This window comes from Lonchura striata, chromosome Z, assembly GCF_050655825.1.
Source record: "Lonchura striata isolate lonStrDom1 chromosome Z, ASM5065582v1, whole genome shotgun sequence".
NCBI classification, from domain to species: Eukaryota; Metazoa; Chordata; class Aves; order Passeriformes; family Estrildidae; genus Lonchura; species Lonchura striata.
Window position 1 is genome coordinate 34,869,697 of NC_140740.1, and position 70,080 is coordinate 34,939,776.

The following is a 70,080-nucleotide window of genomic DNA, read 5'->3' on the forward strand; positions in this document are numbered from 1 at the left end:
CACAGCAGACTTATCCCGCTCTTGCCCAGAAACATGGACTTGCCTCACACTCCAAAGACACTGCTCTTTCCTAAGCAGGCTAGGAAATGCTCTCAGATGGCCGTGCTGTCTGCCTGCTCCTGCCCAGCTCGTAGTTTTAGGTGCGCACATCCCAGCCTGGCATTCAGTGCACAGTCAAGGCAATTGCAAAATCCAGCAGCTGCTCATTCCCAAACACAAGGCGCTGTTTATGCTCTTGCTTCCCGACAAATTCGGCGCAGCCCTTCTTTTCTGCACCTGCCACCGAGGTCTCTGCATCCTGGAGCCTCAGAGGAGGAGCACGATTTTGCCAGGAGAGGCTGTATCAGGGCGAAGTCTAAACGCAGGAAAGTTGTCCAGGAACACCTGCTATAAGCATGCCAGCCATGAATTCAAGGGGCACGGATCTGCAGCCACTGTCATTTAGCACTCCGAAGAATGCTCACACAAGCCGGCTTCGTTCTTCGCCTCGTACAAGCCACTTGTCTCTGCGGCTCCCGGAGGCGAAGAAGCGGCTGCTTCGTACACAGATGAGGGCAGCGGCAGCCGCAGGCTCCGAAGCGCGGCTTCGGCAGAAAGACGCCGGGGAGCGGCACTTCCCTCCGGACAGCTCCGGACAGCCGTAGTCTGCGTCCTGAGTGGACTGCATCATAGCGAAAAGCTTTGCCAGTGTGTCTCGCAGGGAAAAAGTTTACCAGCACAGCGGAATTATCCCGATCTTGCCCAGAAACATGGACTTGCCTCACACTCCAAAGACATTGCTCTTTCCTAAGCAGGCTAGGAAATGCCCTCAGATGGCCGTGCTGTCTGCCTGCTCCTGCCCAGCTCGTAGTTTTAGGAGCGCACATCCCAGCCTGGCATTCAGTGCACAGTCAAGGCAATTGCAAAATCAAGAAACTGCTCATTCCCAATCACAAGGCGCTGTTTATGCTCTTGCTTCCCGACAAATTCGGCGCAGCCCTTCTTTTCTGCAGCTGCCACCGAGGTCTCTGCATCCTGGAGCCTCAGAGGAGGAGCACGATTTTGCAGGGAGGGGCTGTATCAGGGCGAAGTCTAAACGCAGGAAAGTTGTCCAGGAACACCTGCCATAAGCATGCCAGCCGTGAATTCAAGGGGCACGGAGCTGCAGCCACTGTCCTGTAGCAATCCGAAGAATGCGCACACAAGCCGGCTTCGTTCTTCGCCTCCTACAAGCCACCGTCTCTGCGGCTCCCGGAGGCGAAGGAGTGGCTTCTTCGTGCACAGATGAGGGCAGCGGCAGCCGCAGGCTCCATAGCGCGGCTTCGGCAGAAAGACGCCGGGGAGCGGCACTTCCCTCCAGACAGCTCCGGACCGCCGTAGTCTGCGTCCTGACAGGACTGCATCGTAGCAAAAAGCTTTGCCGGTGTGTCTCGCAGGGAAAAAGCTTACCAGCACAGCGGAATTATCCCGATCTTGCCAAGAAACATGGACTTGCCTCACACTCCAAAGACACTGCTCTTTCCTAAGCAGGCTAGGAAATGCTCTCAGATGGCCGTGCTGTCTGCCTGCTCCTGCCCAGCTCGTAGTTTTAGGTGCGCACATCCCAGCCTGGCATTCAGTGCACAGTCAAGGCAATTGAAAAATCAAGAAGCTGCTCATTCCCAAACACAAGGCGCGCTGTTTATGCTCTTGCTTCCCGACAAATTCGGCGCAGCCCTTCTTTTCTGCAGCTGCCACCGAGGTCTCTGCATCCTGGAGCCTCAGAGGAGGAGCACGATTTTGCAGGGAGGGGCTGTATCAGGGCGAAGTCAAAAGGCAGGAAAGTAGTCCAGGAACACCTGCCATAAGAATGCCATCCGTTAATTGAGGGGGCACGGAGCTGCAGCCACTCTCCTTTAGCACTCCGAAGAATGCGCACACAAGCCGGCTTCGTTCTTCGCCTCGTACAAGCCACCTGTCTCTGCGGCTCCCGGAGGCGAAGAAGCGGCTGCTTCGTGCACAGATGAGGGCAGCGGCAGCCGCAGGCTCCATAGCGCGGCTTCGGCAGAAAGACGCCGGGGAGCGCCACTTCCCTCCGGACAGCTCCGGACCGCCGTAGTCTGTGTACTGAGTGGACTGCATCATAGCGAAAAGCTTTGCCAGTGTGTCTCGCAGGGAAAAAGCTTACCAGCACAGCGGACTTATCCCGCTCTTGCCCAGAAACATGGACTTGCCTCACACTCCAAAGACATTGCTCTTTCCTAAGCAGGCTAGGAAATGCTCTCAGATGGCCGTGCTGTCTGCCTGCTCCTGCCCAGCTCGTAGTTTTAGGTGTGCACATCCCAGCCTGGCATTCAGTGCACAGTCAAGGCAATTGCAAAATCCAGCAGCTGCTCATTCCCAAACACAAGTGCGCTGTTTATGCTCTTGCTTCCGGACAAATTCGGCGCAGCCCTTCTTTTCTGCACCTGCCACCGAGGTCTCTGCATCCTGGAGCCTCAGAGGACGAGCACAATTTTGCAGGGAGGGGCTGTATCATGACGAAGTCTAAACGCAGGAAAGTTGTCCAGGAACACCTGCCATAAGCATGCCAGCCGTGAATTCAAGGGGCACGTAGCTGCAGCCACTGTCCTGTAGCAATCCGAAGAATGCGCACACAAGCCGGCTTCGTTCTTCGCCTCCTACAAGCCACCGTCTCTGCGGCTCCCGGAGGCGAAGGAGTGGCTTCTTCGTGCACAGATGAGGGCAGCGGCAGCCGCAGGCTCCATAGCGCGGCTTCGGCAGAAAGACGCCGGGGAGCTGCACTTCCCTCCGGACAGCTCCGGATCGCCGTAGTCTGCGTCCTGACAGGACTGCATCGTAGCAAAAAGCTTTGCCGGTGTGTCTCGCAGGGAAAAAGCTTACCAGCACAGCGGACTTATCCCGCTCTTGCCCAGAAACATGGACTTGCCTCACACTCCAAAGACATTGCTCTTTCCTAAGCAGGCTAGGAAATGCTCTCAGATGGCCGTGCTGTCTGCCTGCTCCTGCCCAGCTCGTAGTTTTAGGTGCGCACAAATCCCAGCCTGGCATTCAGTGCACAGTCAAGGCAATTGCAAAATCCAGCAGCTGCTCATTCCCAAACACAAGGCGCTGTTTATGCTCTTGCTTCCCGACAAATTCGGCGCAGCCCTTCTTTTCTGCACCTGCCACCGAGGTCTCTGCATCCTGGAGCCTCAGAGGAGGAGCACGATTTTGCAGGGAGCGGCTGTATCAGGGCGAAGTATAAACGCAGGAAAGTAGTCCAGGAACACCTGCCATAAGCATGCCAGCCGTGAATTCAAGGGGCACGGAGCTGCAGCCACTGTCCTGTAGCAATCCGAAGAATGCGCACACAAGCCGGCTTCGTTCTTCGCCTCCTACAAGCCACCTGTCTCTGCGGCTCCCGGAGGCGAAGAAGCGGCTGCTTCGTGCACAGATGAGGACAGCGGCAGCCGCAGGCTCCGAAGCGCGGCTTCGGCAGAAAGACGCCGGGGAGCGGCACTTCCCTCCGGACAGCTCCGGACCGCCGTAGTCTGCGTCCTGACAGGACTGCATCATAGCGAAAAGCTTTGCCAGTGTGTCTCGCAGGGAAAAAGCTTACCAGCACAGCGGACTTCTCCCGCTCTTGCCCAGAAACATGGACTTGCCTCACACTCCAAAGACACTGCTCTTTCCTAAGCAGGCTAGGAAATTCTCTCAGATGGCCGTGCTGTCTGCCTGCTCCTGCCCAGCTCATAATTTTAGGTGCGCACATCCCAGCCTGGCATTCAGTGCACAGTCAAGGCAATTGCAAAATCCAGCAGCTGCTCATTCCCAAACACAAGGCACTGTTTATGCTCTTGCTTCCCGACAAATTCGGCGCAGCCCTTCTTTTCTGCAGCTGCCACCGAGGTCTCTGCATCCTGGAGCCTCAGAGGAGGAGCACGATTTTGCCAGGAGAGGCTGTATCAGGGCGAAGTCTAAACGCAGGAAAGTTGTCCAGGAACACCTGCCATAAGCATGCCAGCCATGAATTCAAGGGGCACGGATCTGCAGCCACTGTCCTTTAGCAATCCGAAGAATGCGCACACAAGCCGGCTTCGTTCTTCGCCTCCTACAAGCCACCTGTCTCTGCGGCTCCCGGAGGCGAACAAGCGGCTGCTTCGTGCACAGATGAGGGCAGCGGCAGCCGCAGGCTCTGAAGCGCGGCTTCGGCAGAAAGACGCCGGGGAGCGGCACTTCCCTCCGGACAGCTCCGGACAGCCGTAGTCTGCGTTCTGACAGGACTGCATCATAGCGAAAAGCTTTGCCAGTGTGTCTCCAGGGAAAAAGCTTACCAGCACAGCAGACTTATCCCGCTCTTGCCCAGAAACATGGACTTGCCTCACACTCCAAAGACACTGCTCTTTCCTAAGCAGGCTAGGAAATGCTCTCAGATGGCCGTGCTGTCTGCCTGCTCCTGCCCAGCTCGTAGTTTTAGGTGCGCACATCCCAGCCTGGCATTCAGTGCACAGTCAAGGCAATTGCAAAATCCAGCAGCTGCTCATTCCCAAACACAAGGCGCTGTTTATGCTCTTGCTTCCCGACAAATTCGGCGCAGCCCTTCTTTTCTGCACCTGCCACCGAGGTCTCTGCATCCTGGAGCCTCAGAGGACGAGCACAATTTTGCAGGGAGGGGCTGTATCATGACGAAGTCTAAACGCAGGAAAGTAGTCCAGGAACACCTGCCATAAGCATGCCAGCCGTGAATTCAAGGGGCACGGAGCTGCAGCCACTGTCCTGTAGCACTCCGAAGAATGCGCACACAAGCCGGCTTCGTTCTTCGCCTCCTACAAGCCACCGTCTCTGCGGCTCCCGGAGGCGAAGGAGTGGCTTCTTCGTGCACAGATGAGGGCAGCGGCAGCCGCAGGCTCCATAGCGCGGCTTCGGCAGAAAGACGCCGGGGAGCTGCACTTCCCTCCAGACAGCTCCGGACCGCCGTAGTCTGCGTCCTGACAGGACTGCATCGTAGCAAAAAGCTTTGCCAGTGTGTCTCGCAGGGAAAAAGCTTACCAGCACAGCGGAATTATCCCGATCTTGCCAAGAAACATGGACTTGCCTCACACTCCAAAGACACTGCTCTTTCCTAAGCAGGCTAGGAAATGCTCTCAGATGGCCGTGCTGTCTGCCTGCTCCTGCCCAGCTCGTAGTTTTAGGTGCGCACATCCCAGCCTGGCATTCAGTGCACAGTCAAGGCAATTGCAAAATCAAGAAGCTGCTCATTCCAAAACACAAGGCGCGCTGTTTATGCTCTTGCTTCCCGACAAATTCGGCGCAGCCCTTCTTTTCTGCAGCTGCCACCGAGGTCTCTGCATCCTGGAGCCTCAGAGGAGGAGCACGATTTTGCCAGGAGAGGCTGTATCAGGGCGAAGTCTAAACGCAGGAAAGTAGTCCAGGAACACCTGCAATAAGCATGCCAGCCGTGAATTCAAGGGGCACGGAGCTGCAGCCACTGTCCTTTAGCACTTCGAAGAATGCGCACACAAGCCGGCTTCGTTCTTCGCCTCGTACAAGCCACCTCTCTCTGCGGCTCCCGGAGGCGAAGAAGCGGCTGCTTCGTGTACAGATGAGGACGGCGGCAGCCGCAGGCTCCGAAGCGCGGCTTCGGCAGAAAGACGCCGGGGAGCGCCACTTCCCTCCGGACAGCTCCGGACAGCCGTAGTCTGTGTACTGAGTGGACTTCATCATAGCGAAAAGCTTTGCCAGTGTGTCTCGCAGGGAAAAAGCTTACCAGCACAGCGGACTTATCCAGCTCTTGCCCAGAAACATGGACTTGCCTCACATTCCAAAGACACTGCTCTTTCCTAAGCAGGCTAGGAAATTCTCTCAGATGGCCGTGCTGTCTGCCTGCTCCTGCCCAGCTCGTAGTTTTAGGTGCGCACATCCCAGCCTGGCATTCAGTGCACAGTGTAGGCAATTGCAAAATCCAGCAGCTGCTCATTCCCAAACACAAGGCGCTGTTTATGCTCTTGCTTCCCGACAAATTCGGCGCAGCCCTTCTTTTCTGCAGCTGCCACCGAGGTCTCTGCATCCTGGAGCCTCAGAGGAGGAGCACGATTTTGCCAGGAGAGGCTGTATCAGGGCGAAGTCTAAACGCAGGAAAGTTGTCCAGGAACACCTGCTATAAGCATGCCAGCCATGAATTCAAGGGGCACGGATCTGCAGCCACTGTCATTTAGCACTCCGAAGAATGCTCACACAAGCCGGCTTCGTTCTTCGCCTCGTACAAGCCACCTGTCTCTGCGGCTCCCGGAGGCGAAGAAGCGGCTGCTTCGTACACAGATGAGGGCAGCGGCAGCCGCAGGCTCCGAAGCGCGGCTTCGGCAGAAAGACGCCGGGGAGCGGCACTTCCCTCCGGACAGCTCCGGACAGCCGTAGTCTGCGTCCTGAGTGGACTGCATCATAGCGAAAAGCTTTGCCAGTGTGTCTCGCAGGGAAAAAGTTTACCAGCACAGCGGAATTATCCCGATCTTGCCCAGAAACATGGACTTGCCTCACACTCCAAAGACATTGCTCTTTCCTAAGCAGGCTAACAAATTCTCTCAGATGGCCGTGCTGTCTGCCTGCTCCTGCCCAGCTCGTAGTTTTAGGTGTGCACATCCCAGCCTGGCATTCAGTGCACAGTCAAGGCAATTGCAAAATCCAGCAGCTGCTCATTCCCAAACACAAGGCACTGTTTATGCTCTTGCTTCCCGACAAATTCGGCGCAGCCCTTCTTTTCTGCAGCTGCCACCGAGGTCTCTGCATCCTGGAGCCTCAGAGGAGGAGCACGATTTTGCCAGGAGAGGCTGTATCAGGGCGAAGTCTAAACGCAGGAAAGTTGTCCAGGAACACCTGCCATAAGCATGCCAGCCGTGAATTCAAGGGGCACGGAGCTGCAGCCACTGTCCTTTAGCACTCCGAAGAATGCGCACACAAGCCGGCTTCGTTCTTCGCCTCGTACAAGCCACCTGTCTCTGCGGCTCCCGGAGGCGAAGAAGCGGCTGCTTCGTACACAGATGAGGGCAGCGGCAGGTGCAGGCTCCGTAGCGCGGCTTCGGCAGAAAGACGCCGGGGAGCGGCACTTCCCTCCGGACAGCTCCGGACAGCCGTAGTCTGCGTTCTGACAGGACTGCATCATAGCGAAAAGCTTTGCCAGTGTGTCTCGCAGGGAAAAAGCTTACCAGCACAGCAGACTTATCCCGCTCTTGCCCAGAAACATGGACTTGCCTCACACTCCAAAGACACTGCTCTTTCCTAAGCAGGCTAGGAAATGCTCTCAGATGGCCGTGCTGTCTGCCTGCTCCTGCCCAGCTCGTAGTTTTAGGTGCGCACATCCCAGCCTGGCATTCAGTGCACAGTCAAGGCAATTGCAAAATCCAGCAGCTGCTCATTCCCAAACACAAGGCGCTGTTTATGCTCTTGCTTCCCGACAAATTCGGCGCAGCCCTTCTTTTCTGCAGCTGCCACCGAGGTCTCTGCATCCTGGAGCCTCAGAGGACGAGCACGATTTAGCCAGGAGAGGCTGTATTAGGGCGAAGTATAAACGCAGGAAAGTAGTCCAGGAACACCTGCAATAAGCATGCCAGCCGTGAATTCAAGGGGCACGGAGCTGCAGCCACTGTCCTTTAGCACTCCGAAGAATGCGCACACAAGCCGGCTTCGTTCTTCGCCTCGTACAAGCCACCTGTCTCTGCGGCTCCCGGAGGCGAAGAAGCGGCTGCTTCGTGTACAGATGAGGACGGCGGCAGCCGCAGGCTCCGAAGCGCGGCTTCGGCAGAAAGACGCCGGGGAGTGCCACTTCCCTCCGGACAGCTCCGGACAGCCGTAGTCTGTGTACTGACTGGACTTCATCATAGCGAAAAGCTTTGCCAGTGTGTCTCGCAGGGAAAAAGCTTACCAGCACAGCGGACTTCTCCCGCTCTTGCCCAGAAACATGGACTTGCCTCACACTCCAAAGACACTGCTCTTTCCTAAGCAGGCTAGGAAATTCTCTCAGATGGCCGTGCTGTCTGCCTGCTCCTGCCCAGCTCGTAGTTTTAGGTGTGCACATCCCAGCCTGGCATTCAGTGCACAGTGTAGGCAATTGCAAAATCCAGCAGCTGCTCATTCCCAAACACAAGGCGCTGTTTATGCTCTTGCTTCCCGACAAATTCGGCGCAGCCCTTCTTTTCTGCAGCTGCCACCGAGGTCTCTGCATCCTGGAGCCTCAGAGGAGGAGCACGATTTTGCCAGGAGAGGCTGTATCAGGGCGAAGTCTAAACGCAGGAAAGTTGTCCAGGAACACCTGCTATAAGCATGCCAGCCATGAATTCAAGGGGCACGGATCTGCAGCCACTGTCATTTAGCACTCCGAAGAATGCTCACACAAGCCGGCTTCGTTCTTCGCCTCGTACAAGCCACCTGTCTCTGCGGCTCCCGGAGGCGAAGAAGCGGCTGCTTCGTACACAGATGAGGGCAGCGGCAGCCGCAGGCTCCGAAGCGCGGCTTCGGCAGAAAGACGCCGGGGAGCGGCACTTCCCTCCGGACAGCTCCGGACAGCCGTAGTCTGCGTCCTGAGTGGACTGCATCATAGCGAAAAGCTTTGCCAGTGTGTCTCGCAGGGAAAAAGTTTACCAGCACAGCGGAATTATCCCGATCTTGCCCAGAAACATGGACTTGCCTCACACTCCAAAGACATTGCTCTTTCCTAAGCAGGCTAGGAAATGCCCTCAGATGGCCGTGCTGTCTGCCTGCTCCTGCCCAGCTCGTAGTTTTAGGTGCGCACATCCCAGCCTGGCATTCAGTGCACAGTCAAGGCAATTGCAAAATCAAGAAACTGCTCATTCCCAATCACAAGGCGCTGTTTATGCTCTTGCTTCCCGACAAATTCGGCGCAGCCCTTCTTTTCTGCAGCTGCCACCGAGGTCTCTGCATCCTGGAGCCTCAGAGGAGGAGCACGATTTTGCAGGGAGGGGCTGTATCAGGGCGAAGTCTAAACGCAGGAAAGTTGTCCAGGAACACCTGCCATAAGCATGCCAGCCGTGAATTCAAGGGGCACGGAGCTGCAGCCACTGTCCTGTAGCAATCCGAAGAATGCGCACACAAGCCGGCTTCGTTCTTCGCCTCCTACAAGCCACCGTCTCTGCGGCTCCCGGAGGCGAAGGAGTGGCTTCTTCGTGCACAGATGAGGGCAGCGGCAGCCGCAGGCTCCATAGCGCGGCTTCGGCAGAAAGACGCCGGGGAGCTGCACTTCCCTCCAGACAGCTCCGGACCGCCGTAGTCTGCGTCCTGACAGGACTGCATCGTAGCAAAAAGCTTTGCCGGTGTGTCTCGCAGGGAAAAAGCTTACCAGCACAGCGGAATTATCCCGATCTTGCCAAGAAACATGGACTTGCCTCACACTCCAAAGACACTGCTCTTTCCTAAGCAGGCTAGGAAATGCTCTCAGATGGCCGTGCTGTCTGCCTGCTCCTGCCCAGCTCGTAGTTTTAGGTGCGCACATCCCAGCCTGGCATTCAGTGCACAGTCAAGGCAATTGAAAAATCAAGAAGCTGCTCATTCCCAAACACAAGGCGCGCTGTTTATGCTCTTGCTTCCCGACAAATTCGGCGCAGCCCTTCTTTTCTGCAGCTGCCACCGAGGTCTCTGCATCCTGGAGCCTCAGAGGAGGAGCACGATTTTGCAGGGAGGGGCTGTATCAGGGCGAAGTCAAAAGGCAGGAAAGTAGTCCAGGAACACCTGCCATAAGAATGCCATCCGTTAATTGAGGGGGCACGGAGCTGCAGCCACTCTCCTTTAGCACTCCGAAGAATGCGCACACAAGCCGGCTTCGTTCTTCGCCTCCTACAAGCCACCTGTCTCTGCGGCTCCCGGAGGCGAAGAAGCGGCTGCTTCGTGCACAGATGAGGGCAGCGGCAGCCGCAGGCTCCATAGCGCGGCTTCGGCAGAAAGACGCCGGGGAGCGCCACTTCCCTCCGGACAGCTCCGGACAGCCGTAGTCTGTGTACTGAGTGGACTGCATCATAGCGAAAAGCTTTGCCAGTGTGTCTCGCAGGGAAAAAGCTTACCAGCACAGCGGACTTCTCCCGCTCTTGCCCAGAAACATGGACTTGCCTCACACTCCAAAGACATTGCTCTTTCCTAAGCAGGCTAGGAAATGCTCTCAGATGGCCGTGCTGTCTGCCTGCTCCTGCCCAGCTCGTAGTTTTAGGTGTGCACATCCCAGCCTGGCATTCAGTGCACAGTCAAGGCAATTGCAAAATCCAGCAGCTGCTCATTCCCAAACACAAGTGCGCTGTTTATGCTCTTGCTTCCCGACAAATTCGGCGCAGCCCTTCTTTTCTGCACCTGCCACCGAGGTCTCTGCATCCTGGAGCCTCAGAGGACGAGCACAATTTTGCAGGGAGGGGCTGTATCATGACGAAGTCTAAACGCAGGAAAGTTGTCCAGGAACACCTGCCATAAGCATGCCAGCCGTGAATTCAAGGGGCACGTAGCTGCAGCCACTGTCCTGTAGCAATCCGAAGAATGCGCACACAAGCCGGCTTCGTTCTTCGCCTCCTACAAGCCACCGTCTCTGCGGCTCCCGGAGGCGAAGGAGTGGCTTCTTCGTGCACAGATGAGGGCAGCGGCAGCCGCAGGCTCCATAGCGCGGCTTCGGCAGAAAGACGCCGGGGAGCTGCACTTCCCTCCGGACAGCTCCGGATCGCCGTAGTCTGCGTCCTGACAGGACTGCATCGTAGCAAAAAGCTTTGCCGGTGTGTCTCGCAGGGAAAAAGCTTACCAGCACAGCGGACTTATCCCGCTCTTGCCCAGAAACATGGACTTGCCTCACACTCCAAAGACATTGCTCTTTCCTAAGCAGGCTAGGAAATGCTCTCAGATGGCCGTGCTGTCTGCCTGCTCCTGCCCAGCTCGTAGTTTTAGGTGCGCACAAATCCCAGCCTGGCATTCAGTGCACAGTCAAGGCAATTGCAAAATCCAGCAGCTGCTCATTCCCAAACACAAGGCGCTGTTTATGCTCTTGCTTCCCGACAAATTCGGCGCAGCCCTTCTTTTCTGCACCTGCCACCGAGGTCTCTGCATCCTGGAGCCTCAGAGGACGAGCACGATTTTGCAGGGAGCGGCTGTATCAGGGCGAAGTCTAAACGCAGGAAAGTTGTCCAGGAACACCTGCCATAAGCATGCCAGCCGTGAATTCAAGGGGCACGGAGCTGCAGCCACTGTCCTGTAGCAATCCGAAGAATGCGCACACAAGCCGGCTTCGTTCTTCGCCTCCTACAAGCCACCGTCTCTGCGGCTCCCGGAGGCGAAGAAGCGGCTGCTTCGTGCAGAGATGAGGACAGCGGCAGCCGCAGGCTCCGAAGCGCGGCTTCGGCAGAAAGACGCCGGGGAGCGGCACTTCCCTCCGGACAGCTCCGGACCGCCGTAGTCTGCGTCCTGACAGGACTGCATCATAGCGAAAAGCTTTGCCAGTGTGTCTCGCAGGGAAAAAGCTTACCAGCACAGCGGACTTCTCCCGCTCTTGCCCAGAAACATGGACTTGCCTCACACTCCAAAGACACTGCTCTTTCCTAAGCAGGCTAGGAAATTCTCTCAGATGGCCGTGCTGTCTGCCTGCTCCTGCCCAGCTCATAATTTTAGGTGCGCACATCCCAGCCTGGCATTCAGTGCACAGTCAAGGCAATTGCAAAATCCAGCAGCTGCTCATTCCCAAACACAAGGCACTGTTTATGCTCTTGCTTCCCGACAAATTCGGCGCAGCCCTTCTTTTCTGCAGCTGCCACCGAGGTCTCTGCATCCTGGAGCCTCAGAGGAGGAGCACGATTTTGCCAGGAGAGGCTGTATCAGGGCGAAGTCTAAACGCAGGAAAGTTGTCCAGGAACACCTGCCATAAGCATGCCAGCCGTGAATTCAAGGGGCACGGAGCTGCAGCCACTGTCCTTTAGCACTCCGAAGAATGCGCACACAAGCCGGCTTCGTTCTTCGCCTCGTACAAGCCACCTGTCTCTGCGGCTCCCGGAGGCGAAGAAGCGGCTGCTTCGTACACAGATGAGGGCAGCGGCAGGTGCAGGCTCCGTAGCGCGGCTTCGGCAGAAAGACGCCGGGGAGCGGCACTTCCCTCCGGACAGCTCCGGACAGCCGTAGTCTGCGTTCTGACAGGACTGCATCATAGCGAAAAGCTTTGCCAGTGTGTCTCGCAGGGAAAAAGCTTACCAGCACAGCAGACTTATCCCGCTCTTGCCCAGAAACATGGACTTGCCTCACACTCCAAAGACACTGCTCTTTCCTAAGCAGGCTAGGAAATGCTCTCAGATGGCCGTGCTGTCTGCCTGCTCCTGCCCAGCTCGTAGTTTTAGGTGCGCACATCCCAGCCTGGCATTCAGTGCACAGTCAAGGCAATTGCAAAATCCAGCAGCTGCTCATTCCCAAACACAAGGCGCTGTTTATGCTCTTGCTTCCCGACAAATTCGGCGCAGCCCTTCTTTTCTGCACCTGCCACCGAGGTCTCTGCATCCTGGAGCCTCAGAGGACGAGCACGATTTAGCCAGGAGAGGCTGTATTAGGGCGAAGTATAAACGCAGGAAAGTAGTCCAGGAACACCTGCAATAAGCATGCCAGCCGTGAATTCAAGGGGCACGGAGCTGCAGCCACTGTCCTTTAGCACTTCGAAGAATGCGCACACAAGCCGGCTTCGTTCTTCGCCTCGTACAAGCCACCTCTCTCTGCGGCTCCCGGAGGCGAAGAAGCGGCTGCTTCGTGTACAGATGAGGACGGCGGCAGCCGCAGGCTCCGAAGCGCGGCTTCGGCAGAAAGACGCCGGGGAGTGCCACTTCCCTCCGGACAGCTCCGGACAGCCGTAGTCTGTGTACTGACTGGACTTCATCATAGCGAAAAGCTTTGCCAGTGTGTCTCGCAGGGAAAAAGCTTACCAGCACAGCGGACTTCTCCCGCTCTTGCCCAGAAACATGGACTTGCCTCACACTCCAAAGACACTGCTCTTTCCTAAGCAGGCTAGGAAATTCTCTCAGATGGCCGTGCTGTCTGCCTGCTCCTGCCCAGCTCGTAGTTTTAGGTGTGCACATCCCAGCCTGGCATTCAGTGCACAGTGTAGGCAATTGCAAAATCCAGCAGCTGCTCATTCCCAAACACAAGGCGCTGTTTATGCTCTTGCTTCCCGACAAATTCGGCGCAGCCCTTCTTTTCTGCAGCTGCCACCGAGGTCTCTGCATCCTGGAGCCTCAGAGGAGGAGCACGATTTTGCCAGGAGAGGCTGTATCAGGGCGAAGTCTAAACGCAGGAAAGTTGTCCAGGAACACCTGCTATAAGCATGACAGCCATGAATTCAAGGGGCACGGATCTGCAGCCACTGTCATTTAGCACTCCGAAGAATGCTCACACAAGCCGGCTTCGTTCTTCGCCTCGTACAAGCCACCTGTCTCTGCGGCTCCCGGAGGCGAAGAAGCGGCTGCTTCGTACACAGATGAGGGCAGCGGCAGCCGCAGGCTCCGAAGCGCGGCTTCGGCAGAAAGACGCCGGGGAGCGGCACTTCCCTCCGGACAGCTCCGGACAGCCGTAGTCTGCGTCCTGAGTGGACTGCATCATAGCGAAAAGCTTTGCCAGTGTGTCTCGCAGGGAAAAAGTTTACCAGCACAGCGGAATTATCCCGATCTTGCCCAGAAACATGGACTTGCCTCACACTCCAAAGACATTGCTCTTTCCTAAGCAGGCTAGGAAATGCCCTCAGATGGCCGTGCTGTCTGCCTGCTCCTGCCCAGCTCGTAGTTTTAGGAGCGCACAAATCCCAGACTGGCATTCAGTGCACAGTCAAGGCAATTGCAAAATCCAGCAGCTGCTCATTCCCAAACACAAGGCACTGTTTATGCTCTTGCTTCCCGACAAATTCGGCGCAGCCCTTCTTTTCTGCAGCTGCCACCGAGGTCTCTGCATCCTGGAGCCTCAGAGGAGGAGCACGATTTTGCCAGGAGAGGCTGTATCAGGGCGAAGTCTAAACGCAGGAAAGTTGTCCAGGAACACCTGCCATAAGCATGCCAGCCGTGAATTCAAGGGGCACGGAGCTGCAGCCACTGTCCTTTAGCACTCCGAAGAATGCGCACACAAGCCGGCTTCGTTCTTCGCCTCGTACAAGCCACCTGTCTCTGCGGCTCCCGGAGGCGAAGAAGCGGCTGCTTCGTACACAGATGAGGGCAGCGGCAGGTGCAGGCTCCGTAGCGCGGCTTCGGCAGAAAGACGCCGGGGAGCGGCACTTCCCTCCGGACAGCTCCGGACAGCCGTAGTCTGCGTTCTGACAGGACTGCATCATAGCGAAAAGCTTTGCCAGTGTGTCTCGCAGGGAAAAAGCTTACCAGCACAGCAGACTTATCCCGCTCTTGCCCAGAAACATGGACTTGCCTCACACTCCAAAGACACTGCTCTTTCCTAAGCAGGCTAGGAAATGCTCTCAGATGGCCGTGCTGTCTGCCTGCTCCTGCCCAGCTCGTAGTTTTAGGTGCGCACATCCCAGCCTGGCATTCAGTGCACAGTCAAGGCAATTGCAAAATCCAGCAGCTGCTCATTCCCAAACACAAGGCGCTGTTTATGCTCTTGCTTCCCGACAAATTCGGCGCAGCCCTTCTTTTCTGCACCTGCCACCGAGGTCTCTGCATCCTGGAGCCTCAGAGGACGAGCACGATTTAGCCAGGAGAGGCTGTATTAGGGCGAAGTATAAACGCAGGAAAGTAGTCCAGGAACACCTGCAATAAGCATGCCAGCCGTGAATTCAAGGGGCACGGAGCTGCAGCCACTGTCCTTTAGCACTTCGAAGAATGCGCACACAAGCCGGCTTCGTTCTTCGCCTCGTACAAGCCACCTCTCTCTGCGGCTCCCGGAGGCGAAGAAGCGGCTGCTTCGTGTACAGATGAGGACGGCGGCAGCCGCAGGCTCCGAAGCGCGGCTTCGGCAGAAAGACGCCGGGGAGTGCCACTTCCCTCCGGACAGCTCCGGACAGCCGTAGTCTGTGTACTGACTGGACTTCATCATAGCGAAAAGCTTTGCCAGTGTGTCTCGCAGGGAAAAAGCTTACCAGCACAGCGGACTTCTCCCGCTCTTGCCCAGAAACATGGACTTGCCTCACACTCCAAAGACACTGCTCTTTCCTAAGCAGGCTAGGAAATTCTCTCAGATGGCCGTGCTGTCTGCCTGCTCCTGCCCAGCTCGTAGTTTTAGGTGTGCACATCCCAGCCTGGCATTCAGTGCACAGTCAAGGCAATTGCAAAATCCAGCAGCTGCTCATTCCCAAACACAAGTGCGCTGTTTATGCTCTTGCTTCCGGACAAATTCGGCGCAGCCCTTCTTTTCTGCACCTGCCACCGAGGTCTCTGCATCCTGGAGCCTCAGAGGACGAGCACAATTTTGCAGGGAGGGGCTGTATCATGACGAAGTCTAAACGCAGGAAAGTTGTCCAGGAACACCTGCCATAAGCATGCCAGTCGTGAATTCAAGGGGCACGTAGCTGCAGCCACTGTCCTGTAGCAATCCGAAGAATGCGCACACAAGCCGGCTTCGTTCTTCGCCTCCTACAAGCCACCGTCTCTGCGGCTCCCGGAGGCGAAGGAGTGGCTTCTTCGTGCACAGATGAGGGCAGCGGCAGCCGCAGGCTCCATAGCGCGGCTTCGGCAGAAAGACGCCGGGGAGCTGCACTTCCCTCCGGACAGCTCCGGATCGCCGTAGTCTGCGTCCTGACAGGACTGCATCGTAGCAAAAAGCTTTGCCGGTGTGTCTCGCAGGGAAAAAGCTTACCAGCACAGCGGACTTATCCCGCTCTTGCCCAGAAACATGGACTTGCCTCACACTCCAAAGACATTGCTCTTTCCTAAGCAGGCTAGGAAATGCTCTCAGATGGCCGTGCTGTCTGCCTGCTCCTGCCCAGCTCGTAGTTTTAGGTGCGCACAAATCCCAGCCTGGCATTCAGTGCACAGTCAAGGCAATTGCAAAATCCAGCAGCTGCTCATTCCCAAACACAAGGCGCTGTTTATGCTCTTGCTTCCCGACAAATTCGGCGCAGCCCTTCTTTTCTGCACCTGCCACCGAGGTCTCTGCATCCTGGAGCCTCAGAGGAGGAGCACGATTTTGCAGGGAGCGGCTGTATCAGGGCGAAGTATAAACGCAGGAAAGTAGTCCAGGAACACCTGCCATAAGCATGCCAGCCGTGAATTCAAGGGGCACGGAGCTGCAGCCACTGTCCTGTAGCAATCCGAAGAATGCGCACACAAGCCGGCTTCGTTCTTCGCCTCCTACAAGCCACCTGTCTCTGCGGCTCCCGGAGGCGAAGAAGCGGCTGCTTCGTGCACAGATGAGGACAGCGGCAGCCGCAGGCTCCGAAGCGCGGCTTCGGCAGAAAGACGCCGGGGAGCGGCACTTCCCTCCGGACAGCTCCGGACCGCCGTAGTCTGCGTCCTGACAGGACTGCATCATAGCGAAAAGCTTTGCCAGTGTGTCTCGCAGGGAAAAAGCTTACCAGCACAGCGGACTTCTCCCGCTCTTGCCCAGAAACATGGACTTGCCTCACACTCCAAAGACACTGCTCTTTCCTAAGCAGGCTAGGAAATTCTCTCAGATGGCCGTGCTGTCTGCCTGCTCCTGCCCAGCTCATAATTTTAGGTGCGCACATCCCAGCCTGGCATTCAGTGCACAGTCAAGGCAATTGCAAAATCCAGCAGCTGCTCATTCCCAAACACAAGGCACTGTTTATGCTCTTGCTTCCCGACAAATTCGGCGCAGCCCTTCTTTTCTGCACCTGCCACCGAGGTCTCTGCATCCTGGAGCCTCAGAGGACGAGCACGATTTAGCCAGGAGAGGCTGTATCAGGGCGAAGTCTAAACGCAGGAAAGTTGTCCAGGAACACCTGCCATAAGCATGCCAGCCGTGAATTCAAGGGGCACGGAGCTGCAGCCACTGTCCTTTAGCACTCCGAAGAATGCGCACACAAGCCGGCTTCGTTCTTCGCCTCGTACAAGCCACCTGTCTCTGCGGCTCCCGGAGGCGAAGAAGCGGCTGCTTCGTGCACAGATGAGGGCAGCGGCAGCCGCAGGCTCCGAAGCGCGGCTTCGGCAGAAATACGCCGGGGAGCGCCACTTCCCTCCGGACAGCTCCGGACAGCCGTAGTCTGCGTCCTGAGTGGACTGCATCATAGCGAAAAGCTTTGCCAGTGTGTCTCGCAGGGAAAAAGCTTACAAGCACAGCGGACTTATCCCGATCTTGCCCAGAAACATGGACTTGCCTCACACTCCAAAGACATTGCTCTTTCCTAAGCAGGCTAGGAAATTCTCTCAGATGGCCGTGCTGTCTGCCTGCTCCTGCCCAGCTCATAATTTTAGGTGTGCACATCCCAGCCTGGCATTCAGTGCACAGTCAAGGCAATTGCAAAATCCAGCAGCTGCTCATTCCCAAACACAAGGCACTGTTTATGCTCTTGCTTCCCGACAAATTCGGCGCAGCCCTTCTTTTCTGCAGCTGCCACCGAGGTCTCTGCATCCTGGAGCCTCAGAGGAGGAGCACGATTTTGCCAGGAGAGGCTGTATCAGGGCGAAGTCTAAACGCAGGAAAGTAGTCCAGGAACACCTGCCATAAGCATTGAAGCAGGGAATTGAAGGGGCACGGAGCTGCAGCCACTGTCCTTTAGCAATCCGAAGAATGCGCACACAAGCCGGCTTCGTTCTTCGCCTCCTACAAGCCACCTCTCTCTGCGGCTCCCGGAGGCGAACAAGCGGCTCCTTCGTGCACAGATGAGGGCAGCGGCAGCCGCAGGCTCTGAAGCGCGGCTTCGGCAGAAAGACGCCGGGGAGCGGCACTTCCCTCCGGACAGCTCCGGACCCCCGTAGTCTGCGTCCTGACCGGAATGCATCGTAGCGAAAAGCTTTGCCAGTGTGTCTCCAGGGAAAAAGCTTACCAGCACAGCAGACTTATCCCGCTCTTGCCCAGAAACATGGACTTGCCTCACACTCCAAAGACACTGCTCTTTCCTAAGCAGGCTAGGAAATGCTCTCAGATGGCCGTGCTGTCTGCCTGCTCCTGCCCAGCTCGTAGTTTTAGGTGCGCACATCCCAGCCTGGCATTCAGTGCACAGTCAAGGCAATTGCAAAATCCAGCAGCTGCTCATTCCCAAACACAAGGCGCTGTTTATGCTCTTGCTTCCCGACAAATTCGGCGCAGCCCTTCTTTTCTGCACCTGCCACCGAGGTCTCTGCATCCTGGAGCCTCAGAGGACGAGCACAATTTTGCAGGGAGGGGCTGTATCATGACGAAGTCTAAACGCAGGAAAGTAGTCCAGGAACACCTGCCATAAGCATGCCAGCCGTGAATTCAAGGGGCACGGAGCTGCAGCCACTGTCCTGTAGCACTCCGAAGAATGCGCACACAAGCCGGCTTCGTTCTTCGCCTCCTACAAGCCACCGTCTCTGCGGCTCCCGGAGGCGAAGGAGTGGCTTCTTCGTGCACAGATGAGGGCAGCGGCAGCCGCAGGCTCCATAGCGCGGCTTCGGCAGAAAGACGCCGGGGAGCTGCACTTCCCTCCAGACAGCTCCGGACCGCCGTAGTCTGCGTCCTGACAGGACTGCATCGTAGCAAAAAGCTTTGCCGGTGTGTCTCGCAGGGAAAAAGCTTACCAGCACAGCGGAATTATCCCGATCTTGCCAAGAAACATGGACTTGCCTCACACTCCAAAGACACTGCTCTTTCCTAAGCAGGCTAGGAAATGCTCTCAGATGGCCGTGCTGTCTGCCTGCTCCTGCCCAGCTCGTAGTTTTAGGTGCGCACATCCCAGCCTGGCATTCAGTGCACAGTCAAGGCAATTGCAAAATCAAGAAGCTGCTCATTCCCAAACACAAGGCGCGCTGTTTATGCTCTTGCTTCCCGACAAATTCGGCGCAGCCCTTCTTTTCTGCACCTGCCACCGAGGTCTCTGCATCCTGGAGCCTCAGAGGAGGAGCACGATTTTGCAGGGAGGGGCTGTATCAGGGCGAAGTCAAAAGGCAGGAAAGTAGTCCAGGAACACCTGCCATAAGAATGCCATCCGTGAATTGAGGGGGCACGGAGCTGCAGCCACTGTCCTTTAGCGCTCCGAAGAATGCGCACACAAGCCGGCTTCGTTCTTCGCCTCGTACAAGCCACCTGTCTCTGCGGCTCCCGGAGGCGAAGAAGCGGCTGCTTCGTGCACAGATGAGGGCAGCGGCAGCCGCAGGCTCCGAAGCGCGGCTTCGGCAGAAAGACGCCGGGGAGCGCCACTTCCCTCCGGACAGCTCCGGATCGCCGTAGTCTGCGTTCTGACAGGACTGCATCATAGCGAAAAGCTTTGCCAGTCTGTCTCGCAGGGAAAAAGCTTACCAGCACAGCGGACTTATCCCGATCTTGCCCAGAAACATGGACTTGCCTCACACACCAAAGACACTGCTCTTTCCTAAGCAGGCTAGGAAATGCTCTCAGATGGCCGTGCTGTCTGCCTGCTCCTGCCCAGCTCGTAGTTTTAGGTGCGCACAAATCCCAGCCTGGCATTCAGTGCACAGTCAAGGCAATTGCAAAATCCAGCAGCTGCTCATTCCCAAACACAAGTGCGCTGTTTATGCTCTTGCTTCCCGACAAATTCGGCGCAGCCCTTCTTTTCTGCAGCTGCCACCGAGGTCTCTGCATCCTGGAGCCTCAGAGGACGAGCACGATTTTGCCAGGAGAGGCTGTATCAGGGCGAAGTCTAAACGCAGGAAAGTAGTCCAGGAACACCTGCAATAAGCATGCCAGCCGTGAATTCAAGGGGCACGGAGCTGCAGCCACTGTCCTTTAGCACTTCGAAGAATGCGCACACAAGCCGGCTTCGTTCTTCGCCTCCTACAAGCCACCTCTCTCTGCGGCTCCCGGAGGCGAAGAAGCGGCTGCTTCGTGTACAGATGAGGACGGCGGCAGCCGCAGGCTCCGAAGCGCGGCTTCGGCAGAAAGACGCCGGGGAGCGCCACTTCCCTCCGGACAGCTCCGGACAGCCGTAGTCTGTGTACTGAGTGGACTTCATCATAGCGAAAAGCTTTGCCAGTGTGTCTCGCAGGGAAAAAGCTTACCAGCACAGCGGACTTATCCAGCTCTTGCCCAGAAACATGGACTTGCCTCACATTCCAAAGACACTGCTCTTTCCTAAGCAGGCTAGGAAATTCTCTCAGATGGCCGTGCTGTCTGCCTGCTCCTGCCCAGCTCGTAGTTTTAGGTGCGCACATCCCAGCCTGGCATTCAGTGCACAGTCAAGGCAATTGCAAAATCCAGCAGCTGCTCATTCCCAAACACAAGGCGCTGTTTATGCTCTTGCTTCCCGACAAATTCGGCGCAGCCCTTCTTTTCTGCAGCTGCCACCGAGGTCTCTGCATCCTGGAGCCTCAGAGGAGGAGCACGATTTTGCCAGGAGAGGCTGTATCAGGGCGAAGTCTAAACGCAGGAAAGTTGTCCAGGAACACCTGCTATAAGCATGCCAGCCATGAATTCAAGGGGCACGGATCTGCAGCCACTGTCATTTAGCACTCCGAAGAATGCTCACACAAGCCGGCTTCGTTCTTCGCCTCGTACAAGCCACCTGTCTCTGCGGCTCCCGGAGGCGAAGAAGCGGCTGCTTCGTACACAGATGAGGGCAGCGGCAGCCGCAGGGTCCGAAGCGCGGCTTCGGCAGAAAGACGCCGGGGAGCGGCACTTCCCTCCGGACAGCTCCGGACAGCCGTAGTCTGCGTCCTGAGTGGACTGCATCATAGCGAAAAGCTTTGCCAGTGTGTCTCGCAGGGAAAAAGTTTACCAGCACAGCGGAATTATCCCGATCTTGCCCAGAAACATGGACTTGCCTCACACTCCAAAGACATTGCTCTTTCCTAAGCAGGCTAACAAATTCTCTCAGATGGCCGTGCTGTCTGCCTGCTCCTGCCCAGCTCGTAGTTTTAGGAGCGCACAAATCCCAGACTGGCATTCAGTGCACAGTCAAGGCAATTGCAAAATCCAGCAGCTGCTCATTCCCAAACACAAGGCACTGTTTATGCTCTTGCTTCCCGACAAATTCGGCGCAGCCCTTCTTTTCTGCAGCTGCCACCGAGGTCTCTGCATCCTGGAGCCTCAGAGGAGGAGCACGATTTTGCCAGGAGAGGCTGTATCAGGGCGAAGTCTAAACGCAGGAAAGTTGTCCAGGAACACCTGCCATAAGCATGCCAGCCGTGAATTCAAGGGGCACGGAGCTGCAGCCACTGTCCTTTAGCACTTCGAAGAATGCGCACACAAGCCGGCTTCGTTCTTCGCCTCCTACAAGCCACCTGTCTCTGCGGCTCCCGGAGGCGAAGAAGCGGCTGCTTCGTACACAGATGAGGGCAGCGGCAGGTGCAGGCTCCGTAGCGCGGCTTCGGCAGAAAGACGCCGGGGAGCGGCACTTCCCTCCGGACAGCTCCGGACAGCCGTAGTCTGCGTTCTGACAGGACTGCATCATAGCGAAAAGCTTTGCCAGTGTGTCTCGCAGGGAAAAAGCTTACCAGCACAGCAGACTTATCCCGCTCTTGCCCAGAAACATGGACTTGCCTCACACTCCAAAGACACTGCTCTTTCCTAAGCAGGCTAGGAAATGCTCTCAGATGGCCGTGCTGTCTGCCTGCTCCTGCCCAGCTCGTAGTTTTAGGTGCGCACATCCCAGCCTGGCATTCAGTGCACAGTCAAGGCAATTGCAAAATCCAGCAGCTGCTCATTCCCAAACACAAGGCGCTGTTTATGCTCTTGCTTCCCGACAAATTCGGCGCAGCCCTTCTTTTCTGCACCTGCCACCGAGGTCTCTGCATCCTGGAGCCTCAGAGGACGAGCACGATTTTGCCAGGAGAGGCTGTATCAGGGCGAAGTCTAAACGCAGGAAAGTTGTCCAGGAACACCTGCTATAAGCATGCCAGCCATGAATTCAAGGGGCACGGATCTGCAGCCACTGTCATTTAGCACTCCGAAGAATGCTCACACAAGCCGGCTTCGTTCTTCGCCTCGTACAAGCCACCTGTCTCTGCGGCTCCCGGAGGCGAAGAAGCGGCTGCTTCGTACACAGATGAGGGCAGCGGCAGCCGCAGGCTCCGAAGCGCGGCTTCGGCAGAAAGACGCCGGGGAGCGGCACTTCCCTCCGGACAGCTCCGGACAGCCGTAGTCTGCGTCCTGAGTGGACTGCATCATAGCGAAAAGCTTTGCCAGTGTGTCTCGCAGGGAAAAAGCTTACCAGCACAGCGGAATTATCCCGATCTTGCCCAGAAACATGGACTTGCCTCACACTCCAAAGACATTGCTCTTTCCTAAGCAGGCTAGGAAATGCCCTCAGATGGCCGTGCTGTCTGCCTGCTCCTGCCCAGCTCGTAGTTTTAGGTGCGCACATCCCAGCCTGGCATTCAGTGCACAGTCAAGGCAATTGCAAAATCCAGCAGCTGCTCATTCCCAAACACAAGGCGCTGTTTATGCTCTTGCTTCCCGACAAATTCGGCGCAGCCCTTCTTTTCTGCAGCTGCCACCGAGGTCTCTGCATCCTGGAGCCTCAGAGGAGGAGCACGATTTTGCAGGGAGGGGCTGTATCAGGGCGAAGTCTAAACGCAGGAAAGTTGTCCAGGAACACCTGCCATAAGCATGCCAGCCGTGAATTCAAGGGGCACGGAGCTGCAGCCACTGTCCTGTAGCAATCCGAAGAATGCGCACACAAGCCGGCTTCGTTCTTCGCCTCCTACAAGCCACCGTCTCTGCGGCTCCCGGAGGCGAAGGAGTGGCTTCTTCGTGCACAGATGAGGGCAGCGGCAGCCGCAGGCTCCATAGCGCGGCTTCGGCAGAAAGACGCCGGGGAGCTGCACTTCCCTCCAGACAGCTCCGGACCGCCGTAGTCTGCGTCCTGACAGGACTGCATCGTAGCAAAAAGCTTTGCCGGTGTGTCTCGCAGGGAAAAAGCTTACCAGCACAGCGGAATTATCCCGATCTTGCCAAGAAACATGGACTTGCCTCACACTCCAAAGACACTGCTCTTTCCTAAGCAGGCTAGGAAATGCTCTCAGATGGCCGTGCTGTCTGCCTGCTCCTGCCCAGCTCGTAGTTTTAGGTGCGCACATCCCAGCCTGGCATTCAGTGCACAGTCAAGGCAATTGAAAAATCAAGAAGCTGCTCATTCCCAAACACAAGGCGCGCTGTTTATGCTCTTGCTTCCCGACAAATTCGGCGCAGCCCTTCTTTTCTGCACCTGCCACCGAGGTCTCTGCATCCTGGAGCCTCAGAGGAGGAGCACGATTTTGCAGGGAGGGGCTGTATCAGGGCGAAGTCAAAAGGCAGGAAAGTAGTCCAGGAACACCTGCCATAAGAATGCCATCCGTTAATTGAGGGGGCACGGAGCTGCAGCCACTCTCCTTTAGCACTCCGAAGAATGCGCACAAAAGCCGGCTTCGTTCTTCGCCTCCTACAAGCCACCTGTCTCTGCGGCTCCCGGAGGCGAAGAAGCGGCTGCTTCGTGCACAGATGAGGGCAGCGGCAGCCGCAGGCTCCATAGCGCGGCTTCGGCAGAAAGACGCCGGGGAGCGCCACTTCCCTCCGGACAGCTCCGGACCGCCGTAGTCTGTGTACTGAGTGGACTGCATCATAGCGAAAAGCTTTGCCAGTGTGTCTCGCAGGGAAAAAGCTTACCAGCACAGCGGACTTCTCCCGCTCTTGCCCAGAAACATGGACTTGCCTCACACTCCAAAGACATTGCTCTTTCCTAAGCAGGCTAGGAAATGCTCTCAGATGGCCGTGCTGTCTGCCTGCTCCTGCCCAGCTCGTAGTTTTAGGTGTGCACATCCCAGCCTGGCATTCAGTGCACAGTCAAGGCAATTGCAAAATCCAGCAGCTGCTCATTCCCAAACACAAGTGCGCTGTTTATGCTCTTGCTTCCCGACAAATTCGGCGCAGCCCTTCTTTTCTGCACCTGCCACCGAGGTCTCTGCATCCTGGAGCCTCAGAGGACGAGCACAATTTTGCAGGGAGGGGCTGTATCATGACGAAGTCTAAACGCAGGAAAGTTGTCCAGGAACACCTGCCATAAGCATGCCAGCCATGAATTCAAGGGGCACGTAGCTGCAGCCACTGTCCTGTAGCAATCCGAAGAATGCGCACACAAGCCGGCTTCGTTCTTCGCCTCCTACAAGCCACCGTCTCTGCGGCTCCCGGAGGCGAAGGAGTGGCTTCTTCGTGCACAGATGAGGGCAGCGGCAGCCGCAGGCTCCATAGCGCGGCTTCGGCAGAAAGACGCCGGGGAGCTGCACTTCCCTCCGGACAGCTCCGGATCGCCGTAGTCTGCGTCCTGACAGGACTGCATCGTAGCAAAAAGCTTTGCCGGTGTGTCTCGCAGGGAAAAAGCTTACCAGCACAGCGGACTTATCCCGCTCTTGCCCAGAAACATGGACTTGCCTCACACTCCAAAGACATTGCTCTTTCCTAAGCAGGCTAGGAAATGCTCTCAGATGGCCGTGCTGTCTGCCTGCTCCTGCCCAGCTCGTAGTTTTAGGTGCGCACATCCCAGCCTGGCATTCAGTGCACAGTCAAGGCAATTGCAAAATCCAGCAGCTGCTCATTCCCAAACACAAGGCGCTGTTTATGCTCTTGCTTCCCGACAAATTCGGCGCAGCCCTTCTTTTCTGCACCTGCCACCGAGGTCTCTGCATCCTGGAGCCTCAGAGGACGAGCACGATTTTGCAGGGAGCGGCTGTATCAGGGCGAAGTATAAACGCAGGAAAGTTGTCCAGGAACACCTGCCATAAGCATGCCAGCCGTGAATTCAAGGGGCACGGAGCTGCAGCCACTGTCCTGTAGCAATCCGAAGAATGCGCACACAAGCCGGCTTCGTTCTTCGCCTCCTACAAGCCACCGTCTCTGCGGCTCCCGGAGGCGAAGAAGCGGCTGCTTCGTGCACAGATGAGGACAGCGGCAGCCGCAGGCTCCGAAGCGCGGCTTCGGCAGAAAGACGCCGGGGAGCGGCACTTCCCTCCGGACAGCTCCGGACCGCCGTAGTCTGCGTCCTGACAGGACTGCATCATAGCGAAAAGCTTTGCCAGTGTGTCTCGCAGGGAAAAAGCTTACCAGCACAGCGGACTTCTCCCGCTCTTGCCCAGAAACATGGACTTGCCTCACACTCCAAAGACACTGCTCTTTCCTAAGCAGGCTAGGAAATTCTCTCAGATGGCCGTGCTGTCTGCCTGCTCCTGCCCAGATCATAATTTTAGGTGCGCACATCCCAGCCTGGCATTCAGTGCACAGTCAAGGCAATTGCAAAATCCAGCAGCTGCTCATTCCCAAACACAAGGCACTGTTTATGCTCTTGCTTCCCGACAAATTCGGCGCAGCCCTTCTTTTCTGCAGCTGCCACCGAGGTCTCTGCATCCTGGAGCCTCAGAGGAGGAGCACGATTTTGCCAGGAGAGGCTGTATCAGGGCGAAGTCTAAACGCAGGAAAGTTGTCCAGGAACACCTGCCATAAGCATGCCAGCCATGAATTCAAGGGGCACGGATCTGCAGCCACTGTCCTTTAGCACTCCGAAGAATGCGCACACAAGCCGGCTTCGTTCTTCGCCTCCTACAAGCCACCTGTCTCTGCGGCTCCCGGAGGCGAAGAAGCGGCTGCTTCGTGCACAGATGAGGGCAGCGGCAGCCGCAGGCTCCGAAGCGCGGCTTCGGCAGAAATACGCCGGGGAGCGCCACTTCCCTCCGGACAGCTCCGGACAGCCGTAGTCTGCGTCCTGAGTGGACTGCATCATAGCGAAAAGCTTTGCCAGTGTGTCTCGCAGGGAAAAAGCTTACAAGCACAGCGGACTTATCCCGATCTTGCCCAGAAACATGGACTTGCCTCACACTCCAAAGACATTGCTCTTTCCTAAGCAGGCTAGGAAATTCTCTCAGATGGCCGTGCTGTCTGCCTGCTCCTGCCCAGCTCATAATTTTAGGTGTGCACATCCCAGCCTGGCATTCAGTGCACAGTCAAGGCAATTGCAAAATCCAGCAGCTGCTCATTCCCAAACACAAGGCACTGTTTATGCTCTTGCTTCCCGACAAATTCGGCGCAGCCCTTCTTTTCTGCAGCTGCCACCGAGGTCTCTGCATCCTGGAGCCTCAGAGGAGGAGCACGATTTTGCCAGGAGAGGCTGTATCAGGGCGAAGTCTAAACGCAGGAAAGTAGTCCAGGAACACCTGCCATAAGCATTGAAGCAGGGAATTGAAGGGGCACGGAGCTGCAGCCACTGTCCTTTAGCAATCCGAAGAATGCGCACACAAGCCGGCTTCGTTCTTCGCCTCGTACAAGCCACCTCTCTCTGCGGCTCCCGGAGGCGAAGAAGCGGCTGCTTCGTGCACAGATGAGGGCAGCGGCAGCCGCAGGCTCTGAAGCGCGGCTTCGGCAGAAAGACGCCGGGGAGCGCCACTTCCCTCCGGACAGCTCCGGACCCCCGTAGTCTGCGTCCTGACCGGAATGCATCGTAGCGAAAAGCTTTGCCAGTGTGTCTCCAGGGAAAAAGCTTACCAGCACAGCAGACTTATCCCGCTCTTGCCCAGAAACATGGACTTGCCTCACACTCCAAAGACATTGCTCTTTCCTAAGCAGGCTAGGAAATTCTCTCAGATGGCCGTGCTGTCTGCCTGCTCCTGCCCAGCTCGTAGTTTTAGGTGCGCACATCCCAGCCTGGCATTCAGTGCACAGTCAAGGCAATTGCAAAATCCAGCAGCTGCTCATTCCCAAACACAAGGCGCTGTTTATGCTCTTGCTTCCCGACAAATTCGGCGCAGCCCTTCTTTTCTGCACCTGCCACCGAGGTCTCTGCATCCTGGAGCCTCAGAGGACGAGCACAATTTTGCAGGGAGGGGCTGTATCATGACGAAGTCTAAACGCAGGAAAGTAGTCCAGGAACACCTGCCATAAGCATGCCAGCCGTGAATTCAAGGGGCACGGAGCTGCAGCCACTGTCCTGTAGCACTCCGAAGAATGCGCACACAAGCCGGCTTCGTTCTTCGCCTCCTACAAGCCACCGTCTCTGCGGCTCCCGGAGGCGAAGGAGTGGCTTCTTCGTGCACAGATGAGGGCAGCGGCAGCCGCAGGCTCCATAGCGCGGCTTCGGCAGAAAGACGCCGGGGAGCTGCACTTCCCTCCAGACAGCTCCGGACCGCCGTAGTCTGCGTCCTGACAGGACTGCATCGTAGCAAAAAGCTTTGCCGGTGTGTCTCGCAGGGAAAAAGCTTACCAGCACAGCGGAATTATCCCGATCTTGCCAAGAAACATGGACTTGCCTCACACTCCAAAGACACTGCTCTTTCCTAAGCAGGCTAGGAAATGCTCTCAGATGGCCGTGCTGTCTGCCTGCTCCTGCCCAGCTCGTAGTTTTAGGTGCGCACATCCCAGCCTGGCATTCAGTGCACAGTCAAGGCAATTGCAAAATCCAGCAGCTGCTCATTCCCAAACACAAGGCACTGTTTATGCTCTTGCTTCCCGACAAATTCGGCGCAGCCCTTCTTTTCTGCACCTGCCACCGAGGTCTCTGCATCCTGGAGCCTCAGAGGAGGAGCACGATTTTGCAGGGAGGGGCTGTATCAGGGCGAAGTCAAAAGGCAGGAAAGTAGTCCAGGAACACCTGCCATAAGAATGCCATCCGTGAATTGAGGGGGCACGGAGCTGCAGCCACTGTCCTTTAGCACTCCGAAGAATGCGCACACAAGCCGGCTTCGTTCTTCGCCTCGTACAAGCCACCTGTCTCTGCGGCTCCCGGAGGCGAAGAAGCGGCTGCTTCGTGCACAGATGAGGGCAGCGGCAGCCGCAGGCTCCGAAGCGCGGCTTCGGCAGAAAGACGCCGGGGAGCGCCACTTCCCTCCGGACAGCTCCGGATCGCCGTAGTCTGCGTTCTGACAGGACTGCATCATAGCGAAAAGCTTTGCCAGTCTGTCTCGCAGGGAAAAAGCTTACCAGCACAGCGGACTTATCCCGATCTTGCCCAGAAACATGGACTTGCCTCACACACCAAAGACACCGCTCTTTCCTGGGCAGGCTAGGGAATGCTCTCAGATGGCCGTGCTGTCTGCCTGCTCCTGCCCAGCTCGTAGTTTTAGGTGCGCACAAATCCCAGCCTGGCATTCAGTGCACAGTCAAGGCAATTGCAAAATCCAGCAGCTGCTCATTCCCAAACACAAGTGCGCTGTTTATGCTCTTGCTTCCCGACAAATTCGGCGCAGCCCTTCTTTTCTGCAGCTGCCACCGAGGTCTCTGCATCCTGGAGCCTCAGAGGACGAGCACGATTTTGCCAGGAGAGGCTGTATCAGGGCGAAGTCTAAACGCAGGAAAGTAGTCCAGGAACACCTGCAATAAGCATGCCAGCCGTGAATTCAAGGGGCACGGAGCTGCAGCCACTGTCCTTTAGCACTTCGAAGAATGCGCACACAAGCCGGCTTCGTTCTTCGCCTCGTACAAGCCACCTGTCTCTGCGGCTCCCGGAGGCGAAGAAGCGGCTGCTTCGTGTACAGATGAGGACGGCGGCAGCCGCAGGCTCCGAAGCGCGGCTTCGGCAGAAAGACGCCGGGGAGCGCCACTTCCCTCCGGACAGCTCCGGACAGCCGTAGTCTGTGTACTGAGTGGACTTCATCATAGCGAAAAGCTTTGCCAGTGTGTCTCGCAGGGAAAAAGCTTACCAGCACAGCGGACTTATCCCGCTCTTGCCCAGAAACATGGACTTGCCTCACATTCCAAAGACACTGCTCTTTCCTAAGCAGGCTAGGAAATTCTCTCAGATGGCCGTGCTGTCTGCCTGCTCCTGCCCAGCTCGTAGTTTTAGGTGCGCACAAATCCCAGCCTGGCATTCAGTGCACAGTCAAGGCAATTGCAAAATCCAGCAGCTGCTCATTCCCAAACACAAGGCGCTGTTTATGCTCTTGCTTCCCGACAAATTCGGCGCAGCCCTTCTTTTCTGCACCTGCCACCGAGGTCTCTGCATCCTGGAGCCTCAGAGGAGGAGCACGATTTTGCCAGGAGAGGCTGTATCAGGGCGAAGTCTAAACGCAGGAAGGTTGTCCAGGAACACCTGCCATAAGCATTGAAGCAGGGAATTTAAGGGGCACGGAGCTGCAGCCACTGTCATTTAGCACTCCGAAGAATGCGCACACAAGCCGGCTTCGTTCTTCGCCTCCTACAAGCCACCTCTCTCTGCTGCTCCCGGAGGCGAAGGAGCGGCTGCTTGGTGCACAGATGAGGGCAGCGGCAGCCGCAGGCTCTGAAGCGCGGCTTCGGCAGAAAGACGCCGGGGAGCGGCACTTCCCTCCGGACAGCTCCGGACCCCCGTAGTCTGCGTCCTGACCGGAATGCATCGTAGCGAAAAGCTTTGCCAGTGTGTCTCCAGGGAAAAAGCTTACCAGCACAGCAGACTTATCCCGATCTTGCCAAGAAACATGGACTTGCCTCACACTCCAAAGACACTGCTCTTTCCTGGGCAGGCTAGAAAATGCTCTCAGATGGCCGTGCTGTCTGCCTGCTCCTGCCCAGCTCGTAGTTTTAGGTGCGCACATCCCAGCCTGGCATTCAGTGCACAGTCAAGGCAATTGCAAAATCCAGCAGCTGCTCATTCCCAAACACAAGGCGCTGTTTATGCTCTTGCTTCCCGACAAATTCGGTGCAGCCCTTCTTTTCTGCAGCTGCCACCGAGGTCTCTGCATCCTGGAGCCTCAGAGGACGAGCACAATTTTGCAGGGAGGGGCTGTATCATGACGAAGTCTAAACGCAGGAAAGTTGTCCAGGATCACCTGCCATAAGCATTGAAGCAGGGAATTGAAGGGGCACGGAGCTGCAGCCACTGTCATTTAGCACTCCGAAGAATGCGCACACAAGCCGGCTTCGTTCTTCGCCTCCTACAAGCCACCTCCCTCTGCTGCTCCCGGAGGCGAAGGAGCGGCTGCTTGGTGCACAGATGAGGGCAGCGGCAGCCGCAGGCTCTGAAGCGCGGCTTCGGCAGAAAGACGCCGGGGAGCGGCACTTCCCTCCGGACAGCTCCGGACCCCCGTAGTCTGCGTCCTGACCGGAATGCATCGTAGCGAAAAGCTTTGCCAGTGTGTCTCCAGGGAAAAAGCTTACCAGCACAGCAGACTTATCCCGATCTTGCCAAGAAACATGGACTTGCCTCACACTCCAAAGACACTGCTCTTTCCTGGGCAGGCTAGAAAATGCTCTCAGATGGCCGTGCTGTCTGCCTGCTCCTGCCCAGCTCGTAGTTTTAGGTGCGCACATCCCAGCCTGGCATTCAGTGCACAGTCAAGGCAATTGCAAAATCCAGCAGCTGCTCATTCCCAAACACAAGGCGCTGTTTATGCTCTTGCTTCCCGACAAATTCGGTGCAGCCCTTCTTTTCTGCAGCTGCCACCGAGGTCTCTGCATCCTGGAGCCTCAGAGGACGAGCACAATTTTGCAGGGAGGGGCTGTATCAGGGCGAAGTCAAAGCGCAGGAAAGTTGTCCAGGAACACCTGCCATAAGCATGCCAGCCGTGAATTCAAGGGGCACGGAGCTGCAGCCACTGTCCTTTAGCACTCCGAAGAATGCGCACACAAGCCGGCTTCGTTCTTCGCCTCATACAAGCTACCACTCACTGCGGCTTCCGGAGCAGAAGGAGCGGCTGCTTCGTGCACAGATGAGGGCAGCGGCAGCCGCAGGCTCCGAAGCGCGGCTTCGGCAGAAAGACGCCGGGGAGCGCCACTTCCCTCCGGACAGCTCTGGACATCCGTAGTCTACGTCCTGAGTGGACTTCATCATAGCGAAAAGCTTTGCCAGTGTGTCTCGCAGGGAAAAAGTTTACCAGCACAGCGGAATTATCCCGCTCTTGCCCAGAAACATGGACTTGCCTCACACTCCAAAGACATTGCTCTTTCCTAAGCAGGCTAACAAATTCTCTCAGATGGCCGTGCTGTCTGCCTGCTCCTGCCCAGCTCGTAGTTTTAGGTGCGCACATCCCAGCCTGGCATTCAGTGCACAGTCAAGGCAATTGCAAAATCCAGCAGCTGCTCATTCCCAAACACAAGGCGCTGTTTATGCTCTTGCTTCCCGACAAATTCGGTGCAGCCCTTCTTTTCTGCAGCTGCCACCGAGGTCTCTGCATCCTGGAGCCTCAGAGGACGAGCACAATTTTGCAGGGAGGGGCTGTATCATGACGAAGTCTAAACGCAGGAAAGTTGTCCAGGATCACCTGCCATAAGCATTGAAGCAGGGAATTGAAGGGGCACGGAGCTGCAGCCACTGTCATTTAGCACTCCGAAGAATGCGCACACAAGCCGGCTTCGTTCTTCGCCTCCTACAAGCCACCTCCCTCTGCTGCTCCCGGAGGCGAAGGAGCGGCTGCTTGGTGCACAGATGAGGGCAGCGGCAGCCGCAGGCTCTGAAGCGCGGCTTCGGCAGAAAGACGCCGGGGAGCGGCACTTCCCTCCGGACAGCTCCGGACCCCCGTAGTCTGCGTCCTGACCGGAATGCATCGTAGCGAAAAGCTTTGCCAGTGTGTCTCCAGGGAAAAAGCTTACCAGCACAGCAGACTTATCCCGATCTTGCCAAGAAACATGGACTTGCCTCACACTCCAAAGACACTGCTCTTTCCTGGGCAGGCTAGAAAATGCTCTCAGATGGCCGTGCTGTCTGCCTGCTCCTGCCCAGCTCGTAGTTTTAGGTGCGCACATCCCAGCCTGGCATTCAGTGCACAGTCAAGGCAATTGCAAAATCCAGCAGCTGCTCATTCCCAAACACAAGGCGCTGTTTATGCTCTTGCTTCCCGACAAATTCGGTGCAGCCCTTCTTTTCTGCAGCTGCCACCGAGGTCTCTGCATCCTGGAGCCTCAGAGGACGAGCACAATTTTGCAGGGAGGGGCTGTATCAGGGCGAAGTCAAAGCGCAGGAAAGTTGTCCAGGAACACCTGCCATAAGCATGCCAGCCGTGAATTCAAGGGGCACGGAGCTGCAGCCACTGTCCTTTAGCACTCCGAAGAATGCGCACACAAGCCGGCTTCGTTCTTCGCCTCATACAAGCTACCACTCACTGCGGCTTCCGGAGCAGAAGGAGCGGCTGCTTCGTGCACAGATGAGGGCAGCGGCAGCCGCAGGCTCCGAAGCGCGGCTTCGGCAGAAAGACGCCGGGGAGCGCCACTTCCCTCCGGACAGCTCTGGACATCCGTAGTCTACGTCCTGAGTGGACTTCATCATAGCGAAAAGCTTTGCCAGTGTGTCTCGCAGGGAAAAAGTTTACCAGCACAGCGGAATTATCCCGCTCTTGCCCAGAAACATGGACTTGCCTCACACTCCAAAGACATTGCTCTTTCCTAAGCAGGCTAACAAATTCTCTCAGATGGCCGTGCTGTCTGCCTGCTCCTGCCCAGCTCGTAGTTTTAGGTGTGCACATCCCAGCCTGGCATTCAGTGCACAGTGTAGGCAATTGCAAAATCCAGCAGCTGCTCATTCCCAAACACAAGGCACTGTTTATGCTCTTGCTTCCCGACAAATTCGGCGCAGCCCTTCTTTTCTGCAGCTGCCACCGAGGTCTCTGCATCCTGGAGCCTCAGAGGAGGAGCACGATTTTGCCAGGAGAGGCTGTATCAGGGCGAAGTCTAAACGCAGGAAAGTTGTCCAGGAACACCTGCCATAAGCATGCCAGCCGTGAATTCAAGGGGCACGGAGCTGCAGCCACTGTCCTTTAGCAATCCGAAGAATGCGCACACAAGCCGGCTTCGTTCTTCGCCTCGTACAAGCCACCGTCTCTGCGGCTCCCGGAGGCGAAGAAGCGGCTGCTTCGTACACAGATGAGGGCAGCGGCAGGTGCAGGCTCCGTAGCGCGGCTTCGGCAGAAAGACGCCGGGGAGCGCCACTTCCCTCCGGACAGCTCCGGACAGCCGTAGTCTGCGTTCTGACAGGACTGCATCATAGCGAAAAGCTTTGCCAGTGTGTCTCGCAGGGAAAAAGCTTACCAGCACAGCAGACTTATCCCGCTCTTGCCCAGAAACATGGACTTGCCTCACACTCCAAAGACACTGCTCTTTCCTAAGCAGGCTAGGAAATGCTCTCAGATGGCCGTGCTGTCTGCCTGCTCCTGCCCAGCTCGTAGTTTTAGGTGCGCACATCCCAGCCTGGCATTCAGTGCACAGTCAAGGCAATTGCAAAATCCAGCAGCTGCTCATTCCCAAACACAAGGCGCTGTTTATGCTCTTGCTTCCCGACAAATTCGGCGCAGCCCTTCTTTTCTGCACCTGCCACCGAGGTCTCTGCATCCTGGAGCCTCAGAGGACGAGCACGATTTAGCCAGGAGAGGCTGTATTAGGGCGAAGTATAAACGCAGGAAAGTAGTCCAGGAACACCTGCAATAAGCATGCCAGCCGTGAATTCAAGGGGCACGGAGCTGCAGCCACTGTCCTTTAGCACTCCGAAGAATGCGCACACAAGCCGGCTTCGTTCTTCGCCTCGTACAAGCCACCTGTCTCTGCGGCTCCCGGAGGCGAAGAAGCGGCTGCTTCTTGTACAGATGAGGACGGCGGCAGCCGCAGGCTCCGAAGCGCGGCTTCGGCAGAAAGACGCCGGGGAGTGCCACTTCCCTCCGGACAGCTCCGGACAGCCGTAGTCTGTGTACTGACTGGACTTCATCATAGCGAAAAGCTTTGCCAGTGTGTCTCGCAGGGAAAAAGCTTACCAGCACAGCGGACTTCTCCCGCTCTTGCCCAGAAACATGGACTTGCCTCACACTCCAAAGACACTGCTCTTTCCTAAGCAGGCTAGGAAATTCTCTCAGATGGCCGTGCTGTCTGCCTGCTCCTGCCCAGCTCGTAGTTTTAGGTGTGCACATCCCAGCCTGGCATTCAGTGCACAGTGTAGGCAATTGCAAAATCCAGCAGCTGCTCATTCCCAAACACAAGGCGCTGTTTATGCTCTTGCTTCCCGACAAATTCGGCGCAGCCCTTCTTTTCTGCAGCTGCCACCGAGGTCTCTGCATCCTGGAGCCTCAGAGGAGGAGCACGATTTTGCCAGGAGAGGCTGTATCAGGGCGAAGTCTAAACGCAGGAAAGTAGTCCAGGAACACCTGCTATAAGCATGCCAGCCATGAATTCAAGGGGCACGGATCTGCAGCCACTGTCCTTTAGCACTCCGAAGAATGCGCACACAAGCCGGCTTCGTTCTTCGCCTCGTACAAGCCACCTCTCTCTGCGGCTCCCGGAGGCGAAGAAGCGGCTGCTTCATGTACAGATGAGGACGGCGGCAGGTGCAGGCTCCGTAGCGCGGCTTCGGCAGAAAGACGCCGGGGAGCGCCACTTCCCTCCGGACAGCTCCGGACAGCCGTAGTCTGTGTACTGAGTGGACTTCATCATAGCGAAAAGCTTTGCCAGTGTGTCTCGCAGGGAAAAAGCTTACCAGCACAGCGGACTTATCCCGCTCTTCCCCAGAAACATGGACTTGCCTCACATTCCAAAGACACTGCTCTTTCCTAAGCAGGCTAGGAAATTCTCTCAGATGGCCGTGCTGTCTGCCTGCTCCTGCCCAGCTCGTAGTTTTAGGAGCGCACATCCCAGCCTGGCATTCAGTGCACAGTCAAGGCAATTGCAAAATCCAGCAGCTGCTCATTCCCAAACACAAGGCGCTGTTTATGCTCTTGCTTCCCGACAAATTCGGCGCAGCCCTTCTTTTCTGCAGCTGCCACCGAGGTCTCTGCATCCTGGAGCCTCAGAGGAGGAGCACGATTTTGCAGGGAGGGGCTGTATCAGGGCGAAGTCTAAACGCAGGAAAGTTGTCCAGGAACACCTGCCATAAGCATGCCAGCCGTGAATTCAAGGGGCACGGAGCTGCAGCCACTGTCCTGTAGCAATCCGAAGAATGCGCACACAAGCCGGCTTCGTTCTTCGCCTCCTACAAGCCACCGTCTCTGCGGCTCCCGGAGGCGAAGGAGTGGCTTCTTCGTGCACAGATGAGGGCAGCGGCAGCCGCAGGCTCCATAGCGCGGCTTCGGCAGAAAGACGCCGGGGAGCTGCACTTCCCTCCAGACAGCTCCGGACCGCCGTAGTCTGCGTCCTGACAGGACTGCATCGTAGCAAAAAGCTTTGCCGGTGTGTCTCGCAGGGAAAAAGCTTACCAGCACAGCGGAATTATCCCGATCTTGCCAAGAAACATGGACTTGCCTCACACTCCAAAGACACTGCTCTTTCCTAAGCAGGCTAGGAAATGCTCTCAGATGGCCGTGCTGTCTGCCTGCTCCTGCCCAGCTCGTAGTTTTAGGTGCGCACATCCCAGCCTGGCATTCAGTGCACAGTCAAGGCAATTGAAAAATCAAGAAGCTGCTCATTCCCAAACACAAGGCGCGCTGTTTATGCTCTTGCTTCCCGACAAATTCGGCGCAGCCCTTCTTTTCTGCACCTGCCACCGAGGTCTCTGCATCCTGGAGCCTCAGAGGAGGAGCACGATTTTGCAGGGAGGGGCTGTATCAGGGCGAAGTCAAAAGGCAGGAAAGTAGTCCAGGAACACCTGCCATAAGAATGCCATCCGTTAATTGAGGGGGCACGGAGCTGCAGCCACTCTCCTTTAGCACTCCGAAGAATGCGCACACAAGCCGGCTTCGTTCTTCGCCTCCTACAAGCCACCTGTCTCTGCGGCTCCCGGAGGCGAAGAAGCGGCTGCTTCGTGCACAGATGAGGGCAGCGGCAGCCGCAGGCTCCATAGCGCGGCTTCGGCAGAAAGACGCCGGGGAGCGCCACTTCCCTCCGGACAGCTCCGGACCGCCGTAGTCTGTGTACTGAGTGGACTGCATCATAGCGAAAAGCTTTGCCAGTGTGTCTCGCAGGGAAAAAGCTTACCAGCACAGCGGACTTCTCCCGCTCTTGCCCAGAAACATGGACTTGCCTCACACTCCAAAGACATTGCTCTTTCCTAAGCAGGCTAGGAAATGCTCTCAGATGGCCGTGCTGTCTGCCTGCTCCTGCCCAGCTCGTAGTTTTAGGTGTGCACATCCCAGCCTGGCATTCAGTGCACAGTCAAGGCAATTGCAAAATCCAGCAGCTGCTCATTCCCAAACACAAGTGCGCTGTTTATGCTCTTGCTTCCCGACAAATTCGGCGCAGCCCTTCTTTTCTGCACCTGCCACCGAGGTCTCTGCATCCTGGAGCCTCAGAGGACGAGCACAATTTTGCAGGGAGGGGCTGTATCATGACGAAGTCTAAACGCAGGAAAGTTGTCCAGGAACACCTGCCATAAGCATGCCAGCCGTGAATTCAAGGGGCACGTAGCTGCAGCCACTGTCCTGTAGCAATCCGAAGAATGCGCACACAAGCCGGCTTCGTTCTTCGCCTCCTACAAGCCACCGTCTCTGCGGCTCCCGGAGGCGAAGGAGTGGCTTCTTCGTGCACAGATGAGGGCAGCGGCAGCCGCAGGCTCCATAGCGCGGCTTCGGCAGAAAGACGCCGGGGAGCTGCACTTCCCTCCGGACAGCTCCGGATCGCCGTAGTCTGCGTCCTGACAGGACTGCATCGTAGCAAAAAGCTTTGCCGGTGTGTCTCGCAGGGAAAAAGCTTACCAGCACAGCGGACTTATCCCGCTCTTGCCCAGAAACATGGACTTGCCTCACACTCCAAAGACATTGCTCTTTCCTAAGCAGGCTAGGAAATGCTCTCAGATGGCCGTGCTGTCTGCCTGCTCCTGCCCAGCTCGTAGTTTTAGGTGCGCACATCCCAGCCTGGCATTCAGTGCACAGTCAAGGCAATTGCAAAATCCAGCAGCTGCTCATTCCCAAACACAAGGCGCTGTTTATGCTCTTGCTTCCCGACAAATTCGGCGCAGCCCTTCTTTTCTGCACCTGCCACCGAGGTCTCTGCATCCTGGAGCCTCAGAGGACGAGCACGATTTTGCAGGGAGCGGCTGTATCAGGGCGAAGTATAAACGCAGGAAAGTTGTCCAGGAACACCTGCCATAAGCATGCCAGCCGTGAATTCAAGGGGCACGGAGCTGCAGCCACTGTCCTGTAGCAATCCGAAGAATGCGCACACAAGCCGGCTTCGTTCTTCGCCTCCTACAAGCCACCGTCTCTGCGGCTCCCGGAGGCGAAGAAGCGGCTGCTTCGTGCACAGATGAGGACAGCGGCAGCCGCAGGCTCCGAAGCGCGGCTTCGGCAGAAAGACGCCGGGGAGCGGCACTTCCCTCCGGACAGCTCCGGACCGCCGTAGTCTGCGTCCTGACAGGACTGCATCATAGCGAAAAGCTTTGCCAGTGTGTCTCGCAGGGAAAAAGCTTACCAGCACAGCGGACTTCTCCCGCTCTTGCCCAGAAACATGGACTTGCCTCACACTCCAAAGACACTGCTCTTTCCTAAGCAGGCTAGGAAATTCTCTCAGATGGCCGTGCTGTCTGCCTGCTCCTGCCCAGATCATAATTTTAGGTGCGCACATCCCAGCCTGGCATTCAGTGCACAGTCAAGGCAATTGCAAAATCCAGCAGCTGCTCATTCCCAAACACAAGGCACTGTTTATGCTCTTGCTTCCCGACAAATTCGGCGCAGCCCTTCTTTTCTGCAGCTGCCACCGAGGTCTCTGCATCCTGGAGCCTCAGAGGAGGAGCACGATTTTGCCAGGAGAGGCTGTATCAGGGCGAAGTCTAAACGCAGGAAAGTTGTCCAGGAACACCTGCCATAAGCATGCCAGCCATGAATTCAAGGGGCACGGATCTGCAGCCACTGTCCTTTAGCACTCCGAAGAATGCGCACACAAGCCGGCTTCGTTCTTCGCCTCCTACAAGCCACCTGTCTCTGCGGCTCCCGGAGGCGAAGAAGCGGCTGCTTCGTGCACAGATGAGGGCAGCGGCAGCCGCAGGCTCCGAAGCGCGGCTTCGGCAGAAATACGCCGGGGAGCGCCACTTCCCTCCGGACAGCTCCGGACAGCCGTAGTCTGCGTCCTGAGTGGACTGCATCATAGCGAAAAGCTTTGCCAGTGTGTCTCGCAGGGAAAAAGCTTACAAGCACAGCGGACTTATCCCGATCTTGCCCAGAAACATGGACTTGCCTCACACTCCAAAGACATTGCTCTTTCCTAAGCAGGCTAGGAAATTCTCTCAGATGGCCGTGCTGTCTGCCTGCTCCTGCCCAGCTCATAATTTTAGGTGTGCACATCCCAGCCTGGCATTCAGTGCACAGTCAAGGCAATTGCAAAATCCAGCAGCTGCTCATTCCCAAACACAAGGCACTGTTTATGCTCTTGCTTCCCGACAAATTCGGCGCAGCCCTTCTTTTCTGCAGCTGCCACCGAGGTCTCTGCATCCTGGAGCCTCAGAGGAGGAGCACGATTTTGCCAGGAGAGGCTGTATCAGGGCGAAGTCTAAACGCAGGAAAGTAGTCCAGGAACACCTGCCATAAGCATTGAAGCAGGGAATTGAAGGGGCACGGAGCTGCAGCCACTGTCCTTTAGCAATCCGAAGAATGCGCACACAAGCCGGCTTCGTTCTTCGCCTCGTACAAGCCACCTCTCTCTGCGGCTCCCGGAGGCGAAGAAGCGGCTGCTTCGTGCACAGATGAGGGCAGCGGCAGCCGCAGGCTCTGAAGCGCGGCTTCGGCAGAAAGACGCCGGGGAGCGGCACTTCCCTCCGGACAGCTCCGGACCCCCGTAGTCTGCGTCCTGACCGGAATGCATCGTAGCGAAAAGCTTTGCCAGTGTGTCTCCAGGGAAAAAGCTTACCAGCACAGCAGACTTATCCCGCTCTTGCCCAGAAACATGGACTTGCCTCACACTCCAAAGACATTGCTCTTTCCTAAGCAGGCTAGGAAATTCTCTCAGATGGCCGTGCTGTCTGCCTGCTCCTGCCCAGCTCGTAGTTTTAGGTGCGCACATCCCAGCCTGGCATTCAGTGCACAGTCAAGGCAATTGCAAAATCCAGCAGCTGCTCATTCCCAAACACAAGGCGCTGTTTATGCTCTTGCTTCCCGACAAATTCGGCGCAGCCCTTCTTTTCTGCACCTGCCACCGAGGTCTCTGCATCCTGGAGCCTCAGAGGACGAGCACAATTTTGCAGGGAGGGGCTGTATCATGACGAAGTCTAAACGCAGGAAAGTAGTCCAGGAACACCTGCCATAAGCATGCCAGCCGTGAATTCAAGGGGCACGGAGCTGCAGCCACTGTCCTGTAGCACTCCGAAGAATGCGCACACAAGCCGGCTTCGTTCTTCGCCTCCTACAAGCCACCGTCTCTGCGGCTCCCGGAGGCGAAGGAGTGGCTTCTTCGTGCACAGATGAGGGCAGCGGCAGCCGCAGGCTCCATAGCGCGGCTTCGGCAGAAAGACGCCGGGGAGCTGCACTTCCCTCCAGACAGCTCCGGACCGCCGTAGTCTGCGTCCTGACAGGACTGCATCGTAGCAAAAAGCTTTGCCGGTGTGTCTCGCAGGGAAAAAGCTTACCAGCACAGCGGAATTATCCCGATCTTGCCAAGAAACATGGACTTGCCTCACACTCCAAAGACACTGCTCTTTCCTAAGCAGGCTAGGAAATGCTCTCAGATGGCCGTGCTGTCTGCCTGCTCCTGCCCAGCTCGTAGTTTTAGGTGCGCACATCCCAGCCTGGCATTCAGTGCACAGTCAAGGCAATTGCAAAATCCAGCAGCTGCTCATTCCCAAACACAAGGCACTGTTTATGCTCTTGCTTCCCGACAAATTCGGCGCAGCCCTTCTTTTCTGCACCTGCCACCGAGGTCTCTGCATCCTGGAGCCTCAGAGGAGGAGCACGATTTTGCAGGGAGGGGCTGTATCAGGGCGAAGTCAAAAGGCAGGAAAGTAGTCCAGGAACACCTGCCATAAGAATGCCATCCGTGAATTGAGGGGGCACGGAGCTGCAGCCACTGTCCTTTAGCACTCCGAAGAATGCGCACACAAGCCGGCTTCGTTCTTCGCCTCGTACAAGCCACCTGTCTCTGCGGCTCCCGGAGGCGAAGAAGCGGCTGCTTCGTGCACAGATGAGGGCAGCGGCAGCCGCAGGCTCCGAAGCGCGGCTTCGGCAGAAAGACGCCGGGGAGCGCCACTTCCCTCCGGACAGCTCCGGATCGCCGTAGTCTGCGTTCTGACAGGACTGCATCATAGCGAAAAGCTTTGCCAGTGTGTCTCGCAGGGAAAAAGCTTACCAGCACAGCGGACTTATCCCGATCTTGCCCAGAAACATGGACTTGCCTCACACACCAAAGACACCGCTCTTTCCTGGGCAGGCTAGGGAATGCTCTCAGATGGCCGTGCTGTCTGCCTGCTCCTGCCCAGCTCGTAGTTTTAGGTGCGCACAAATCCCAGCCTGGCATTCAGTGCACAGTCAAGGCAATTGCAAAATCCAGCAGCTGCTCATTCCCAAACACAAGTGCGCTGTTTATGCTCTTGCTTCCCGACAAATTCGGCGCAGCCCTTCTTTTCTGCAGCTGCCACCGAGGTCTCTGCATCCTGGAGCCTCAGAGGACGAGCACGATTTTGCCAGGAGAGGCTGTATCAGGGCGAAGTCTAAACGCAGGAAAGTAGTCCAGGAACACCTGCAATAAGCATGCCAGCCGTGAATTCAAGGGGCACGGAGCTGCAGCCACTGTCCTTTAGCACTTCGAAGAATGCGCACACAAGCCGGCTTCGTTCTTCGCCTCGTACAAGCCACCTGTCTCTGCGGCTCCCGGAGGCGAAGAAGCGGCTGCTTCGTGTACAGATGAGGACGGCGGCAGCCGCAGGCTCCGAAGCGCGGCTTCGGCAGAAAGACGCCGGGGAGCGCCACTTCCCTCCGGACAGCTCCGGACAGCCGTAGTCTGTGTACTGAGTGGACTTCATCATAGCGAAAAGCTTTGCCAGTGTGTCTCGCAGGGAAAAAGCTTACCAGCACAGCGGACTTATCCCGCTCTTGCCCAGAAACATGGACTTGCCTCACATTCCAAAGACACTGCTCTTTCCTAAGCAGGCTAGGAAATTCTCTCAGATGGCCGTGCTGTCTGCCTGCTCCTGCCCAGCTCGTAGTTTTAGGTGCGCACAAATCCCAGCCTGGCATTCAGTGCACAGTCAAGGCAATTGCAAAATCCAGCAGCTGCTCATTCCCAAACACAAGGCGCTGTTTATGCTCTTGCTTCCCGACAAATTCGGCGCAGCCCTTCTTTTCTGCACCTGCCACCGAGGTCTCTGCATCCTGGAGCCTCAGAGGAGGAGCACGATTTTGCCAGGAGAGGCTGTATCAGGGCGAAGTCTAAACGCAGGAAGGTTGTCCAGGAACACCTGCCATAAGCATTGAAGCAGGGAATTTAAGGGGCACGGAGCTGCAGCCACTGTCATTTAGCACTCCGAAGAATGCGCACACAAGCCGGCTTCGTTCTTCGCCTCCTACAAGCCACCTCTCTCTGCTGCTCCCGGAGGCGAAGGAGCGGCTGCTTGGTGCACAGATGAGGGCAGCGGCAGCCGCAGGCTCTGAAGCGCGGCTTCGGCAGAAAGACGCCGGGGAGCGGCACTTCCCTCCGGACAGCTCCGGACCCCCGTAGTCTGCGTCCTGACCGGAATGCATCGTAGCGAAAAGCTTTGCCAGTGTGTCTCCAGGGAAAAAGCTTACCAGCACAGCAGACTTATCCCGATCTTGCCAAGAAACATGGACTTGCCTCACACTCCAAAGACACTGCTCTTTCCTGGGCAGGCTAGAAAATGCTCTCAGATGGCCGTGCTGTCTGCCTGCTCCTGCCCAGCTCGTAGTTTTAGGTGCGCACATCCCAGCCTGGCATTCAGTGCACAGTCAAGGCAATTGCAAAATCCAGCAGCTGCTCATTCCCAAACACAAGGCGCTGTTTATGCTCTTGCTTCCCGACAAATTCGGTGCAGCCCTTCTTTTCTGCAGCTGCCACCGAGGTCTCTGCATCCTGGAGCCTCAGAGGACGAGCACAATTTTGCAGGGAGGGGCTGTATCATGACGAAGTCTAAACGCAGGAAAGTTGTCCAGGATCACCTGCCATAAGCATTGAAGCAGGGAATTGAAGGGGCACGGAGCTGCAGCCACTGTCATTTAGCACTCCGAAGAATGCGCACACAAGCCGGCTTCGTTCTTCGCCTCCTACAAGCCACCTCCCTCTGCTGCTCCCGGAGGCGAAGGAGCGGCTGCTTGGTGCACAGATGAGGGCAGCGGCAGCCGCAGGCTCTGAAGCGCGGCTTCGGCAGAAAGACGCCGGGGAGCGGCACTTCCCTCCGGACAGCTCCGGACCCCCGTAGTCTGCGTCCTGACCGGAATGCATCGTAGCGAAAAGCTTTGCCAGTGTGTCTCCAGGGAAAAAGCTTACCAGCACAGCAGACTTATCCCGATCTTGCCAAGAAACATGGACTTGCCTCACACTCCAAAGACACTGCTCTTTCCTGGGCAGGCTAGAAAATGCTCTCAGATGGCCGTGCTGTCTGCCTGCTCCTGCCCAGCTCGTAGTTTTAGGTGCGCACATCCCAGCCTGGCATTCAGTGCACAGTCAAGGCAATTGCAAAATCCAGCAGCTGCTCATTCCCAAACACAAGGCGCTGTTTATGCTCTTGCTTCCCGACAAATTCGGTGCAGCCCTTCTTTTCTGCAGCTGCCACCGAGGTCTCTGCATCCTGGAGCCTCAGAGGACGAGCACAATTTTGCAGGGAGGGGCTGTATCAGGGCGAAGTCAAAGCGCAGGAAAGTTGTCCAGGAACACCTGCCATAAGCATGCCAGCCGTGAATTCAAGGGGCACGGAGCTGCAGCCACTGTCCTTTAGCACTCCGAAGAATGCGCACACAAGCCGGCTTCGTTCTTCGCCTCATACAAGCTACCACTCACTGCGGCTTCCGGAGCAGAAGGAGCGGCTGCTTCGTGCACAGATGAGGGCAGCGGCAGCCGCAGGCTCCGAAGCGCGGCTTCGGCAGAAAGACGCCGGGGAGCGCCACTTCCCTCCGGACAGCTCTGGACATCCGTAGTCTACGTCCTGAGTGGACTTCATCATAGCGAAAAGCTTTGCCAGTGTGTCTCGCAGGGAAAAAGTTTACCAGCACAGCGGAATTATCCCGCTCTTGCCCAGAAACATGGACTTGCCTCACACTCCAAAGACATTGCTCTTTCCTAAGCAGGCTAACAAATTCTCTCAGATGGCCGTGCTGTCTGCCTGCTCCTGCCCAGCTCGTAGTTTTAGGTGTGCACATCCCAGCCTGGCATTCAGTGCACAGTGTAGGCAATTGCAAAATCCAGCAGCTGCTCATTCCCAAACACAAGGCACTGTTTATGCTCTTGCTTCCCGACAAATTCGGCGCAGCCCTTCTTTTCTGCAGCTGCCACCGAGGTCTCTGCATCCTGGAGCCTCAGAGGAGGAGCACGATTTTGCCAGGAGAGGCTGTATCAGGGCGAAGTCTAAACGCAGGAAAGTTGTCCAGGAACACCTGCCATAAGCATGCCAGCCGTGAATTCAAGGGGCACGGAGCTGCAGCCACTGTCCTTTAGCAATCCGAAGAATGCGCACACAAGCCGGCTTCGTTCTTCGCCTCGTACAAGCCACCGTCTCTGCGGCTCCCGGAGGCGAAGAAGCGGCTGCTTCGTACACAGATGAGGGCAGCGGCAGGTGCAGGCTCCGTAGCGCGGCTTCGGCAGAAAGACGCCGGGGAGCGCCACTTCCCTCCGGACAGCTCCGGACAGCCGTAGTCTGCGTTCTGACAGGACTGCATCATAGCGAAAAGCTTTGCCAGTGTGTCTCGCAGGGAAAAAGCTTACCAGCACAGCAGACTTATCCCGCTCTTGCCCAGAAACATGGACTTGCCTCACACTCCAAAGACACTGCTCTTTCCTAAGCAGGCTAGGAAATGCTCTCAGATGGCCGTGCTGTCTGCCTGCTCCTGCCCAGCTCGTAGTTTTAGGTGCGCACATCCCAGCCTGGCATTCAGTGCACAGTCAAGGCAATTGCAAAATCCAGCAGCTGCTCATTCCCAAACACAAGGCGCTGTTTATGCTCTTGCTTCCCGACAAATTCGGCGCAGCCCTTCTTTTCTGCACCTGCCACCGAGGTCTCTGCATCCTGGAGCCTCAGAGGACGAGCACGATTTAGCCAGGAGAGGCTGTATTAGGGCGAAGTATAAACGCAGGAAAGTAGTCCAGGAACACCTGCAATAAGCATGCCAGCCGTGAATTCAAGGGGCACGGAGCTGCAGCCACTGTCCTTTAGCACTCCGAAGAATGCGCACACAAGCCGGCTTCGTTCTTCGCCTCGTACAAGCCACCTGTCTCTGCGGCTCCCGGAGGCGAAGAAGCGGCTGCTTCTTGTACAGATGAGGACGGCGGCAGCCGCAGGCTCCGAAGCGCGGCTTCGGCAGAAAGACGCCGGGGAGTGCCACTTCCCTCCGGACAGCTCCGGACAGCCGTAGTCTGTGTACTGACTGGACTTCATCATAGCGAAAAGCTTTGCCAGTGTGTCTCGCAGGGAAAAAGCTTACCAGCACAGCGGACTTCTCCCGCTCTTGCCCAGAAACATGGACTTGCCTCACACTCCAAAGACACTGCTCTTTCCTAAGCAGGCTAGGAAATTCTCTCAGATGGCCGTGCTGTCTGCCTGCTCCTGCCCAGCTCGTAGTTTTAGGTGTGCACATCCCAGCCTGGCATTCAGTGCACAGTGTAGGCAATTGCAAAATCCAGCAGCTGCTCATTCCCAAACACAAGGCGCTGTTTATGCTCTTGCTTCCCGACAAATTCGGCGCAGCCCTTCTTTTCTGCAGCTGCCACCGAGGTCTCTGCATCCTGGAGCCTCAGAGGAGGAGCACGATTTTGCCAGGAGAGGCTGTATCAGGGCGAAGTCTAAACGCAGGAAAGTAGTCCAGGAACACCTGCTATAAGCATGCCAGCCATGAATTCAAGGGGCACGGATCTGCAGCCACTGTCCTTTAGCACTCCGAAGAATGCGCACACAAGCCGGCTTCGTTCTTCGCCTCGTACAAGCCACCTCTCTCTGCGGCTCCCGGAGGCGAAGAAGCGGCTGCTTCGTGTACAGATGAGGACGGCGGCAGGTGCAGGCTCCGTAGCGCGGCTTCGGCAGAAAGACGCCGGGGAGCGCCACTTCCCTCCGGACAGCTCCGGACAGCCGTAGTCTGTGTACTGAGTGGACTTCATCATAGCGAAAAGCTTTGCCAGTGTGTCTCGCAGGGAAAAAGCTTACCAGCACAGCGGACTTATCCCGCTCTTGCCCAGAAACATGGACTTGCCTCACATTCCAAAGACACTGCTCTTTCCTAAGCAGGCTAGGAAATTCTCTCAGATGGCCGTGCTGTCTGCCTGCTCCTGCCCAGCTCGTAGTTTTAGGAGCGCACATCCCAGCCTGGCATTCAGTGCACAGTCAAGGCAATTGCAAAATCCAGCAGCTGCTCATTCCCAAACACAAGGCGCTGTTTATGCTCTTGCTTCCCGACAAATTCGGCGCAGCCCTTCTTTTCTGCAGCTGCCACCGAGGTCTCTGCATCCTGGAGCCTCAGAGGAGGAGCACGATTTTGCAGGGAGGGGCTGTATCAGGGCGAAGTCTAAACGCAGGAAAGTTGTCCAGGAACACCTGCCATAAGCATGCCAGCCGTGAATTCAAGGGGCACGGAGCTGCAGCCACTGTCCTGTAGCAATCCGAAGAATGCGCACACAAGCCGGCTTCGTTCTTCGCCTCCTACAAGCCACCGTCTCTGCGGCTCCCGGAGGCGAAGGAGTGGCTTCTTCGTGCACAGATGAGGGCAGCGGCAGCCGCAGGCTCCATAGCGCGGCTTCGGCAGAAAGACGCCGGGGAGCTGCACTTCCCTCCAGACAGCTCCGGACCGCCGTAGTCTGCGTCCTGACAGGACTGCATCGTAGCAAAAAGCTTTGCCGGTGTGTCTCGCAGGGAAAAAGCTTACCAGCACAGCGGAATTATCCCGATCTTGCCAAGAAACATGGACTTGCCTCACACTCCAAAGACACTGCTCTTTCCTAAGCAGGCTAGGAAATGCTCTCAGATGGCCGTGCTGTCTGCCTGCTCCTGCCCAGCTCGTAGTTTTAGGTGCGCACATCCCAGCCTGGCATTCAGTGCACAGTCAAGGCAATTGAAAAATCAAGAAGCTGCTCATTCCCAAACACAAGGCGCGCTGTTTATGCTCTTGCTTCCCGACAAATTCGGCGCAGCCCTTCTTTTCTGCACCTGCCACCGAGGTCTCTGCATCCTGGAGCCTCAGAGGAGGAGCACGATTTTGCAGGGAGGGGCTGTATCAGGGCGAAGTCAAAAGGCAGGAAAGTAGTCCAGGAACACCTGCCATAAGAATGCCATCCGTTAATTGAGGGGGCACGGAGCTGCAGCCACTCTCCTTTAGCACTCCGAAGAATGCGCACACAAGCCGGCTTCGTTCTTCGCCTCCTACAAGCCACCTGTCTCTGCGGCTCCCGGAGGCGAAGAAGCGGCTGCTTCGTGCACAGATGAGGGCAGCGGCAGCCGCAGGCTCCATAGCGCGGCTTCGGCAGAAAGACGCCGGGGAGCGCCACTTCCCTCCGGACAGCTCCGGACCGCCGTAGTCTGTGTACTGAGTGGACTGCATCATAGCGAAAAGCTTTGCCAGTGTGTCTCGCAGGGAAAAAGCTTACCAGCACAGCGGACTTCTCCCGCTCTTGCCCAGAAACATGGACTTGCCTCACACTCCAAAGACATTGCTCTTTCCTAAGCAGGCTAGGAAATGCTCTCAGATGGCCGTGCTGTCTGCCTGCTCCTGCCCAGCTCGTAGTTTTAGGTGTGCACATCCCAGCCTGGCATTCAGTGCACAGTCAAGGCAATTGCAAAATCCAGCAGCTGCTCATTCCCAAACACAAGTGCGCTGTTTATGCTCTTGCTTCCCGACAAATTCGGCGCAGCCCTTCTTTTCTGCACCTGCCACCGAGGTCTCTGCATCCTGGAGCCTCAGAGGACGAGCACAATTTTGCAGGGAGGGGCTGTATCATGACGAAGTCTAAACGCAGGAAAGTTGTCCAGGAACACCTGCCATAAGCATGCCAGCCGTGAATTCAAGGGGCACGTAGCTGCAGCCACTGTCCTGTAGCAATCCGAAGAATGCGCACACAAGCCGGCTTCGTTCTTCGCCTCCTACAAGCCACCGTCTCTGCGGCTCCCGGAGGCGAAGGAGTGGCTTCTTCGTGCACAGATGAGGGCAGCGGCAGCCGCAGGCTCCATAGCGCGGCTTCGGCAGAAAGACGCCGGGGAGCTGCACTTCCCTCCGGACAGCTCCGGATCGCCGTAGTCTGCGTCCTGACAGGACTGCATCGTAGCAAAAAGCTTTGCCGGTGTGTCTCGCAGGGAAAAAGCTTACCAGCACAGCGGACTTATCCCGCTCTTGCCCAGAAACATGGACTTGCCTCACACTCCAAAGACATTGCTCTTTCCTAAGCAGGCTAGGAAATGCTCTCAGATGGCCGTGCTGTCTGCCTGCTCCTGCCCAGCTCGTAGTTTTAGGTGCGCACATCCCAGCCTGGCATTCAGTGCACAGTCAAGGCAATTGCAAAATCCAGCAGCTGCTCATTCCCAAACACAAGGCGCTGTTTATGCTCTTGCTTCCCGACAAATTCGGCGCAGCCCTTCTTTTCTGCACCTGCCACCGAGGTCTCTGCATCCTGGAGCCTCAGAGGACGAGCACGATTTTGCAGGGAGCGGCTGTATCAGGGCGAAGTATAAACGCAGGAAAGTTGTCCAGGAACACCTGCCATAAGCATGCCAGCCGTGAATTCAAGGGGCACGGAGCTGCAGCCACTGTCCTGTAGCAATCCGAAGAATGCGCACACAAGCCGGCTTCGTTCTTCGCCTCCTACAAGCCACCGTCTCTGCGGCTCCCGGAGGCGAAGAAGCGGCTGCTTCGTGCACAGATGAGGACAGCGGCAGCCGCAGGCTCCGAAGCGCGGCTTCGGCAGAAAGACGCCGGGGAGCGGCACTTCCCTCCGGACAGCTCCGGACCGCCGTAGTCTGCGTCCTGACAGGACTGCATCATAGCGAAAAGCTTTGCCAGTGTGTCTCGCAGGGAAAAAGCTTACCAGCACAGCGGACTTCTCCCGCTCTTGCCCAGAAACATGGACTTGCCTCACACTCCAAAGACACTGCTCTTTCCTAAGCAGGCTAGGAAATTCTCTCAGATGGCCGTGCTGTCTGCCTGCTCCTGCCCAGCTCATAATTTTAGGTGCGCACATCCCAGCCTGGCATTCAGTGCACAGTCAAGGCAATTGCAAAATCCAGCAGCTGCTCATTCCCAAACACAAGGCACTGTTTATGCTCTTGCTTCCCGACAAATTCGGCGCAGCCCTTCTTTTCTGCAGCTGCCACCGAGGTCTCTGCATCCTGGAGCCTCAGAGGAGGAGCACGATTTTGCCAGGAGAGGCTGTATCAGGGCGAAGTCTAAACGCAGGAAAGTTGTCCAGGAACACCTGCCATAAGCATGCCAGCCATGAATTCAAGGGGCACGGATCTGCAGCCACTGTCCTTTAGCACTCCGAAGAATGCGCACACAAGCCGGCTTCGTTCTTCGCCTCCTACAAGCCACCTGTCTCTGCGGCTCCCGGAGGCGAAGAAGCGGCTGCTTCGTGCACAGATGAGGGCAGCGGCAGCCGCAGGCTCCGAAGCGCGGCTTCGGCAGAAATACGCCGGGGAGCGCCACTTCCCTCCGGACAGCTCCGGACAGCCGTAGTCTGCGTCCTGAGTGGACTGCATCATAGCGAAAAGCTTTGCCAGTGTGTCTCGCAGGGAAAAAGCTTACAAGCACAGCGGACTTATCCCGATCTTGCCCAGAAACATGGACTTGCCTCACACTCCAAAGACATTGCTCTTTCCTAAGCAGGCTAGGAAATTCTCTCAGATGGCCGTGCTGTCTGCCTGCTCCTGCCCAGCTCATAATTTTAGGTGTGCACATCCCAGCCTGGCATTCAGTGCACAGTCAAGGCAATTGCAAAATCCAGCAGCTGCTCATTCCCAAACACAAGGCGCGCTGTTTATGCTCTTGCTTCCCGACAAATTCGGCGCAGCCCTTCTTTTCTGCAGCTGCCACCGAGGTCTCTGCATCCTGGAGCCTCAGAGGAGGAGCACGATTTTGCCAGGAGAGGCTGTATCAGGGCGAAGTCTAAACGCAGGAAAGTAGTCCAGGAACACCTGCCATAAGCATTGAAGCAGGGAATTGAAGGGGCACGGAGCTGCAGCCACTGTCCTTTAGCAATCCGAAGAATGCGCACACAAGCCGGCTTCGTTCTTCGCCTCGTACAAGCCACCTCTCTCTGCGGCTCCCGGAGGCGAAGAAGCGGCTGCTTCGTGCACAGATGAGGGCAGCGGCAGCCGCAGGCTCTGAAGCGCGGCTTCGGCAGAAAGACGCCGGGGAGCGGCACTTCCCTCCGGACAGCTCCGGACCCCCGTAGTCTGCGTCCTGACCGGAATGCATCGTAGCGAAAAGCTTTGCCAGTGTGTCTCCAGGGAAAAAGCTTACCAGCACAGCAGACTTATCCCGCTCTTGCCCAGAAACATGGACTTGCCTCACACTCCAAAGACATTGCTCTTTCCTAAGCAGGCTAGGAAATTCTCTCAGATGGCCGTGCTGTCTGCCTGCTCCTGCCCAGCTCGTAGTTTTAGGTGCGCACATCCCAGCCTGGCATTCAGTGCACAGTCAAGGCAATTGCAAAATCCAGCAGCTGCTCATTCCCAAACACAAGGCGCTGTTTATGCTCTTGCTTCCCGACAAATTCGGCGCAGCCCTTCTTTTCTGCACCTGCCACCGAGGTCTCTGCATCCTGGAGCCTCAGAGGACGAGCACAATTTTGCAGGGAGGGGCTGTATCATGACGAAGTCTAAACGCAGGAAAGTTGTCCAGGAACACCTGCCATAAGCATGCCAGCCGTGAATTCAAGGGGCACGTAGCTGCAGCCACTGTCCTGTAGCAATCCGAAGAATGCGCACACAAGCCGGCTTCGTTCTTCGCCTCCTACAAGCCACCGTCTCTGCGGCTCCCGGAGGCGAAGGAGTGGCTTCTTCGTGCACAGATGAGGGCAGCGGCAGCCGCAGGCTCCATAGCGCGGCTTCGGCAGAAAGACGCCGGGGAGCTGCACTTCCCTCCAGACAGCTCCGGACCGCCGTAGTCTGCGTCCTGACAGGACTGCATCGTAGCAAAAAGCTTTGCCGGTGTGTCTCGCAGGGAAAAAGCTTACCAGCACAGCGGAATTATCCCGATCTTGCCAAGAAACATGGACTTGCCTCACACTCCAAAGACACTGCTCTTTCCTAAGCAGGCTAGGAAATGCTCTCAGATGGCCGTGCTGTCTGCCTGCTCCTGCCCAGCTCGTAGTTTTAGGTGCGCACATCCCAGCCTGGCATTCAGTGCACAGTCAAGGCAATTGCAAAATCCAGCAGCTGCTCATTCCCAAACACAAGGCACTGTTTATGCTCTTGCTTCCCGACAAATTCGGCGCAGCCCTTCTTTTCTGCACCTGCCACCGAGGTCTCTGCATCCTGGAGCCTCAGAGGAGGAGCACGATTTTGCAGGGAGGGGCTGTATCAGGGCGAAGTCAAAAGGCAGGAAAGTAGTCCAGGAACACCTGCCATAAGAATGCCATCCGTGAATTGAGGGGGCACGGAGCTGCAGCCACTGTCCTTTAGCACTCCGAAGAATGCGCACACAAGCCGGCTTCGTTCTTCGCCTCGTACAAGCCACCTGTCTCTGCGGCTCCCGGAGGCGAAGAAGCGGCTGCTTCGTGCACAGATGAGGGCAGCGGCAGCCGCAGGCTCCGAAGCGCGGCTTCGGCAGAAAGACGCCGGGGAGCGCCACTTCCCTCCGGACAGCTCCGGATCGCCGTAGTCTGCGTTCTGACAGGACTGCATCATAGCGAAAAGCTTTGCCAGTCTGTCTCGCAGGGAAAAAGCTTACCAGCACAGCGGACTTATCCCGATCTTGCCCAGAAACATGGACTTGCCTCACACACCAAAGACACCGCTCTTTCCTGGGCAGGCTAGGGAATGCTCTCAGATGGCCGTGCTGTCTGCCTGCTCCTGCCCAGCTCGTAGTTTTAGGTGCGCACAAATCCCAGCCTGGCATTCAGTGCACAGTCAAGGCAATTGCAAAATCCAGCAGCTGCTCATTCCCAAACACAAGTGCGCTGTTTATGCTCTTGCTTCCCGACAAATTCGGCGCAGCCCTTCTTTTCTGCACCTGCCACCGAGGTCTCTGCATCCTGGAGCCTCAGAGGACGAGCACGATTTTGCCAGGAGAGGCTGTATCAGGGCGAAGTCTAAACGCAGGAAAGTAGTCCAGGAACACCTGCAATAAGCATGCCAGCCGTGAATTCAAGGGGCACGGAGCTGCAGCCACTGTCCTTTAGCACTTCGAAGAATGCGCACACAAGCCGGCTTCGTTCTTCGCCTCGTACAAGCCACCTGTCTCTGCGGCTCCCGGAGGCGAAGAAGCGGCTGCTTCGTGTACAGATGAGGACGGCGGCAGCCGCAGGCTCCGAAGCGCGGCTTCGGCAGAAAGACGCCGGGGAGCGCCACTTCCCTCCGGACAGCTCCGGACAGCCGTAGTCTGTGTACTGAGTGGACTTCATCATAGCGAAAAGCTTTGCCAGTGTGTCTCGCAGGGAAAAAGCTTACCAGCACAGCGGACTTATCCCGCTCTTGCCCAGAAACATGGACTTGCCTCACATTCCAAAGACACTGCTCTTTCCTAAGCAGGCTAGGAAATTCTCTCAGATGGCCGTGCTGTCTGCCTGCTCCTGCCCAGCTCGTAGTTTTAGGTGCGCACAAATCCCAGCCTGGCATTCAGTGCACAGTCAAGGCAATTGCAAAATCCAGCAGCTGCTCATTCCCAAACACAAGGCGCTGTTTATGCTCTTGCTTCCCGACAAATTCGGCGCAGCCCTTCTTTTCTGCACCTGCCACCGAGGTCTCTGCATCCTGGAGCCTCAGAGGAGGAGCACGATTTTGCCAGGAGAGGCTGTATCAGGGCGAAGTCTAAACGCAGGAAGGTTGTCCAGGAACACCTGCCATAAGCATTGAAGCAGGGAATTTAAGGGGCACGGAGCTGCAGCCACTGTCCTTTAGCACTCCGAAGAATGCGCACACAAGCCGGCTTCGTTCTTCGCCTCCTACAAGCCACCTCTCTCTGCTGCTCCCGGAGGCGAAGGAGCGGCTGCTTGGTGCACAGATGAGGGCAGCGGCAGCCGCAGGCTCTGAAGCGCGGCTTCGGCAGAAAGACGCCGGGGAGCGGCACTTCCCTCCGGACAGCTCCGGACCCCCGTAGTCTGCGTCCTGACCGGAATGCATCGTAGCGAAAAGCTTTGCCAGTGTGTCTCCAGGGAAAAAGCTTACCAGCACAGCAGACTTATCCCGATCTTGCCAAGAAACATGGACTTGCCTCACACTCCAAAGACACTGCTCTTTCCTGGGCAGGCTAGAAAATGCTCTCAGATGGCCGTGCTGTCTGCCTGCTCCTGCCCAGCTCGTAGTTTTAGGTGCGCACATCCCAGCCTGGCATTCAGTGCACAGTCAAGGCAATTGCAAAATCCAGCAGCTGCTCATTCCCAAACACAAGGCGCTGTTTATGCTCTTGCTTCCCGACAAATTCGGTGCAGCCCTTCTTTTCTGCAGCTGCCACCGAGGTCTCTGCATCCTGGAGCCTCAGAGGACGAGCACAATTTTGCAGGGAGGGGCTGTATCATGACGAAGTCTAAACGCAGGAAAGTTGTCCAGGATCACCTGCCATAAGCATTGAAGCAGGGAATTGAAGGGGCACGGAGCTGCAGCCACTGTCATTTAGCACTCCGAAGAATGCGCACACAAGCCGGCTTCGTTCTTCGCCTCCTACAAGCCACCTCCCTCTGCTGCTCCCGGAGGCGAAGGAGCGGCTGCTTGGTGCACAGATGAGGGCAGCGGCAGCCGCAGGCTCTGAAGCGCGGCTTCGGCAGAAAGACGCCGGGGAGCGGCACTTCCCTCCGGACAGCTCCGGACCCCCGTAGTCTGCGTCCTGACCGGAATGCATCGTAGCGAAAAGCTTTGCCAGTGTGTCTCCAGGGAAAAAGCTTACCAGCACAGCAGACTTATCCCGATCTTGCCAAGAAACATGGACTTGCCTCACACTCCAAAGACACTGCTCTTTCCTGGGCAGGCTAGAAAATGCTCTCAGATGGCCGTGCTGTCTGCCTGCTCCTGCCCAGCTCGTAGTTTTAGGTGCGCACATCCCAGCCTGGCATTCAGTGCACAGTCAAGGCAATTGCAAAATCCAGCAGCTGCTCATTCCCAAACACAAGGCGCTGTTTATGCTCTTGCTTCCCGACAAATTCGGTGCAGCCCTTCTTTTCTGCAGCTGCCACCGAGGTCTCTGCATCCTGGAGCCTCAGAGGACGAGCACAATTTTGCAGGGAGGGGCTGTATCAGGGCGAAGTCAAAGCGCAGGAAAGTTGTCCAGGAACACCTGCCATAAGCATGCCAGCCGTGAATTCAAGGGGCACGGAGCTGCAGCCACTGTCCTTTAGCACTCCGAAGAATGCGCACACAAGCCGGCTTCGTTCTTCGCCTCATACAAGCTACCACTCACTGCGGCTTCCGGAGCAGAAGGAGCGGCTGCTTCGTGCACAGATGAGGGCAGCGGCAGCCGCAGGCTCCGAAGCGCGGCTTCGGCAGAAAGACGCCGGGGAGCGCCACTTCCCTCCGGACAGCTCTGGACATCCGTAGTCTACGTCCTGAGTGGACTTCATCATAGCGAAAAGCTTTGCCAGTGTGTCTCGCAGGGAAAAAGTTTACCAGCACAGCGGAATTATCCCGCTCTTGCCCAGAAACATGGACTTGCCTCACACTCCAAAGACATTGCTCTTTCCTAAGCAGGCTAACAAATTCTCTCAGATGGCCGTGCTGTCTGCCTGCTCCTGCCCAGCTCGTAGTTTTAGGTGTGCACATCCCAGCCTGGCATTCAGTGCACAGTGTAGGCAATTGCAAAATCCAGCAGCTGCTCATTCCCAAACACAAGGCACTGTTTATGCTCTTGCTTCCCGACAAATTCGGCGCAGCCCTTCTTTTCTGCAGCTGCCACCGAGGTCTCTGCATCCTGGAGCCTCAGAGGAGGAGCACGATTTTGCCAGGAGAGGCTGTATCAGGGCGAAGTCTAAACGCAGGAAAGTTGTCCAGGAACACCTGCCATAAGCATGCCAGCCGTGAATTCAAGGGGCACGGAGCTGCAGCCACTGTCCTTTAGCAATCCGAAGAATGCGCACACAAGCCGGCTTCGTTCTTCGCCTCGTACAAGCCACCGTCTCTGCGGCTCCCGGAGGCGAAGAAGCGGCTGCTTCGTACACAGATGAGGGCAGCGGCAGGTGCAGGCTCCGTAGCGCGGCTTCGGCAGAAAGACGCCGGGGAGCGCCACTTCCCTCCGGACAGCTCCGGACAGCCGTAGTCTGCGTTCTGACAGGACTGCATCATAGCGAAAAGCTTTGCCAGTGTGTCTCGCAGGGAAAAAGCTTACCAGCACAGCAGACTTATCCCGCTCTTGCCCAGAAACATGGACTTGCCTCACACTCCAAAGACACTGCTCTTTCCTAAGCAGGCTAGGAAATGCTCTCAGATGGCCGTGCTGTCTGCCTGCTCCTGCCCAGCTCGTAGTTTTAGGTGCGCACATCCCAGCCTGGCATTCAGTGCACAGTCAAGGCAATTGCAAAATCCAGCAGCTGCTCATTCCCAAACACAAGGCGCTGTTTATGCTCTTGCTTCCCGACAAATTCGGCGCAGCCCTTCTTTTCTGCACCTGCCACCGAGGTCTCTGCATCCTGGAGCCTCAGAGGACGAGCACGATTTAGCCAGGAGAGGCTGTATTAGGGCGAAGTATAAACGCAGGAAAGTAGTCCAGGAACACCTGCAATAAGCATGCCAGCCGTGAATTCAAGGGGCACGGAGCTGCAGCCACTGTCCTTTAGCACTCCGAAGAATGCGCACACAAGCCGGCTTCGTTCTTCGCCTCGTACAAGCCACCTGTCTCTGCGGCTCCCGGAGGCGAAGAAGCGGCTGCTTCTTGTACAGATGAGGACGGCGGCAGCCGCAGGCTCCGAAGCGCGGCTTCGGCAGAAAGACGCCGGGGAGTGCCACTTCCCTCCGGACAGCTCCGGACAGCCGTAGTCTGTGTACTGACTGGACTTCATCATAGCGAAAAGCTTTGCCAGTGTGTCTCGCAGGGAAAAAGCTTACCAGCACAGCGGACTTCTCCCGCTCTTGCCCAGAAACATGGACTTGCCTCACACTCCAAAGACACTGCTCTTTCCTAAGCAGGCTAGGAAATTCTCTCAGATGGCCGTGCTGTCTGCCTGCTCCTGCCCAGCTCGTAGTTTTAGGTGTGCACATCCCAGCCTGGCATTCAGTGCACAGTGTAGGCAATTGCAAAATCCAGCAGCTGCTCATTCCCAAACACAAGGCGCTGTTTATGCTCTTGCTTCCCGACAAATTCGGCGCAGCCCTTCTTTTCTGCAGCTGCCACCGAGGTCTCTGCATCCTGGAGCCTCAGAGGAGGAGCACGATTTTGCCAGGAGAGGCTGTATCAGGGCGAAGTCTAAACGCAGGAAAGTAGTCCAGGAACACCTGCTATAAGCATGCCAGCCATGAATTCAAGGGGCACGGATCTGCAGCCACTGTCCTTTAGCACTCCGAAGAATGCGCACACAAGCCGGCTTCGTTCTTCGCCTCGTACAAGCCACCTCTCTCTGCGGCTCCCGGAGGCGAAGAAGCGGCTGCTTCGTGTACAGATGAGGACGGCGGCAGGTGCAGGCTCCGTAGCGCGGCTTCGGCAGAAAGACGCCGGGGAGCGCCACTTCCCTCCGGACAGCTCCGGACAGCCGTAGTCTGTGTACTGAGTGGACTTCATCATAGCGAAAAGCTTTGCCAGTGTGTCTCGCAGGGAAAAAGCTTACCAGCACAGCGGACTTATCCCGCTCTTGCCCAGAAACATGGACTTGCCTCACATTCCAAAGACACTGCTCTTTCCTAAGCAGGCTAGGAAATTCTCTCAGATGGCCGTGCTGTCTGCCTGCTCCTGCCCAGCTCGTAGTTTTAGGTGCGCACATCCCAGCCTGGCATTCAGTGCACAGTCAAGGCAATTGCAAAATCCAGCAGCTGCTCATTCCCAAACACAAGGCGCTGTTTATGCTCTTGCTTCCCGACAAATTCGGCGCAGCCCTTCTTTTCTGCACCTGCCACCGAGGTCTCTGCATCCTGGAGCCTCAGAGGAGGAGCACGATTTTGCCAGGAGAGGCTGTATCAGGGCGAAGTCTAAACGCAGGAAGGTTGTCCAGGAACACCTGCCATAAGCATTGAAGCAGGGAATTGAAGGGGCACGGAGCTGCAGCCACTGTCATTTAGCACTCCGAAGAATGCGCACACAAGCCGGCTTCGTTCTTCGCCTCCTACAAGCCACCTCTCTCTGCTGCTCCCGGAGGCGAAGGAGCGGCTGCTTGGTGCACAGATGAGGGCAGCGGCAGCCGCAGGCTCTGAAGCGCGGCTTCGGCAGAAAGACGCCGGGGAGCGGCACTTCCCTCCGGACAGCTCCGGACCCCCGTAGTCTGCGTCCTGACCGGAATGCATCGTAGCGAAAAGCTTTGCCAGTGTGTCTCCAGGGAAAAAGCTTACCAGCACAGCAGACTTATCCCGCTCTTGCCCAGAAACATGGACTTGCCTCACACTCCAAAGACACTGCTCTTTCCTAAGCAGGCTAGGAAATGCTCTCAGATGGCCGTGCTGTCTGCCTGCTCCTGCCCAGCTCGTAGTTTTAGGTGCGCACATCCCAGCCTGGCATTCAGTGCACAGTCAAGGCAATTGCAAAATCCAGCAGCTGCTCATTCCCAAACACAAGGCGCTGTTTATGCTCTTGCTTCCCGACAAATTCGGCGCAGCCCTTCTTTTCTGCACCTGCCACCGAGGTCTCTGCATCCTGGAGCCTCAGAGGACGAGCACGATTTAGCCAGGAGAGGCTGTATTAGGGCGAAGTATAAACGCAGGAAAGTAGTCCAGGAACACCTGCAATAAGCATGCCAGCCGTGAATTCAAGGGGCACGGAGCTGCAGCCACTGTCCTTTAGCACTCCGAAGAATGCGCACACAAGCCGGCTTCGTTCTTCGCCTCGTACAAGCCACCTCTCTCTGCGGCTCCCGGAGGCGAAGAAGCGGCTGCTTCGTGTACAGATGAGGACGGCGGCAGCCGCAGGCTCCGAAGCGCGGCTTCGGCAGAAAGACGCCGGGGAGTGCCACTTCCCTCCGGACAGCTCCGGACAGCCGTAGTCTGCGTCCTGACAGGACTGCATCGTAGCAAAAAGCTTTGCCGGTGTGTCTCGCAGGGAAAAAGCTTACCAGCACAGCGGAATTATCCCGATCTTGCCAAGAAACATGGACTTGCCTCACACTCCAAAGACACTGCTCTTTCCTAAGCAGGCTAGGAAATTCTCTCAGATGGCCGTGCTGTCTGCCTGCTCCTGCCCAGCTCGTAGTTTTAGGTGCGCACATCCCAGCCTGGCATTCAGTGCACAGTCAAGGCAATTGAAAAATCAAGAAGCTGCTCATTCCCAAACACAAGCCGCGCTGTTTATGCTCTTGCTTCCCGACAAATTCGGCGCAGCCCTTCTTTTCTGCACCTGCCACCGAGGTCTCTGCATCCTGGAGCCTCAGAGGAGGAGCACGATTTTGCAGGGAGGGGCTGTATAAGGGCGAAGTCAAAAGGCAGGAAAGTTGTCCAGGAACACCTGCCATAAGCATGCCAGCCGTGAATTCAAGGGGCACGGAGCTGCAGCCACTGTCCTGTAGCAATCCGAAGAATGCGCACACAAGCCGGCTTCGTTCTTCGCCTCCTACAAGCCACCGTCTCTGCGGCTCCCGGAGGCGAAGGAGTGGCTTCTTCGTGCACAGATGAGGGCAGCGGCAGCCGCAGGCTCCATAGCGCGGCTTCGGCAGAAAGACGCTGGGGAGCTGCACTTCCCTCCAGACAGCTCCGGACCGCCGTAGTCTGCGTCCTGACAGGACTGCATCGTAGCAAAAAGCTTTGCCGGTGTGTCTCGCAGGGAAAAAGCTTACCAGCACAGCGGAATTATCCCGATCTTGCCAAGAAACATGGACTTGCCTCACACTCCAAAGACACTGCTCTTTCCTAAGCAGGCTAGGAAATGCTCTCAGATGGCCGTGCTGTATGCCTGCTCCTGCCCAGCTCGTAGTTTTAGGTGCGCACATCCCAGCCTGGCATTCAGTGCACAGTCAAGGCAATTGAAAAATCAAGAAGCTGCTCATTCCCAAACACAAGGCGCGCTGTTTATGCTCTTGCTTCCCGACAAATTCGGCGCAGCCCTTCTTTTCTGCACCTGCCACCGAGGTCTCTGCATCCTGGAGCCTCAGAGGAGGAGCACGATTTTGCAGGGAGGGGCTGTATCAGGGCGAAGTCAAAAGGCAGGAAAGTAGTCCAGGAACACCTGCCATAAGAATGCCATCCGTTAATTGAGGGGGCACGGAGCTGCAGCCACTCTCCTTTAGCACTCCGAAGAATGCGCACACAAGCCGGCTTCGTTCTTCGCCTCGTACAAGCCACCTGTCTCTGCGGCTCCCGGAGGCGAAGAAGCGGCTGCTTCGTGCACAGATGAGGGCAGCGGCAGCCGCAGGCTCCATAGCGCGGCTTCGGCAGAAAGACGCCGGGGAGCGGCACTTCCCTCCGGACAGCTCCGGACCGCCGTAGTCTGTGTACTGAGTGGACTGCATCATAGCGAAAAGCTTTGCCAGTGTGTCTCGCAGGGAAAAAGCTTACCAGCACAGCGGACTTATCCCGCTCTTGCCCAGAAACATGGACTTGCCTCACACTCCAAAGACATTGCTCTTTCCTAAGCAGGCTAGGAAATGCTCTCAGATGGCCGTGCTGTCTGCCTGCTCCTGCCCAGCTCGTAGTTTTAGGTGTGCACATCCCAGCCTGGCATTCAGTGCACAGTCAAGGCAATTGCAAAATCCAGCAGCTGCTCATTCCCAAACACAAGTGCGCTGTTTATGCTCTTGCTTCCCGACAAATTCGGCGCAGCCCTTCTTTTCTGCACCTGCCACCGAGGTCTCTGCATCCTGGAGCCTCAGAGGACGAGCACAATTTTGCAGGGAGGGGCTGTATCATGACGAAGTCTAAACGCAGGAAAGTTGTCCAGGAACACCTGCCATAAGCATGCCAGCCGTGAATTCAAGGGGCACGTAGCTGCAGCCACTGTCCTGTAGCAATCCGAAGAATGCGCACACAAGCCGGCTTCGTTCTTCGCCTCCTACAAGCCACCGTCTCTGCGGCTCCCGGAGGCGAAGGAGTGGCTTCTTCGTGCACAGATGAGGGCAGCGGCAGCCGCAGGCTCCATAGCGCGGCTTCGGCAGAAAGACGCCGGGGAGCTGCACTTCCCTCCGGACAGCTCCGGATCGCCGTAGTCTGCGTCCTGACAGGACTGCATCGTAGCAAAAAGCTTTGCCGGTGTGTCTCGCAGGGAAAAAGCTTACCAGCACAGCGGACTTATCCCGCTCTTGCCCAGAAACATGGACTTGCCTCACACTCCAAAGACATTGCTCTTTCCTAAGCAGGCTAGGAAATGCTCTCAGATGGCCGTGCTGTCTGCCTGCTCCTGCCCAGCTCGTAGTTTTAGGTGCGCACAAATCCCAGCCTGGCATTCAGTGCACAGTCAAGGCAATTGCAAAATCCAGCAGCTGCTCATTCCCAAACACAAGGCGCTGTTTATGCTCTTGCTTCCCGACAAATTCGGCGCAGCCCTTCTTTTCTGCAGCTGCCACCGAGGTCTCTGCATCCTGGAGCCTCAGAGGACGAGCACGATTTTGCAGGGAGCGGCTGTATCAGGGCGAAGTATAAACGCAGGAAAGTAGTCCAGGAACACCTGCCATAAGCATGCCAGCCGTGAATTCAAGGGGCACGGAGCTGCAGCCACTGTCCTTTAGCAATCCGAAGAATGCGCACACAAGCCGGCTTCGTTCTTCGCCTCCTACAAGCCACCGTCTCTGCGGCTCCCGGAGGCGAAGAAGCGGCTGCTTCGTGCACAGATGAGGACAGCGGCAGCCGCAGGCTCCGAAGCGCGGCTTCGGCAGAAAGACGCCGGGGAGCGGCACTTCCCTCCGGACAGCTCCGGACCGCCGTAGTCTGCGTCCTGACAGGACTGCATCATAGCGAAAAGCTTTGCCAGTGTGTCTCGCAGGGAAAAAGCTTACCAGCACAGCGGACTTCTCCCGCTCTTGCCCAGAAACATGGACTTGCCTCACACTCCAAAGACACTGCTCTTTCCTAAGCAGGCTAGGAAATTCTCTCAGATGGCCGTGCTGTCTGCCTGCTCCTGCCCAGCTCATAATTTTAGGTGCGCACATCCCAGCCTGGCATTCAGTGCACAGTCAAGGCAATTGAAAAATCCAGCAGCTGCTCATTCCCAAACACAAGGCGCGCTGTTTATGCTCTTGCTTCCCGACAAATTCGGCGCAGCCCTTCTTTTCTGCAGCTGCCACCGAGGTCTCTGCATCCTGGAGCCTCAGAGGAGGAGCACGATTTTGCCAGGAGAGGCTGTATCAGGGCGAAGTCTAAACGCAGGAAAGTAGTCCAGGAACACCTGACATAAGCATTGAAGCAGGGAATTGAAGGGGCACGGAGCTGCAGCCACTGTCCTTTAGCAATCCGAAGAATGCGCACACAAGCCGGCTTCGTTCTTCGCCTCCTACAAGCCACCTCTCTCTGCGGCTCCCGGAGGCGAACAAGCGGCTCCTTCGTGCACAGATGAGGGCAGCGGCAGCCGCAGGCTCTGAAGCGCGGCTTCGGCAGAAAGACGCCGGGGAGCGGCACTTCCCTCCGGACAGCTCCGGACCCCCGTAGTCTGCGTCCTGACCGGAATGCATCGTAGCGAAAAGCTTTGCCAGTGTGTCTCCAGGGAAAAAGCTTACCAGCACAGCAGACTTATCCCGCTCTTGCCCAGAAACATGGACTTGCCTCACACACCAAAGACACCGCTCTTTCCTGGGCAGGCTAGGAAATGCTCTCAGATGGCCGTGCTGTCTGCCTGCTCCTGCCCAGCTCGTAGTTTTAGGTGCGCACAAATCCCAGCCTGGCATTCAGTGCACAGTCAAGGCAATTGCAAAATCCAGCAGCTGCTCATTCCCAAACACAAGGCGCTGTTTATGCTCTTGCTTCCCGACAAATTCGGCGCAGCCCTTCTTTTCTGCAGCTGCCACCGAGGTCTCTGCATCCTGGAGCCTCAGAGGACGAGCACGATTTTGCAGGGAGCGGCTGTATCAGGGCGAAGTATAAACGCAGGAAAGTTGTCCAGGAACACCTGCCATAAGCATGCCAGCCGTGAATTCAAGGGGCACGGAGCTGCAGCCACTGTCCTGTAGCAATCCGAAGAATGCGCACACAAGCCGGCTTCGTTCTTCGCCTCCTACAAGCCACCGTCTCTGCGGCTCCCGGAGGCGAAGAAGCGGCTGCTTCGTGCACAGATGAGGACAGCGGCAGCCGCAGGCTCCGAAGCGCGGCTTCGGCAGAAAGACGCCGGAGAGCGGCACTTCCCTCCGGACAGCTCCGGACCGCCGTAGTCTGCGTCCTGACAGGACTGCATCATAGCGAAAAGCTTTGCCAGTGTGTCTCGCAGGGAAAAAGCTTACCAGCACAGCGGACTTCTCCCGCTCTTGCCCAGAAACATGGACTTGCCTCACACTCCAAAGACACTGCTCTTTCCTAAGCAGGCTAGGAAATTCTCTCAGATGGCCGTGCTGTCTGCCTGCTCCTGCCCAGCTCGTAGTTTTAGGTGCGCACATCCCAGCCTGGCATTCAGTGCACAGTCAAGGCAATTGCAAAATCCAGCAGCTGCTCATTCCCAAACACAAGGCGCTGTTTATGCTCTTGCTTCCCGACAAATTCGGCGCAGCCCTTCTTTTCTGCACCTGCCACCGAGGTCTCTGCATCCTGGAGCCTCAGAGGACGAGCACAATTTTGCAGGGAGGGGCTGTATCATGACGAAGTCTAAACGCAGGAAAGTAGTCCAGGAACACCTGCCATAAGCATGCCAGCCGTGAATTCAAGGGGCACGGAGCTGCAGCCACTGTCCTGTAGCAATCCGAAGAATGCGCACACAAGCCGGCTTCGTTCTTCGCCTCCTACAAGCCACCGTCTCTGCGGCTCCCGGAGGCGAAGGAGTGGCTTCTTCGTGCACAGATGAGGGCAGCGGCAGCCGCAGGCTCCATAGCGCGGCTTCGGCAGAAAGACGCCGGGGAGCTGCACTTCCCTCCAGACAGCTCCGGACCGCCGTAGTCTGCGTCCTGACAGGACTGCATCGTAGCAAAAAGCTTTGCCGGTGTGTCTCGCAGGGAAAAAGCTTACCAGCACAGCGGAATTATCCCGATCTTGCCAAGAAACATGGACTTGCCTCACACTCCAAAGACACTGCTCTTTCCTAAGCAGGCTAGGAAATGCTCTCAGATGGCCGTGCTGTCTGCCTGCTCCTGCCCAGCTCGTAGTTTTAGGTGCGCACATCCCAGCCTGGCATTCAGTGCACAGTCAAGGCAATTGAAAAATCAAGAAGCTGCTCATTCCCAAACACAAGGCGCGCTGTTTATGCTCTTGCTTCCCGACAAATTCGGCGCAGCCCTTCTTTTCTGCAGCTGCCACCGAGGTCTCTGCATCCTGGAGCCTCAGAGGAGGAGCACGATTTTGCCAGGAGAGGCTGTATCAGGGCGAAGTCTAAACGCAGGAAAGTTGTCCAGGAACACCTGCCATAAGCATGCCAGCCATGAATTCAAGGGGCACGGATCTGCAGCCACTGTCCTTTAGCACTCCGAAGAATGCGCACACAAGCCGGCTTCGTTCTTCGCCTCCTACAAGCCACCTGTCTCTGCGGCTCCCGGAGGCGAAGAAGCGGCTGCTTCGTACACAGATGAGGGCAGCGGCAGCCGCAGGCTCCGAAGCGCGGCTTCGGCAGAAAGACGCCGGGGAGCGCCACTTCCCTCCGGACAGCTCCGGACAGCCGTAGTCTGTGTACTGAGTGGACTGCATCATAGCGAAAAGCTTTGCCAGTGTGTCTCGCAGGGAAAAAGCTTACCAGCACAGCGGACTTATCCCGCTCTTGCCCAGAAACATGGACTTGCCTCACACTCCAAAGACATTGCTCTTTCCTAAGCAGGCTAGGAAATGCTCTCAGATGGCCGTGCTGTCTGCCTGCTCCTGCCCAGCTCGTAGTTTTAGGTGCGCACATCCCAGCCTGGCATTCAGTGCACAGTCAAGGCAATTGCAAAATCCAGCAGCTGCTCATTCCCAAACACAAGGCACTGTTTATGCTCTTGCTTCCCGACAAATTCGGCGCAGCCCTTCTTTTCTGCACCTGCCACCGAGGTCTCTGCATCCTGGAGCCTCAGAGGAGGAGCACGATTTTGCCAGGAGAGGCTGTATCAGGGCGAAGTCTAAACGCAGGAAAGTTGTCCAGGAACACCTGCCATAAGCATTGAAGCAGGGAATTGAAGGGGCACGGAGCTGCAGCCACTGTCCTTTAGCAATCCGAAGAATGCGCACACAAGCCGGCTTCGTTCTTCGCCTCGTACAAGCCACCTGTCTCTGCAGCCCCACGGAGGCGAAGAAGCGGCTGCTTCGTGTACAGATGAGGGCAGCGGCAGCCGCAGGCTCCGTAGCGCGGCTTCGGCAGAAAGACGCCGGGGAGCGGCACTTCCCTCCGGACAGCTCCGGATCGCCGTAGTCTGCGTTCTGACAGGACTGCATCATAGCGAAAAGCTTTGCCAGTGTGTCTCGCAGGGAAAAAGCTTACCAGCACAGCGGACTTATCCAGCTCTTGCCCAGAAACATGGACTTGCCTCACACACCAAAGACACCGCTCTTTCCTGGGCAGGCTAGGAAATGCTCTCAGATGGCCGTGCTGTCTGCCTGCTCCTGCCCAGCTCGTAGTTTTAGGTGCGCACAAATCCCAGCCTGGCATTCAGTGCACAGTCAAGGCAATTGCAAAATCCAGCAGCTGCTCATTCCCAAACACAAGGCGCTGTTTATGCTCTTGCTTCCCGACAAATTCGGCGCAGCCCTTCTTTTCTGCAGCTGCCACCGAGGTCTCTGCATCCTGGAGCCTCAGAGGACGAGCACGATTTTGCAGGGAGGGGCTGTATCAGGGCGAAGTCTAAACGCAGGAAAGTTGTCCAGGAACACCTGCCATAAGCATGCCAGCCGTGAATTCAAGGGGCACGGAGCTGCAGCCACTGTCCTGTAGCAATCCGAAGAATGCGCACACAAGCCGGCTTCGTTCTTCGCCTCCTACAAGCCACCGTCTCTGCGGCTCCCGGAGGCGAAGAAGCGGCTGCTTCGTGCACAGATGAGGACAGCGGCAGCCGCAGGCTCCGAAGCGCGGCTTCGGCAGAAATACGCCGGGGAGCGCCACTTCCCTCCGGACAGCTCCGGACCGCCGTAGTCTGCGTCCTGACAGGACTGCATCATAGCGAAAAGCTTTGCCAGTGTGTCTCGCAGGGAAAAAGCTTACCAGCACAGCGGACTTCTCCCGCTCTTGCCCAGAAACATGGACTTGCCTCACACTCCAAAGACACTGCTCTTTCCTAAGCAGGCTAGGAAATTCTCTCAGATGGCCGTGCTGTCTGCCTGCTCCTGCCCAGCTCATAATTTTAGGTGCGCACATCCCAGCCTGGCATTCAGTGCACAGTCAAGGCAATTGCAAAATCCAGCAGCTGCTCATTCCCAAACACAAGGCACTGTTTATGCTCTTGCTTCCCGACAAATTCGGCGCAGCCCTTCTTTTCTGCAGCTGCCACCGAGGTCTCTGCATCCTGGAGCCTCAGAGGAGGAGCACGATTTTGCCAGGAGAGGCTGTATCAGGGCGAAGTCTAAACGCAGGAAAGTTGTCCAGGAACACCTGCCATAAGCATGCCAGCCATGAATTCAAGGGGCACGGATCTGCAGCCACTGTCCTTTCGCACTCCGAAGAATGCGCACACAAGCCGGCTTCGTTCTTCGCCTCCTACAAGCCACCTGTCTCTGCGGCTCCCGGAGGCGAAGAAGCGGCTGCTTCGTACACAGATGAGGGCAGCGGCAGCCGCAGGCTCCGAAGCGCGGCTTCGGCAGAAATACGCCGGGGAGCGCCACTTCCCTCCGGACAGCTCCGGACAGCCGTAGTCTGCGTCCTGAGTGGACTGCATCATAGCGAAAAGCTTTGCCAGTGTGTCTCGCAGGGAAAAAGCTTACAAGCACAGCGGACTTATCCCGATCTTGCCTAGAAACATGGACTTGCCTCACACTCCAAAGACATTGCTCTTTCCTAAGCAGGCTAGGAAATGCTCTCAGATGGCCGTGCTGTCTGCCTGCTCCTGCCCAGCTCATAATTTTAGGTGTGCACATCCCAGCCTGGCATTCAGTGCACAGTCAAGGCAATTGCAAAATCCAGCAGCTGCTCATTCCCAAACACAAGTGCGCTGTTTATGCTCTTGCTTCCCGACAAATTCGGCGCAGCCCTTCTTTTCTGCAGCTGCCACCGAGGTCTCTGCATCCTGGAGCCTCAGAGGAGGAGCACGATTTTGCCAGGAGAGGCTGTATCAGGGCGAAGTCTAAACGCAGGAAAGTAGTCCAGGAACACCTGCCATAAGCATTGAAGCAGGGAATTGAAGGGGCACGGAGCTGCAGCCACTGTCCTTTAGCAATCCGAAGAATGCGCACACAAGCCGGCTTCGTTCTTCGCCTCCTACAAGCCACCTCTCTCTGCGGCTCCCGGAGGCGAACAAGCGGCTCCTTCGTGCACAGATGAGGGCAGCGGCTGCCGCAGGCTCTGAAGCGCGGCTTCGGCAGAAAGACGCCGGGGAGCGGCACTTCCCTCCGGACAGCTCCGGACCCCCGTAGTCTGCGTCCTGACCGGAATGCATCGTAGCGAAAAGCTTTGCCAGTGTGTCTCCAGGGAAAAAGCTTACCAGCACAGCAGACTTATCCCGCTCTTGCCCAGAAACATGGACTTGCCTCACACTCCAAAGACACTGCTCTTTCCTAAGCAGGCTAGGAAATTCTCTCAGATGGCCGTGCTGTCTGCCTGCTCCTGCCCAGCTCGTAGTTTTAGGTGCGCACATCCCAGCCTGGCATTCAGTGCACAGTCAAGGCAATTGCAAAATCCAGCAGCTGCTCATTCCCAAACACAAGGCGCTGTTTATGCTCTTGCTTCCCGACAAATTCGGCGCAGCCCTTCTTTTCTGCACCTGCCACCGAGGTCTCTGCATCCTGGAGCCTCAGAGGACGAGCACAATTTTGCAGGGAGGGGCTGTATCATGACGAAGTCTAAACGCAGGAAAGTAGTCCAGGAACACCTGCCATAAGCATGCCAGCCGTGAATTCAAGGGGCACGGAGCTGCAGCCACTGTCCTGTAGCAATCCGAAGAATGCGCACACAAGCCGGCTTCGTTCTTCGCCTCCTACAAGCCACCGTCTCTGCGGCTCCCGGAGGCGAAGGAGTGGCTTCTTCGTGCACAGATGAGGGCAGCGGCAGCCGCAGGCTCCATAGCGCGGCTTCGGCAGAAAGACGCCGGGGAGCTGCACTTCCCTCCAGACAGCTCCGGACCGCCGTAGTCTGCGTCCTGACAGGACTGCATCGTAGCAAAAAGCTTTGCCGGTGTGTCTCGCAGGGAAAAAGCTTACCAGCACAGCGGAATTATCCCGATCTTGCCAAGAAACATGGACTTGCCTCACACTCCAAAGACACTGCTCTTTCCTAAGCAGGCTAGGAAATTCTCTCAGATGGCCGTGCTGTCTGCCTGCTCCTGCCCAGCTCGTAGTTTTAGGTGCGCACATCCCAGCCTGGCATTCAGTGCACAGTCAAGGCAATTGAAAAATCAAGAAGCTGCTCATTCCCAAACACAAGCCGCGCTGTTTATGCTCTTGCTTCCCGACAAATTCGGCGCAGCCCTTCTTTTCTGCAGCTGCCACCGAGGTCTCTGCATCCTGGAGCCTCAGAGGAGGAGCACGATTTTGCAGGGAGGGGCTGTATAAGGGCGAAGTCAAAAGGCAGGAAAGTAGTCCAGGAACACCTGCCATAAGAATGCCATCCGTGAATTGAGGGGGCACGGAGCTGCAGCCACTGTCCTTTAGCACTCCGAAGAATGCGCACACAAGCCGGCTTCGTTCTTCGCCTCGTACAAGCCACCTATCTCTGCGGCTCCCGGAGGCGAAGAAGCGGCTGCTTCGTGCACAGATGAGGACAGCGGCAGCCGCAGGCTCCGAAGCGCGGCTTCGGCAGAAAGACGCCGGGGAGCGCCACTTCCCTCCGGACAGCTCCGGACCGCCGTAGTCTGTGTCCTGACAGGACTGCATCATAGCGAAAAGCTTTGCCAGTGTGTCTCGCAGGGAAAAAGCTTACCAGCACAGCGGACTTATCCCGCTCTTGCCCAGAAACATGGACTTGCCTCACACTCCAAAGACATTGCTCTTTCCTAAGCAGGCTAGGAAATTCTCTCAGATGGATGTGCTGTCTGCCTGCTCCTGCCCAGTTCATAATTTTAGGTGCGCACATCCCAGCCTGGCATTCAGTGCACAGTCAAGGCAATTGCAAAATCCAGCAGCTGCTCATTCCCAAACACAAGGCACTGTTTATGCTCTTGCTTCCCGACAAATTCGGCGCAGCCCTTCTTTTCTGCAGCTGCCACCGAGGTCTCTGCATCCTGGAGCCTCAGAGGAGGAGCACGATTTTGCCAGGAGAGGCTGTATCAGGGCGAAGTCTAAACGCAGGAAAGTTGTCCAGGAACACCTGCCATAAGCATGCCAGCCGTGAATTCAAGGGGCACGGAGCTGCAGCCACTGTCCTTTAGCAGTCCGAAGAATGCGCACACAAGCCGGCTTCGTTCTTCGCCTCGTACAAGCCACCTGTCTCTGCAGCCCCACGGAGGCGAAGAAGCGGCTGCTTCGTGTACAGATGAGGGCAGCGGCAGCCGCAGGCTCCGTAGCGCGGCTTCGGCAGAAAGACGCCGGGGAGCGGCACTTCCCTCCGGACAGCTCCGGATCGCCGTAGTCTGCGTTCTGACAGGACTGCATCATAGCGAAAAGCTTTGCCAGTGTGTCTCGCAGGGAAAAAGCTTACCAGCACAGCGGACTTATCCAGCTCTTGCCCAGAAACATGGACTTGCCTCACACACCAAAGACACCGCTCTTTCCTGGGCAGGCTAGGAAATGCTCTCAGATGGCCGTGCTGTCTGCCTGCTCCTGCCCAGCTCGTAGTTTTAGGTGCGCACAAATCCCAGCCTGGCATTCAGTGCACAGTCAAGGCAATTGCAAAATCCAGCAGCTGCTCATTCCCAAACACAAGGCGCTGTTTAGGCCCTTGCTTCCCGACAAATTCGGCGCAGCCCTTCTTTTCTGCAGCTGCCACCGAGGTCTCTGCATCCTGGAGCCTCAGAGGAGGAGCACGATTTTGCCAGGAGAGGCTGTATCAGGGCGAAGTCTAAACGCAGGAAAGTTGTCCAGGAACACCTGCCATAAGCATGCCAGCCATGAATTCAAGGGGCACGGATCTGCAGCCACTGTCCTTTAGCACTTCGAAGAATGCGCACACAAGCCGGCTTCGTTCTTCGCCTCCTACAAGCCACCTGTCTCTGCGGCTCCCGGAGGCGAAGAAGCGGCTGCTTCGTACACAGATGAGGGCAGCGGCAGCCGCAGGCTCCGAAGCGCGGCTTCGGCAGAAATACGCCGGGGAGCGCCACTTCCCTCCGGACAGCTCCGGACAGCCGTAGTCTGCGTCCTGAGTGGACTGCATCATAGCGAAAAGCTTTGCCAGTGTGTCTCGCAGGGAAAAAGTTTACCAGCACAGCGGACTTATCCCGATCTTGCCCAGAAACATGGACTTGCCTCACACTCCAAAGACATTGCTCTTTCCTAAGCAGGCTAGGAAATTCTCTCAGATGGCCGTGCTGTCTGCCTGCTCCTGCCCAGCTCATAATTTTAGGTGTGCACATCCCAGCCTGGCATTCAGTGCACAGTCAAGGCAATTGCAAAATCCAGCAGCTGCTCATTCCCAAACACAAGGCGCTGTTTAGGCCCTTGCTTCCCGACAAATTCGGCGCAGCCCTTCTTTTCTGCACCTGCCACCGAGGTCTCTGCATCCTGGAGCCTCAGAGGAGGAGCACGATTTTGCCAGGAGAGGCTGTATCAGGGCGAAGTCTAAACGCAGGAAAGTTGTCCAGGAACACCTGCCATAAGCATGCCAGCCATGAATTCAAGGGGCACGGATCTGCAGCCACTGTCCTTTAGCACTTCGAAGAATGCGCACACAAGCCGGCTTCGTTCTTCGCCTCCTACAAGCCACCTGTCTCTGCGGCTCCCGGAGGCGAAGAAGCGGCTGCTTCGTACACAGATGAGGGCAGCGGCAGCCGCAGGCTCCGAAGCGCGGCTTCGGCAGAAATACGCCGGGGAGCGCCACTTCCCTCCGGACAGCTCCGGACAGCCGTAGTCTGCGTCCTGAGTGGACTGCATCATAGCGAAAAGCTTTGCCAGTGTGTCTCGCAGGGAAAAAGTTTACCAGCACAGCGGACTTATCCCGATCTTGCCCAGAAACATGGACTTGCCTCACACTCCAAAGACATTGCTCTTTCCTAAGCAGGCTAGGAAATTCTCTCAGATGGCCGTGCTGTCTGCCTGCTCCTGCCCAGCTCATAATTTTAGGTGTGCACATCCCAGCCTGGCATTCAGTGCACAGTCAAGGCAATTGCAAAATCCAGCAGCTGCTCATTCCCAAACACAAGGCACTGTTTATGCTCTTGCTTCCCGACAAATTCGGCGCAGCCCTTCTTTTCTGCAGCTGCCACCGAGGTCTCTGCATCCTGGAGCCTCAGAGGAGGAGCACGATTTTGCCAGGAGAGGCTGTATCAGGACGAAGTCTAAACGCAGGAAAGTAGTCCAGGAACACCTGCCATAAGCATTGAAGCAGGGAATTGAAGGGGCACGGAGCTGCAGCCACTGTCCTTTAGCAATCCGAAGAATGCGCACACAAGCCGGCTTCGTTCTTCGCCTCCTACAAGCCACCGTCTCTGCGGCTCCCGGAGGCGAAGGAGCGGCTTCTTCGTGCACAGATGAGGGCAGCGGCAGCCGCAGGCTCCATAGCGCGGCTTCGGCAGAAAGACGCC